The sequence below is a fragment of the Giraffa tippelskirchi genome, chromosome X, assembly GCF_054371585.1.
Source record: "Giraffa tippelskirchi isolate mGirTip1 chromosome X, T2T-mGirTip1v1.2.pri, whole genome shotgun sequence".
Lineage (NCBI taxonomy): Eukaryota > Metazoa > Chordata > Mammalia > Artiodactyla > Giraffidae > Giraffa > Giraffa tippelskirchi.
Genome location: NC_137289.1, coordinates 87,029,375 through 87,092,500, shown reverse-complemented (window position 1 = coordinate 87,092,500; position 63,126 = coordinate 87,029,375). Strand labels below are relative to the sequence as shown.

The window sequence follows — 63,126 nt, the reverse complement described above, 5'->3', positions numbered from 1 at the left end:
AGAAGTGGATAGTGTCGGCTTTCCCCAACACTCCTGAAGTTTCCCTGTCTTATCTTAGCCCCGTTCCTTCTTCAAGGAGAATAGGCCCACTCTTACTTATGTGCCATCCTTTCTTCTGTTTTCCTCAAAAATTTTATACTACACACACACACACACACACATAATGTTATGAGTTAGTGTTGACAGCTACTTACAGCTGTACGAATGGAATTGTTAAATATATCTGTGTTGCTTCTTGGTTTATCAAACAATGTTAAGTTTGTAAGATTCATGCCTATTCTGTGTAGTGGTAGTCTGTATAATTTTGCTGATGAAATTGTATTTATTCGCATGAAGAGGATGTCCCAGGACTTTTGGATTTGAAGCCAGCAGGGCTTAATTTCAGGAGAGCCAAGGGGTCGTGGGAAATAGACTCCACTCTTAACGGGGGCATACAAAATCTCACACGCTCCAGGACCCAGGGCTGAAGCAATAGTTTGAAAGGAGCCTGGGTCAGACCCAGCTACTTATCTTGGAGAGCCTCCCAGAGAGGCAAGAGGCAACTGGACTCACCCTGGGGACATAGACACTGGAAGCAGTCATTTTGCGGAGCTCCTTCTACCCCGTGGTCACTGGTGCTAGAAAGTGCCATTTTGGACTCCCCCCTCTAGCTTACTAGCACCAGTGCTTAGACCTGCCCATCAGCCTGTAGGCAGGAATACTAGGACAGGCCAAGCTACTAGCCAGGCAGAGACGCAGCCCCACCCACAAGCAAGCCTGCTGTCTTATGACTCCCTGGAGCTGGACCTGTCAATCAGAGGCCCCGACACACCACACTGGCCCTATACCAGTGAGAAGGCACTAAGCCAGGACTCCAGGGTCCTGCAGTCAGAGGCCGTGGGACCTAGTTCCTGCCCACAGCAGGTCATCACTAGCCCCAGGACCAGTTTTACCCATCAGTGGGTAGGCACCAGCCCTAGTATTCCTTGTACCCAGACCCATCCACCAATGGCCCAAAACAACAACTTCTGGACTCCTCCAGAGCCCTGAAGTCAGAGAACCCAGGAACCAGCTCCATCCACCAGCAGGCAGACAACAGCAACCGGAGTAACTCCAGCCCTGCAGCCTGCCACACCAGGAAATAGGTCACCCACCAGCAGGCCCACACCAGTCCCAAGAGCCACTGAGCCCCAGCACAGTGTACCAGCAAGTAGACACCAGGTCTGGGACACTTTGGAGCTCTCAGCCAGCAGCTCTGGAATCTGGCCCCACACTGCAGTGTGTGGAAACCCCCTATGCGACATCCAGGATTCCACAGCCAGCAATATCAGGAACGGGCCCCACCGAAGAGTGAACTGAGACCAGCTCTGAGACCCCCAGGGCCCTGCAGTTAGAGACCCAGGAACAGAAACAGAGCTCCACCCACCAGTGAGCTGGCACTAGCCCCAGGACACCCTGGACCCCAAACCCAGTCAACGGCAGGACAAACCAGCCTGAAGATACCTTGGCATGTCAGCCAGCTGCCCCCAGAAACAGCCACACTCACCAGCAGGACAAGACGAACTTTGGGACACCTAGGACCCCATAGCCAGCCATGTAGGTGCTAGCCCTACCTATGTCAGCTGAAGGCTATGCTTATTCATTTGATATTGATTCATAGTGGGGAGAGAAGTATGTTTTAGGCTTGCAGGATTATATTCTCAGTCGTGTCCCACTCTTTGCCACCCATGGACTGCAGCACGCCAGGCTTCCCTGTCCTTCACCATCTCCCAGAGGTTGCTCAAACTCATGTCCACTGCGTCAGTGATGCCATCCAAACATCTGATCCTCTGTCGTCCCCGTCTCCTCCTGCCTTCAGCCTTTCCCAGCATCAGGGTCTTTTCCAATGAGTCGGCTCTTCGCATCAGGTGGCCAAAGTATTGGAGCTTCAGCTTCAGCATCAGGGCTTCCAATGAATGAGCAGGATTGGTTTCCTTTTGGGTTGACTGGTTTGACCTTGCTGTCCAAGGGACTCTCAAGAGTCTTCTCCAGCACTACACTTCAAAGGCATCAATTCTTCGGCGCTCAGCCTTTTTTCTTGTCCAGCTCTCACATCCCTACGTGACTGCTGGAAAAACCATAGCTTTGAGTACAAGGACTTTTGTAGGCAAAGTAACGTCTCTGCTTTTTAATACGCTGTCTAGGTTTGTCATTGCTTTTCTTCCAAGGAGCAAGCGTCTTTTAATTTTGTGGCTGCGGTCACCGTTCACAGTGATTTTGGAGCCCAAGAAAATCAAGTCTGTCACTGGTTCCGTTGTTTCCTCATCTATTTGCCGTGAAGTGATGGGACCGGATGCCATGATCTTCGTTTCTTGAATGTTGAGTTTTAAGCCAGTTTTTTCACTCTTCTCTTTCACCTTCATCAAGAAGCTCTTTAGTTCCTCTTCAGTCTCTGCCGTAAGGGTGGTGTCGTCTGTGTATCTGAGGTTATTGCCATTTCTCCCCACACTCATTATTAGAAAACGTAAATCAAAACTATAACGAGGTATCACCTCACACAGGTCAGGATGGCCATCATCAGAATAGCTACAAACAACACACACTAGAAATGATGTGGAGAAAAGCAAACCCTCTGGCACTGTTGGTGGCAATGTAAATGATATAGCTACTCTGGAGAACAGTAAGGAGAGTCCTTGAAACAAAACCTGGGAATAAAACGACCATAAGACCCGACAATCCCACTACTGGGCATGTACCCTGACGATACCATAATGCAAAAAGACCCATGTATGCCAATGTTCACTGCAGCACTATTTGTAACAGCTAGGAAATGGAAGCCACTTAGATGTCCATGGACAGATGAATGGATAAAGAAGTGGTGGTACATATATACAGTGGAACATTACTCAGCCATAAAAAGGAACACATTTGAGTCAGTTCTATTGAGGTGGATGAACCTAGAGCCTATTATACAGAGTGAAGTAAGTCAGAAAGTGAGAAACAATTATCATATATTAACGCATATATATGGAATCTAGAAAGATGGTACTGATGAACCTATTGGCAGGGCTGCAATGGAGACACAGACACAGAGAACAGACTTGCGAACACCGTGAGGGAAGGAGCCGGTGGGACGAATAGAGAGAGTAGCGTTGAAACACATACCTTACCATATGTAAAACAGATAGCCATTGGGAATTTGCTGTATGATGCAGGGGACTCAAACCTGGTGCTCTGTGACAACCTAGATGGGTGGGGTGGGGTGGGAGCTGGGAAGGAGGTTCAAGAGGGATCGGATATATATATACCTATGGATGATTCATGTTGATGTTCGTCCGAAGCCAACATAATATTTTAAAGCAATTATCCTCCATTTAAAAATAAATCAATTTTAAAAAGTTTAAAAAAAGTAGCAAGAATAAAACATCTAAAGGAGAACCAAACAGAGATGAAGAGTACAATCCGTGAAATAAAAAATATACTTCAACGGTAGGTGAGATGATACGGAGGAACAGATCAAGAAGCTGGAAGACAGGAGAGTGGAAATCACTGAAGCTGAACAGGAAAAAAGAAGGAATAAACATAGATGAGGACAGTTTCAGAGACCTCTGGGACCAGGTCAAGCATAGAAACATTTGAATTCTAGGGGTCCCAGCAGGAGAAGAAAGACAGAAAGGGGCAGAGAGCATATGTGAAGACATACCAGCTGAACACTTTGCTAACCTGGCAAAAGAAATGGGCATCCAGGTACTGAACACAGAGAGCCCTAAACAGAAAGAAGACCACAGCAAGACACATTGTAGTTAGAATGGCAAAAAATAAAGCTAAAGAGGGGATGTTAAAAGCAGCAAGGGAAAAGCAACAAGTTACACACAAGGGACTTTTTGGCAGAAACTCTGCAGGCCAGAAGGGAGTGGCACGACATATTTAAAACGATAAAGAGAAAAACCTCCAACCAAGAAGACACTACTGGAAAGACTGTCACTCCGATCTGAAGGAGAGATCAAAAGTTTTACAGACAGGCAAAAGCTAAAAGAGTTCAGCATCACCAAACCAGCTTTACAGGAAATGTCAAACGGACTTCTCCAAGCAAAAAAGAAAAGACACAACTAGAAACATGAAAATGATGAAAGGAGAAAGCTCACTGATAAAGGCGAATATACAGTAAAGGTAGTACATCAATGACTTACAAAGCTAGTGGGAAGGATAAAGGACTAAAGTAGTAAAAAGCATCTGTATCCGCAATGAGTAGGTACGGGAGTGTTGCTGTTGTTTAGTTGCTAAGTCATGTTCGAGTCTTTGAAGCCCCATGGACCTAGCCCGCCAGACTCCCCTGTCCATGGGATTCTCCAGGCAAGGATATTGGATTCGGTTGCCATTTCTTCTCCAGGGGACCTTCCCGACCCACGGGTCGAACCCACGTCTCCTGCATTGGCGGGCAAATGCTTTACCACTGAGCCACCTGGGAAGCCCCTTAGTTAAGGGATACACAGAAGAAAAAGATGGAAAATATGATGTCAGAAACAGTAAACGTGAGGAGAGGAGTAAAGATGGGGGGTAGTTAATATGCATTTAAACTTAAGAGGCCAGCAACTTAAAATAATCAGATAGAAAAAGAGACACGCACAGTGTAGGGAATATAGTCAATAACTATGCACTGCCCTTGTATGGTGGCATATCATAACTAGAATTACAGTGCTGACCATTTTGAAATGTATAGAAATAATAAATCACGATGTTGTATCCCAGGAACTAACATGGTGTTGTAGGTCAATTATGCTTGCAAACAGACAAACAAGCAAACAAACAAAGACGCGGAGGAAAAGAGATCAGATTTGCACTTACCAAAGGGTAGGTGTGGGGGAGGGGAATTGGACAAAGGTGGGCAAAAGGGGCAGACTTCCGGTTATTAGATAAATAAGTACGAGGGATGTAACGTACAACATGGTAAATACAGTCGACACTGCCGTATGTTATATATGAAAGTTGTTAAGAGAGCATATCCTAAGAGTTCTTCTCACAAGAAAAATTGTCTTTTTCTTTAATTTTGTATCTATATGAGAAGATGAGCGTTCACTAAACTTATTGTGATAATCATTTCATTTCATGATGTATATAAGTCAAACCATGATGCTGTACACTTTAAATTTATACAGTGCTGTATGTCAAATATAATCTGAATAGAATTGGAAGAATCTAAAGAATATCCTGATGCCATGCGCGGAGACGGACAGGACATCAACTTTGCGGTATTCCTGCCAAAACATTTAACCTGAGTGGAATCAGGAAGCAGCAATGAGACAAATTCAACTGGAGAAGATTTCTAAAAACCACCTGGATTGGATCTTTAAAAATGTCACTATCGTGCAAGACCAAAAAAATCTAGGGAAATGTTATAGTTTACAGGACACTGAAGACGCTTGACAACCAAATGCATCACGTGGCCTTTATTTGGAAGCAAACTTATTTTAGAAATCAGGTAGAAAAACCATATTGGGACGATCAGACATTTTGAGTGAGGATCATATAGTAGGTAACTGTATTGTCTCAAAATTAAATTTCCTGAGTATGATAATTGCATTAAGATTTTGAGGCAGACTAATCTTTTTCTTTAGAGATCCATACTGGAATATTGAGAGAAGATACACCGCAACGTCTTAAAGGAACTCCAGTGATTCAACAAAACAGAGAGAGGGACAGACAGAGACTATGGCAAATGTGGCAAAATATTAATAGTGGGTCAGTCCAGGTGAAGGATCTTTGGGTGTTCTGTGCTGTTTTCTTGGAACTGCTACCTGTAGAAGGAATACCCTGGGGGTCCAGTGGTTAGGACTCAGTGGAAAAGACCCTGATGCTGGGAGAGAGTGAGGGCAGGAGGATAAGGTGGAGTGGGGATGGGGTACACAGGAGGAGATGGTTGGATGCCATCACTGACTCAATGGACACGAGTTTGAGCAAACTCCAGGAGATAGTGGAGGACAGGGCAGCCTGGTGTGTTGCAGTCCATGGGGTCGCAAAGAGTTGGACACGACTTAGTGACTTGAACAACAACAACAGCTACATGTAAGAGAGATATTTCCGAAAATAAAATTTGGGGGCAAAGAGGACATCATGGGCCACTTTATTCCAATCCGTTTGAAAACTTAGGAAAAGATGACCAATTTTTAGAAAAAAAAAATAATAACTTACCAACACTGACTCCAGAAAGAATAGCCACCCTGAGTTGCTCCAGGTAACCATAATGAAATACACCAGTAGTCAAAGCAACTTTCACAGAAATCCTCCAGGCTTCCCCCACTGAATGCTGACAAACATCCTAGGTATAAATATTTTCAATTTCACACAAAACCTTAGGAAAAATAGAAAAGGTGGGATACTCCCAAACTCATTTCCCTGAGAATGAAATAACCTTGATATTAAATCCTGTCAAGGACAGTTTGAGAAAGGAAACGCACAGGTCAATCACACACTCAGCGCATAAAAGCAAGAACCAGAAACGGAATCTTAGCAAGGTGAATCCTACAGGATATGCAAAAGGGAAATACATCATATGCCATGAGTAGGTTCATCCCGGGGCTTCCCTGGTGGCTCAGATGGTAAAGAACCTACCTGCAATGCGGGAGACCTGGGTTCGATCCCTGGGTGGGGAAGTTCCCCGGGAGGAGGGCATGGCAACCCACTCCAGTATTCTTGCCTGGAGAATCCCCATAGACAGAAGAGCCGCTGGGCTCCCCCCTCCATGGGGTCGCAAAGTGCCGGGCAGGACTGAGCAACTAAGCATAGCACAGCACACAGATTCACCCCAGGAATACAAACTTGATTTAATTTGAGGTGATATATCCTTCCAGCTCATCAGACTATGGGAGAAAACCATGTTCAGAAAAAGTAAGTAGTGTCAATATCTATTCATAATGTACTTTTAAAAATATTTCTTTTAATTTAATGTTTATTTTTAACTGGCGTATAGTTGATTTGCAGTGCTGTGTTAGGTTCAGGTGTACAGCAGAGTGATTCAGTTATACATCTACATATATCCATTTCTTTTCTGATTCTTTATCCATAAAAATTATTACACAATGTTGAGTAGAGTTCCCTGTGCTATACAGAAGGCCCTTGTTGATTATCTATTTCACATATAGTAGGCTGTATCTGTTAATCCCGAACTTCTAATTCATCCCTCCCCTACCGCTGCCTTTCCCTTTTGGTAATCATAAGTTTTCAAAATCTCTTTCTGTTTTGTAAATAAGTTCCTTTGTACAGTTTTTTAGGTTCCACCCCTAAGGGACATTTGTCTTTTTCTTTCTGACTTTCCTCACTCAGTATGACAATCACCACATCCATCCATGCTGCGGCAAGTGGCATTATTTCATTCTTTGTATGGTTAAGTAATATTCCATTGTATATATGTATCACATATTCCTTATCCATTTCTCCGTCGTTGGATATTTAGGTAGCTACCGTGTCTTGGCTGTTGTAAAGAGTGCTGCAATCAACATTTGAGTGCATGCATCTTTTCAAATTATGGTTTTCTCCAGATATGTGCCCAGGAGTGGGATTGCTGGATCTTACGGTAGTTCTATTTTCAGTTTTTAGGGAAACTTCATACTCTTCTCCGTAGTGGTTGTACCAATTTATGTTCCCATCAACAGTGAAGGAGGATTCTCTTTTCTCCACACTTTCTCCAGCATTTACCGTTTGTACATTTATGATGATGGCCATTCTGATAGGCGTGAGGTGATACCTCATTGTAGTTCTGATTTGCATTTATCTGATAATTAATGATGTTGAGCATCTTTTCACGTGGTTTTTGGCCATCTGTATGTCTTCTTGGAGAAACACAATTTCTGCCCCTTTTTATAAAACATAATGGGCAGATTTTATATATATATACGTATGTATGTATGTATGTATGTATGTATGATGAGCTTCATGAAGTGCTTGTATATTGGAAGGTAATCCCCTGTCTGTCACATCATTTTCAAATGTATTCTCCCATTCTGAGGGTTGTCTTTTCGTCTTGTTTATAGTCCCCGCCCCACCCCCCACCCCCCCGCCACGTTTGCTGTCCAAAAGCTTTTAAGTTTAGTTACATCCCACTTGTTTATTTTCGTTTTTATTTTCATTACTCTAGGAGGTGGATGCAAAATCATATTGCTGTGATTTATGTCAAAGAGTGTTCTGCATATGTTTTCCTCTAAGAGTTACATAGTGTCTTGTGTTACATTTAGGTTTCAATCCATTTTGAATTTATTTTTGTGTATGATGTTAGAGAATGTTCTAATTTCATTCTTTTCTGTGCAGCTGTTCTCCCAGCACCACTTATTGCAGAGACTGTCTTTTCTCCTTTGTATATTCTTGCCTCCGTTGTCAGAGATTAATTGACCATAGGTGCATGGGTTTATTTCTGGGCTTTCTATCCTGTTCCTTTGATCAATATTTCTGTTTTTGTGCCAGTACCATACTGTTTTGATGACTGTACCTTTGTAGTATAGTCTGAAGCCCAGGAGCCTGATTCCTCCAGCTCCATTTTTCTCTCTCAGGATTGCTCTGGCTATTCACAGTCCTTTGTGTCTCCATACAAACTTTGAGAATTTTTGTTCTAGTTCTGTGAAAAATACCATCGGTAATTTGATAGGGATTCAGCATCAGTAGGTTGCACTGGGTTGTATAGTCGTTCTGCCAATATTGATTCTTCCAATCCAAGTGATCTCAGAGAGGCAGCAGTGAGCTGTGGCTTTAAGTTTGCCCCTTTGAAAAATGCATTTCTCAAGGAGGCAAAATCTGTAAAAAGAGGTACAGAGTTTATTGTTAGAGACACAGCACAACAAGTAGGAGAGCACACAGAGAAACAGCTTGTTTAGTTAAGACAGAGAAGGCAATGATACACACTTGGAGAGACAGGGTGTGGGCATCTGTCCTAATGAGGAGGAGTGCAGTGAGAGGCAGTTAAGTCACTTATACAGGGCAGTCCTTTTGGGTCTTTGTTTCCGTTTGGCCAGTTATCCTGTTTCTTTTCTCACACCTGACCTGCCCTAGGACCCTCCCCAACATGCATGAGCAACTCTATCCCAAGATGCATGCCAGCCCAGAGACCTATGGGGGAGACGTTGCATCACATATTATGGGGTGGGGCCCCTTTGTTTTTGACCCCCAAGGAGCCTTTCTGCCCATGTGCAGTGTCTCTCCTGCCCTGAGAATGGGACACACGTGACCTCTTGCTCTTTTACTCAAACGGAGAGTAGCCCCTCTGTCTCTGCCAGAGCTGTTATCTTAAAGTGTCCTCAGGAGACAAAGCCTGACTATTTACCCTGTATCTCTTATTCTTTCTCTTTCAAAGGGCAAGCCGGAGGTTGATTGTAAATACCTGGACTCAAGCCCACTTGCCTCCTTCCTTGGGAAATGGAAAGCAGAGGCTAGTTGCAAATGCTTGGCCTCACAAGAATATGATCTTTCTTTCCATCTGTTTATGTCATCTTCAACATCTCTCATTAGGGTGTTCCAGATGAGGATCTTTATCCCTTCCCTACCTCTGCCTTTCCCTTTTGGTAATCATAAGTTTTCAAAGTCTGTTTCCGTTTTGTTAATAAGTTCATTTGTACAGTTGTTTAGGTTCCACGTGTAAGGGACATTTGTCTTTCTCTTTCTGACTTTCTTCACTCAGTATGGCAATCACTACGTCCATCCATGTTGCTGCAAGTGGCATTATTTCATTCTTTTTATGGTTAAGTAATATTCCGCTGTATATAGGTACCACATATTCTTTATCCATTCCTCTGTCGATGGATATTTAGGTAGGTATTCTTGCCTGGAGAAACCCATAAAAGAGGAGCCTGTTGGGTTACAGTCCATGGGGACGCCAAGACTCACACACGACTGAGCAACTAACACTTTCACTTTCACTTACTAGCATATGAAATGAGCACAGTTGTATGGTAGTTTGAACGTTCTTTGGCATTACCCTTCTTTGGGATTGGACCCCATGAACAGGATAGCAATGTAACAGATTTCTATATAATAATTTTGTACTCTTCAACTTTACTGAATTGATTTATGAATTCTGGAAGATTTCAGGTGGCATCCTTAGGATTTCCAATGTATAGTAACATGTCACATGCAAACAGTGACAGTTTTCATTTTCCTTTTCCATTTTGGACTCCCTTTGTTTCTTTTTCTTCTCTGATTGCGATCTCATACTGTACTTTCTACAGTTTATTAAATAATATGGGTTTACTGAGATTAATTTACATAAAAACCTAAGTGCCTACAAACATTCGATTATGGAAACACCACTACAATCAACATAAAAAGCATTTTCATCAGCTACAAAATTGTTTCATTCTCTTTGGTAGTTTAACCCCTAATCTCAAGCCCGAGACCCTGGCAATCCCCAGTCTGTTTTCTGTGTCTATAGTTTGGCCTCCTCAAGAATGTGAAGTAAATGGAATCGGGCAGTATGTAGATTTATCCATTTGGATTCCTCAGAGAAAAGAACATATCGGTGACTTCTGGATGTGCAATGTACATTTATGTCACCTGAGTATAGTTACATGGGTTGATTGGTTCATGATTATTTGTGATACTGAGGGCTCACACGCTCCACAACGTGTATATGTATGGTCTGTTTAATTCAATGTAATTAATCTTTTATGTTTGGAAGGGTTATTTTAATAAAAAGCAATAGTAAATCCTTTTCAAAAAGTGAATCATCCTGGTAAAAGTCAGGCTGGCAGATACCTCAAGAGGACTAGGGAGGAAGAAGTGATTGGCTTGGAACAAAAGGGGGGTTCGAAACTACAGGCCTGTTCTCCATCTGCATCTGAGCAGTACTTACCAGGCCTTCAAGATCGCACGAGCACAAGGGCATCAAGCACACCACAGTCATTCAAACACTGGGACACTCCAGGGACTGGGATAGTTACCCAGGGACAGTCAAGGTGGAAAATATGGCAGCCCCAGTGTGCCCGGCCGAACCTGGCCAATGCAGGTGAAACTTACCCCACATTAAGTCAGCTGAGTAGCAGCCTTCATTGCATCTGCAAGCATAACCCACTGTTATCACGCAAAGGAAAATACAAGCCAACTGCAGGGATTAGGACTTGGACATCTTTGGGCAAGTTTACTGTGCTCACCACCCCAGGCTCCCTCTTCAGGACTCACCTCCTCTACCTTCTTTGTTTGTGCCAATCTCCCTCAAGAGTCCAGAGAGAGAGGTAGGCCTGGGGCTGGGGCTGGGGCTGGTGGGGTGGGGGTGTAATGGGGAGGGAGCCTCTTCCCAGGTGTTGGACAGGCAGGACGGGGCCTAGGGCTCTCCAAAGCAGCTGTCACTGTCTCCCAGGCTGGAGAAGGGGCATGAGGGGGAAAGGCAACAGGGGTGCACCGAATGAGGCTGGGCTTCGGCCTTCCTCCTACCCTCTGGGGCGCAGATGTATTTCTTTAACCTATGCCTCAGATTTCCCGCTGGAAGTGGAAGGCTTGGGGCTGAGCCAAGGCCTGTGATGTATATGTTTCCAGCAACATTATAGTGAGGTAGTTGGTCTGAACTGTGTGCCCAGAGGAGGGAAGGGAGCCTGGTGAAAAGTGAGCGAGGGGTTGTGTTCACGCCCTCGCACCTCCACTTCCATGAGCTTCTCCAACTTCCTCACCCTGGTGACCACAGTCCCGTGCCCCACTCTGCCCAAGGGTGGTGCTGATGCTGGTGCTTGACTTCTCCCCAGGCACAACTTACCTACGTGTCTCGGTGGGCAGAAACCTCAGCGGGAAGGTCTCTGCCAAATCTACTCACTCGGACAACAGCGAGATGTGCTACACCACCAGGCAATAACCACCGGATCAGCTGTAAACTAAGTGATCAGGCCCTCCTGCTCCAGGGAGGGGTCTGAGTGGAAGGAGTAAGTCCCACGCATGTTCTTTGCTGACCCTGAGGTCTGTGACTGGCCCAACCCTCGTGCTCTGTCCACCTGACCTCATGCCATGAGCCCCGGAAGGAAGTCAAGGTCAAAATGTGGGGGAAGGGCGGGCCCGAGGGCTCCCCATTGCTCAGGTGCAGTCACCCCTAACTCCCCACAAGTAATCCAGGTGGGGGGGGATCTCCTGTTTCTAAGATGGGCAGCCACGTCCCAGGTAGTCTCCGGAGCCACCCTTCCCATTTTCACTCATCCACACCCTCAGCAGTTGGCAGACATCACAGAATCGCAAGGTAGGATCCAGTGCCTCCTCCAGCGACTCCAACATTTTGGGATGTCCTGTCCTGAGGTTTGGTGAACTGCATCCTCCCCCTTCTATGTTTTGGGAACGTGACAACACCCCTTGAATAAAGGAGATCCGACCCTTGCTTCGGCTCACTCAGTGCCTTACAGAATCTGGACCAGGCTCTATTTCCATTACTCCCCGAATCACACCTTTCTGCCTCAAGGGGCATTATCCCTGATGACTTTAATTCACCCAGAGAGATGCCCAGGCACCAACTTTGAATGTGCTACCTACCATCATACCCTCTTTTGTGAAATAAAACCGTGGTCTTTCAGGAAGGGAGTCAGGCAGAACCTACCCTCATTTCACTCCAATACAAATGTGTCCCTCTGAGTCTCAGGCTGGCACAGCCCTGGGGTCTTGGCTGAGAGAAGGAAGTCCTCCCCAAACTTCAGGGCGGGAGGGAGGGACGGGAATTGAACATGGATTTCAGACTCAGTCTTGTGTGCCCTAACAAGTAGTCTGGGAGACTGAGCTGGGACACTCCGGGAAGTATCATTTGCAGGAAAATCTATGTCATGGGGCTGGTGGAACAGTATTTGATGGAGACCCTGTAAGAACACAGACTTACCAACCATACTTGTCATAGAGCCTGATGGGCCCGTTTCCACTCAAGGGCAGAGAGACATCCAGGCTGCAGGAGTGTAGGCTGGTCAGTTGGTTAGGGCAGGGAGGATATGAAAGCTCCAAGGACCGGACCATCCATCTCTAGCTCTCAGGGTGCACTCTGCCCCAGACTGGCACCAGACGCCTCTCCTGACCTCCAGCTCAGCAACTAACCTGAGCTTTTCTCCTGTGTTCCCCTGTGTTCCCCTGAGCTTCGATCCTGCTCCCCAGTTCAGCGGGTCCAAGATTCATCCTCATGCCCTTTACTGAACCCAAGGAAGGGGAAGCCAAAGTTTTGGTGCCTGAGTCTCAGGGGTGAGTGCTAAAGAGAGCGGGGAGAGTACGCAGGTTCCTGCTTGCAAGGTGGCTCCGGGAGTGGGGTGGGGTAGAGACTCCACTGAGAGGGTAGGGCAGGGGAAGGGGGAAGATGAGCAAACCTGTGCCTGTTACCACCTGCTTAAGTAAACATGCAGGCAAGGTCATCGATGGCAAGCCAGGGGAGAGATCGAGGGTGCTCTGACAGGAAAGCAGAGTGGTCGGGGTAAGCAGGACAATGAGTGCAGTGAGGGAAGGGTGAAAGACTGGAGCTCTGTAAGGGGGTCATGACTTCCTTCTGACAGGGAGGCAGAATGGCAGCAATGAATGGAAACTCCTAAACCACAGAGGAGGGTGTTTAGAGAACTAGAAGAGGGCCTTCAGGGAAAAGGAGGGACGTGCCAAGGTGGCCAGACAGAGCCCACACAGAACACACACTAGGGGCGCTCCGCTGGCCTGACGGCCTGGATGGTAGCACAGGCTGACCCAGAGTGCCCCCCACAGGATGCCAGAGGTACTGTTGTGGAACAGGCTCTGATACGGAGTGGCTCCCCACCAGGCCTTGCCCCATTCCCCCAACCCCTACCCCCCAGAGAGAGGACAGAACACAGAATATGAGAAGCCTTTTAATCAAAAACTGCTGTGAAACTGGGGCAGACAGGGGGCAAAACAAGGGGCAGAGGATGCCCTGGTGGAGGCAGAACAGGAGGCAACAAGCTTGGCCACAGCTCGTCGGCCCCGGAGGTAACAGCTGCTCCTCTTGCCGGAAGATACTGGGCTCAACCTGTGAAACAGCAGAGTCAGGGAAGAGCCTCAAGCCAGGGCCAGCCCACGGCCCTGCTCAACAGCCAGGACTGTGGGAAGGGGTGTGGGGTGTGTAACACTCACTTCAAAGGATCCGGAACTTGTCAACCTGGTACTGCATGGAGGCTGCAACAGGGAGAGGCATAAACAGGTGCTCTAGACAGACGGACATAGAAGCCTGTCCCCCTGTCCCCGTGGGGAACCACCTAGCCCTGCAACCTGAAACCCACATACCCCCAGCCCCGATGCAAAGAGCTCTGGGCCTCGTCACTCCCCACTACCGGAATTAAATGTGGAGCCATTTCCTAAAAGGAAACAAAATGTGCCAGCAGCTCTCAAGGTCGGGGCCACGCCCAGACCATTCAAAAATTGTCTCACAAACAATCCAACAAGAACCTCCGAGGCCACACCAGATCAACAAGGCATCTCTACAAGTCCTATCAGAAGGAGCTCTCTAGGACTCGCCTGGCTGGCAGAGTGTGCACGCAGTCCACACAGCACTTTGCTCCTTGTCCACACGCCCAGCTGAACATGCACCGCCCCCTCCAGGGTCAGGCGTGATAGGTTCTCCTCCCCACAGGAATGCTGGTCCCTACGAGGCCTCCTGCACCGGCAGCCCACCCACCCCAAGGGCCCACCCCACTTCTGCACTAAGAACCCACTGCTCTCTGTCCCTGGTTCCTCATACCAAGTTGCTCCTTAAGGTCGTCTATTTCTCTCTGTAGCACCAGACACTAGGCCAGCAGACACAGCAGGAAGAGAAACGGTTAGTATACACCCGCCTCCCCTCCTCCTCTCCCCCCGGGCCCTCCATCCCAAAGCCAGGTGTCTAGACTGGCAAGGGAAAGACTTTCCTCAGAGGAAAGGAGGTGGGCTCCCTCCCTGGGGTGTGGGAAGGGGACGGGGTGGGGGGCGGGGGGGGTGCCCACACATGTCAGTTGAACTTGGACCCAGATCCCACCATGGGGTTTGGGTGTGCATTTCCAGGAGCCAGAAGAAGCATTACCCGAGGACAGCCCTGCCTTGCAGCTGGCTGCTGCCGCCTTTTCGGTCTTGGGGGATGGTCAGTTGGTTCGCGGTCACCTGACAGGGAAAGGACACACAATCCAGCTTCCCAGGCTCCCAGTGAGGTGGAAAGGGCCAAGCAGGGTCTAACGTGAGGTGAGGCAGTACCACCCTCTGCTAACATCAAGCCTCCCCGGCTCTGCCCGGCAGGCAGCCCAAACCTTCTCTCTGGGCCTGCCCCTCCTATTCCTCAGGGGCAGCCATTTTACCACCATGGTCCCGAAAGACTGTGGTTCTGGGTTCGAGCCTCCCAGAGCGGCAGCCACGGCCAGCACCTGGGAGAGCAATGTGGGCGAACAGCACTTCACAGAAAACGCTATTAGCCTGCAGGTCTACGCCCAGAGTAGCTGTTGGGGCACTGCCACCGATCACCCCTGCCAAACAAATCCCACACAGAAGGTGATGGGGCCAGGGCTAGCCCTGCTGACACCTGTTTCCCATGGAAGAAGCAGCCTGAGAGCAAGGCTGAGGCCCCAGAAAAGAGAGAGAGAGTGACAGAGGTTTCTGCCCTCACCCCTGGTTCCCTGCCCCCATATCAAAACCCAGGACACTCACCTGAGGGGCCAGGCCCTCTGGGCATGACTTCTCCCTTGTTCATGGCCACGGGCTCTGAGTTTCCTGAATCCTGCCCGCCTCTGATGTTGACGTTGGTGCTGCTGGGTTCTCCTTGACGCACCCGTGGACAAGACGCCGGTGCCCTGTCAGTGGTCAGCTAAGAACAAAGATTTCTCACTGACCTGGAGTAAGGATGTGTGTGTGTGCGTGCGCCTGTGTGTACCAGTGCATTTATATGTCTATGTCTGTGTGTGTGAGACCTCGTGTGATTCAAGACCGAGCTGAGGCAGGGAACTGGAAAGGAAACTGAAAGGCTGATCTCTTCAGCACATTCCCTCTAAGTCAGCCCCAGGCCAGCAGGCAGAGCTGAGCTGGGGACAACAGTGTGGCACTGAGAAAGCCTGGGGCCCCTGCAAGGAAGGTTTGGGGATCAGCTAGGAAGTAGGATTCAGGAAAGTGATGTGTCTAAACACCGAAGCTCTGTGAATCTTTTATGGGGCCCCTCAAATCAATTCAGCTACCAGCTCTCCCTTCTACTCCAGCCCCAGCCTGGCTGGAAACAGGCCAAGGGTGGAGAACCCAGCCCAGCACACCCAAAGTGCTACCTTAACGTTTGTCCCTAGTAAAAGACCCCAATCTGGCATCCTAATGACCCAGTGACCGAGGGCCACCCAATGACCACCCCTGAGGGATGGACAGAGGGAGCACGGGTGAAGACCTGTGTCCTGGGGAGGATGGCAGGGGGAAGAGGGGGGAGCGAGGAGGGGCCTGGCCTACTCACTTGGCCCTTTGGGAATGGGTCTCTATTTGGGTCGTTGTCTTCTCCGGACACCGCCATTGCTGCCACCAACTCCCGTGCCCGCCTAGCCATGGATTTCTTCCGAGCGCCGGTTTGCTTGGATTCTTTGGCTCCCGAAGGGACCAAGGCATACTTCTTGGACCTCTCAAGCAGCGGGATGCCGGAGACTGGGGGGAAGGTGACCGGATCCAGGGGAGTGGCCGAGATTCCCTGCTCCCAGGAAGGGAAGGTTCTCCCCGGGGCAGGTTTGGAGACGCCCCTGAGGGATTTCTTCTCCTGGACCCCCTTCCTCCTAGGATTGGGCCGCGGTAGGCTGCCTGTAGTGGCAGCTGCAGTAGCTGGTGCTACTGCTACTCTCGGGGACCTGGGCAGGCTGCCCCCCTTCTCCTTGAGCATGCTCTGCAATTTCTTAGAGGGAGAGATGTCCCCCTGCTCTGCATAGCCCTGCCTGACCTGCCTTTCCACAACCGAGATTAATCCTCGCAGAGCCGAGGACTGGCAAGTGCCTGGCACGTTAAGGAGATTCTCCCTGCCTTGGACTTTTGAGTGTTTGGGTGTGTCCCCGGGGCCCTTGGGGCTGTTGAGCTTGGCCTGTCCTCCGTCTTTGCCATAAATGCTCACCCTCATCAGCTCTATCTCACTGAACTCATCAGAGGACTCGGAGTCGGACAGCAGCCCGGCTGGGCTTTCTGAGGGGGGCCGCTGGCGATCCACAGCCACCTTCAACCTACTCTTACTGCCTCTCTTAGGGTTTCCCCGGGCCCGGCATGCCTCGAGCCTGCCAACCTCGAGAGGGCTGGCCTCAGCCTGTGCCTCTTCCCCAACCCTCTGGGCGGCCACGCCTCGACTGCCGGGTCGCTCCTCGAGGGCCCTCAAGGGAGACCCTTCGCCGACCACGTAGCTCTCCGGGGACAGGCATCTGCGGATGCCCAGCAAGTCCAGGTTGGCCAGCTGCTGCAGGATGGCCGCCACTGACTCGTCAGCCAGCTGCAGGACGTCCCCCTGGTCGTCGGCCGGGGAACCAGGCCGGCCTTCGCGGCCACACAGCACCTGCCCTCCCGCTTCCGTTACCTCCCGCTCTGACTCGAAGCACTCAGGATCTAGGAAGCCATCCCCACCCTCACCCTCGCCGTTTCGCGCTGCCCCCGGCTCAGGGCCGGGGCTGGGTCCCTGCAGAGCTGTGGAGCGGACCTCAAGGCCGCTTCTGTGCTCCCCGCACTCTGAGCTGAAACCCACTCCCCTAACAGCCGCCTCATCATCTGAGGAGCTCATGTCGCGACCTGGGTGGCCGCGGACCTGGGGCGGCGACGATTTATCAACCAGGTCGAGGGGGCGGCGGCGGTAACGGTCAGGGCATGCGAGGCGGGCGGCGTCTGGAGCGCGCCCTAAAGCAGCACGCGCAGGCGATGGCAGCAAATCTCGCGAAGCTTTCAGCTTGCCAGCGCTGCGCCTCCTCATTGGTCCGGTTCCTGCCAACCAGCACGCGCCTTCTTTGCCCGCCCCCTCGAGGTGTAACCAATGGGGTCGAGGGCCTCCTGTGGTTTGCTGCCAAGCCCAAAGGCCATCCCGGCAGATTGCGAGTTGGTGGCTGCAGGTGATGCTGCGTGTATACCTCTGTCAAGCCTCTCGTCCCACCTCCTCCTGTCCCACCTCCCCTTTCCGGTTAGAGTCACAGCCCTGAGCCCTGACTGTGTACAAAGTGGGTGGAGCAGGAGGCAGGAAGGTACTGAGGGCGCTGGTCTCCTGGGAGGTGAGGATGACACGTCAGGATGGAGGCGCTGGGCGCCTAGCACGTGCTGAAAGCATTTGCCAGCCTCCCTTCGACCACAAGTCTTATGACCCAATGGGAGAATGGGCAGAGGAATCCCGCGCTCAGTGATGAGTGGTCGGCGTACTTCTCCCTAAGTGGCCAGAGGACAAAGGGATTGTCGTTTTCTTCTGTAACATCTCTGCCTCAACTGCTCCATCAAACGTTCTTGGCAGGCAGATTTGGGGGACAGTCTGGGGTTGACCTCACTCCCCCAGCTCTTTCCCCACTCTGAGGCAATTCAAAGAAGAGAGAGTCTCACTGTCCAGTCCCCCCTTCAAAGATGCTCACCACCACTGACCCTGGAGATGTAAACTAAAACCACGAATCGGGCTTCCCGCACTAGGACGACAAGCTTCCAAGTGCTTAACCATTCCGAGAGTGGGTGAGTTGAGGAGCAAACCTCTGTGGCGGTGGTGCAAGAAATCCATTTGGGAGGTAATTTGGCTGAATCTAGGAAAAGCAACTTATAGAGCAGGGACCCTGTGCCCGGCACTCTTCTAAGTGCTGTACATAAATAGTAATGCTTCCTTGTGACCCTCCTAGGACTATAGTACTAATGATCACCAGCCTCTTACAGGTGAGGAAACAGGTACTGAGAGGTTCAGCCACTGGCCCAAGGTCATTTGGCCCAGGGAGATCAGTGGTAGAATTGAAACCAAGCAATCTGACTTCAGAGTCCTTGCTTTGATCCAAAGATCTTAAACCTTAAAAAAAAAAAAAAAAAAGAGAGGAAAGCCATTTTTTTCCTCTATCAGGAAGTCCACGGCCTGGCACACCTTCTAAAAGTGAGGGTTTATTTCTAAGATCTCTAGTTTACTCCACCGATCTATTTGTTAATATGGCACTAACATACAGTTTTCATTACTGTAGCTTTGTAAAGTTTTGAAATCAGGAAGTGTGAGTTCTCTACTTTTTCTTTTTCCAAATTGTTTTCCCTATTTAGGATCTCTTTTTAGATTCTATTTAAATTTTAGGACGAATTTTTCTATTTCTGTAAAACATGCTATTGGGATTTTGATAGGGTTTGCATTGGATCTGTAGATCACTCTGGGTAGTGTGTTAGAGGAACAGATCCAGTGGAGTGTGTGTGTGTGTGTGTGTGTGTGTGTGTAAAAGAATTGACTCATTCGACTGTAGAGGCTGGTAAGTCCCAAGATCTAGAGGGTGAGTTGGCTAGCTGGAGACCCAGAAGAGCCAGTGGTTTAGCTCTAGCCCAGGTTAGAAGGCCTAAGAACCAAACCAGTAGAGCTGATATTTCAGTTTGAGTCTAAAGGCAGGAAAAGAAGCTGATGTCCCAGGTCCAAAGGCTTTCACGCAGGAGGAATTCTCTTACGTGAGGAAAGGTTGCCTTTTTGTGTTATTCAGACTATCAACTGATTAGGTAAAGCCCACCCACATTATCAGGAGGAAATCTGTTTTATCCAGTTGACTGATTTAAATGTTAATCTCATGAAAAAGCACCCTACAGAAACACCCGGAATAATGTTTGACTAAATACCTAGGCACTCTGTGGACCAGTCAAGCTGACACATAAAATTAACCACCTTAGATAGTGTGGACTTCTTAACAATATTTATATTCCAGTCTGTGCAGAGAGATGCCTCTCCATTTATTTGTGTCTTTTTTAGTTTCCTTCAGCAATGTTTTGTAGTTGGCAGTGTACAAGTCTTTTGACTCCTTGCTTGAGTTTATTCCTCAGTATTTTATTCTTTTTTGCTGCTAATGTCAATGGAATTGTTTTCTTAATTTCCTTTACAAATTGTTCTTTGTTAGTGTATAGTAATACAACTGAACTTTCCTTTTGGATTTTGTGTCCTACAACTTTTTTGAATTTGTTTATGAGTTCTACCAGTTGTGTCCATGTGTGTGTGTAAGGGTGTGTGTAATCTTTTGAGTTTTGCATGTACGAAAGCATGCTATCTTCAACAGAGATAATTTTACTTCTTTCTGACTTGGATGCCTTTTATTTCTTTTGCTTTCCTAACAGCTCTGGCTATGACTTCCAGTTGTTGAATACTAACATAATGGTGAGAGCGGGCTTCCTTGCCTTGTTCCTCACCTTAGAAGAAGCGATTTCAGACTTTCACCACTGAGTATGATGTTAGTTGTGGACTTTATTATGTCGAGGTAATTTCTTTCTACTCCTAGTTGTTTGACTGTGTTTTCTCATGAAGGAGTGTTGAATTTTTTGTGCATCTATAGAGAAGATCGTGTGATTTTTGTCCTTCATTCAGTTAATGTGTTTTATTACATTGATTGATTTTTGTATGTTAAGCTATCCTTGAACCAAGGGATAAATCCCTTTTGACCGTGGCACATAGTCCTGCTAATGTGCTGTTGAATTGTTTTGCTAGTATTTTGTCGAGGATTTTTGCATCCGCATTCATCCGGGAATGTGGCCTCTAGTATTCTTTTCTTTTGGTGCCTTTGATATCAGGATAACGCTGGCCTCATAAAATGAGTTGGGAAGTGTTCCCTCTTCTTCGATTTTTTGGAAGCATTTGAGAAAGATTGGTATTAATTTTTTAAATGTTTAGTGGAATTCTCCAGTGAAGCTATCAGTTCCTGATTTTGTGTGTGTGTGTGCGGGGTGGGGGGTTGTCATTACCGATTCAATCTCATTGTTGGTCTATTGTGTTTTCTGTTTCTCCTTGATTCAGTTCTGGTAGATTGTGTGTTCCTAGGAATTTATCCATTTCTTCTAGGTTGTCCAATTTATTGCCACAATTGGTCATGATATTCTTGTAAAATCCTGTTTATTATTGTCACGTTGGTTGTAATATCCCCTCTTTTATTTATGATTTCAGTTACTTTAGTCTTTTCCTCTTAGTTAATCCAGCTAAGGACTTAAAAACAATTCTCTGTGTATAAAGAGGTTTGCTCACAACAGTGTTGTTTATAAGGGCAAAAAACCCTGACTGCTACTTACATTTTCATCACAAAAGCTACTAATATCTGTTGAAACTTGATTATGTGCTAGGCCCTCTACATGCATTATGTCATTTAATTCTCACAACAGCCATGTGAGGGAGACACTAATGTTATCCCTACTTTATATTCGAGGCACAAACATGCGATAACTTGTCCAAAGTCAAACATCTAGTAGATGGTGGAATCAGGATTTAAACTCTGGCCTTTGGGTTTATATAGATACAAATCTGTGTTATGCAACTATTAGCAGAGGAAGTATGTTGCAATAAATGATATCCTGCACTGTTCGAAGCAAGAACTCAAGAAATCTGCAAGTGCCTAAAATCGTTGTATTGAAACATGAATGTCCAGGATGGGTTTCTGGCAACCAGTGGGTCCAATGGCTCTGAACCTTTTTTTTGGTTATGGGCCCTGCGTTAGTCTGTTTGAGTTGCCAAAACCAAATACCACAGGCCGGATGGCTTAAACAAAAGACATTTAGTTTCTCATAGTTCGGGATACTAGAAGTCCAAGATCAAGGTGCCAGCCAGTTCAATTCCTGGTGTAGGCACTCCTCTTGTATTGCAGTTGGCCACCTTCTCTCTGTTTCCTCACATGACATTTCCTCTGTGTGTGGACGGAGACAGAGAGAGAGAGAGTGCGAGAGACCTGGTAACTCCTCCTCTTTTAAGGATATCAGATCCTATGGGATTAGGGCCCCACTCTTATAACCTCTGTGTGTGTTGTGCTTGGTCACTCAGTCGTGTCAGACTCTTGGTGACCCCATGAACTGTGGCACACCAGGCTCCTCTGTCCATGGGAATTTTCCAGGCAAGAATACTGGGGTGGGTTGCCATGCCCTCCTCCAGGGGAACTTCCCAACACAGGGATGGAACTCAGGTGTGCCACACTGCAGGTGGATTCGTTACCATCTAGCCACCAGAGAAGCCCAAGAATACTAGAGTGGGTAGCGTATCCCTTCTCCAGGGGTACTTCCCAACACAGGAATCAAACCTGTATTGCAGGCAGATTCTTTACCAGCTCCCTCAATCAACCCTAATTACCTCTCTAAAGGCTCCATCTCCAAATTCAGTCACTTTGAGCGTTAAGGTTTGAAGATAGGAATTTAGGGGCAACACAACTCAGCCCATAATAGGACTCCTTTGAGAATCTATTGAAAGCTCCATACACCCTTCCAAGAAGTGTTTGCACACAATTTCAGGAAGTTCTTGGAACCCAGGTTGAGAGCCACTGTTCTAGGTCACCTTCCTCTTTTCCGAGATGGAGAAACAAGAGGTTCAGAAAGGGGAAGTGCTTTTCAGCAGGTTAGGCGAGAGACAGGTCTCCTGATTGCTCATCAAGTGCTTGCCCTACCTTACTCCACCTTGTGTTAGGCCTGTCAGGTCAGCAATCCACGGTGACCCCAAAACACTAGAGACTCTGTGGATGCAGTGAAGGAGAGTGCTTCACCCGGGATGCTCAAGTGAGTGAACAAGGCTCTAGCTATAACTGACAGTAAATGGGACAGATTTCATTGTTTCCAGTTAGTCAGGAGGTTGGGAAGAAGCTGTACCAACTTCAACACCCATCCACAAGGGCTCTGAGTGTGAGGCGATGGAGGTGCTTCTGTCCTAACAAACAGCAAAGTGGGGACTGAAGAGGTATAGTTGAACTGTCTGCTGGCCTTGACATGGCACTGTCCCTCTACTCTCAGATTCCCCATTTGTACACCCCTCAGGAGTAGAACTGTTAGATTTCTACGTGAGATTATCTAGCTCTAATATTCTGTACGTCTGTGATTCTGGGGCAGGAACCATGCAGGAAAACTCAGTTGAGGCATTTGGGTCCTCGAATCATGGGCAAAACATTTTTTTTCCAAAATGTCTTCTGATGGTGTCAAAGAATTAGCAATAAAGCACATGTAGTTTAAAGAGATGAAAAATCCCTAATAAGCACGAGAAGACCCTTACATGCTCAGTCATTTAAGGTAAAGTCTCAAGAGAAATGTTTCCTCAATTTCTGTTTCGGGTCCATCCTTAAAAAGGGAGGTGCATTATAACAGCTGGAATTCTGAACAACAAGGTTAGAAGATGGATCCGTATTTATAATGGGAAAAGTTTTGTTATCTTTAGGCAGCGGGGTGGCCCCAGAAAATGACTCCTGTTTCATTTCATCAATCAGTGAGCTTTTAAAAAACATGACATTCTTCCTATCGACCCTATCGATGCCACAAACCAGTGTGGAGACTTCACTTGGGCCACAAGACTAGAAACAAAAGTAGGCGCACTCACTGCGGGGTGGAGGCTGACATTCAAGGAAAATTCTTTCCGCTTTGCTCCTTACAAAGAACAAGGGAAGGGCTTGAAGGGCTGTGCACACCCACCTACTGCTTCTGTGCCAGTGGAAGGTGGGAGCACACCCAGTCTAGCACATCGATGGTCTCAGTTTCTGTCTGAGGAGAAAGAGGAAGAAAAGAGCTGCTGCTGCGGGGAGCAGGGGTGAAGGTTGGTGTTAAGACAGCAGTGTCAAACGGGCAAGGGAGATGCAGCCCATCCAACCACCAGCACCATCACCACCGCCACCATACTGGCACAAATAAGCTCCTCAGTCTCAGGGGTTAATAGATGAATCACAAAGAACAGGAGGAACTCCAAAGGCATGGCATCTGGCCCTTCCCAACAAACAGCCTTAAGCAATACTGCCCTCGGCTTGTCAGATAGGTGTACTATAGCGCAGGCACATCGCTCTGGATTTCTGGCCTTCATTTCTTTTTCTCAGGTTCTTGGTGCTCCACCTCTGAGAGGAAGTGGATGGGGAGGGGAGACGTCTCTGAGAAATTGTATCCAAATACATGACTTCTTTGAGTTTCAGCACAAGTTCACAATTAAATTCTGAATGAGAATGTACTACCCAAATATGGAATATATTTAAAAATTGAGATTGATATTATAATTAAATAAGCATCACTTGATTAGTTTTAGTTAAAAAGGTATGAGTTCCCAAAAATATAGCTATTCATGTAGATGAAATAAGATTACTAAGCTCAGTTAGATAGGTTATCAACAAAGAAAGTAATTTTGGTTCTACTTCTGGTTAGAATATAATTACACTATGCTTATACTGGGATGTTATTTCCCTAAGCATTATATTCTTCTCCAGTTATACCGAAACGTAACATAGATAGAGAAAAAGTCACAATATATACGTGGAGTTTAATAATTGATTATCAAGTGTATACCCCCAAGTCATAGAAGTGGATAGTGTCGGCTTTCCCCAACACTCCTGAAGTTTCCCTGTCTTATCTTAGCCCCGTTCCTTCTTCAAGGAGAATAGGCCCACTCTTACTTATGTGCCATCCTTTCTTCTGTTTTCCTCAAAAATTTTATACTACACACACACACACACACACATAATGTTATGAGTTAGTGTTGACAGCTACTTACAGCTGTACGAATGGAATTGTTAAATATATCTGTGTTGCTTCTTGGTTTATCAAACAATGTTAAGTTTGTAAGATTCATGCCTATTCTGTGTAGTGGTAGTCTGTATAATTTTGCTGATGAAATTGTATTTATTCGCATGAAGAGGATGTCCCAGGACTTTTGGATTTGAAGCCAGCAGGGCTTAATTTCAGGAGAGCCAAGGGGTCGTGGGAAATAGACTCCACTCTTAACGGGGGCATACAAAATCTCACACGCTCCAGGACCCAGGGCTGAAGCAATAGTTTGAAAGGAGCCTGGGTCAGACCCAGCTACTTATCTTGGAGAGCCTCCCAGAGAGGCAAGAGGCAACTGGACTCACCCTGGGGACATAGACACTGGAAGCAGTCATTTTGCGGAGCTCCTTCTACCCCGTGGTCACTGGTGCTAGAAAGTGCCATTTTGGACTCCCCCCTCTAGCTTACTAGCACCAGTGCTTAGACCTGCCCATCAGCCTGTAGGCAGGAATACTAGGACAGGCCAAGCTACTAGCCAGGCAGAGACGCAGCCCCACCCACAAGCAAGCCTGCTGTCTTATGACTCCCTGGAGCTGGACCTGTCAATCAGAGGCCCCGACACACCACACTGGCCCTATACCAGTGAGAAGGCACTAAGCCAGGACTCCAGGGTCCTGCAGTCAGAGGCCGTGGGACCTAGTTCCTGCCCACAGCAGGTCATCACTAGCCCCAGGACCAGTTTTACCCATCAGTGGGTAGGCACCAGCCCTAGTATTCCTTGTACCCAGACCCATCCACCAATGGCCCAAAACAACAACTTCTGGACTCCTCCAGAGCCCTGAAGTCAGAGAACCCAGGAACCAGCTCCATCCACCAGCAGGCAGACAACAGCAACCGGAGTAACTCCAGCCCTGCAGCCTGCCACACCAGGAAATAGGTCACCCACCAGCAGGCCCACACCAGTCCCAAGAGCCACTGAGCCCCAGCACAGTGTACCAGCAAGTAGACACCAGGTCTGGGACACTTTGGAGCTCTCAGCCAGCAGCTCTGGAATCTGGCCCCACACTGCAGTGTGTGGAAACCCCCTATGCGACATCCAGGATTCCACAGCCAGCAATATCAGGAACGGGCCCCACCGAAGAGTGAACTGAGACCAGCTCTGAGACCCCCAGGGCCCTGCAGTTAGAGACCCAGGAACAGAAACAGAGCTCCACCCACCAGTGAGCTGGCACTAGCCCCAGGACACCCTGGACCCCAAACCCAGTCAACGGCAGGACAAACCAGCCTGAAGATACCTTGGCATGTCAGCCAGCTGCCCCCAGAAACAGCCACACTCACCAGCAGGACAAGACGAACTTTGGGACACCTAGGACCCCATAGCCAGCCATGTAGGTGCTAGCCCTACCTATGTCAGCTGAAGGCTATGCTTATTCATTTGATATTGATTCATAGTGGGGAGAGAAGTATGTTTTAGGCTTGCAGGATTATATTCTCAGTCGTGTCCCACTCTTTGCCACCCATGGACTGCAGCACGCCAGGCTTCCCTGTCCTTCACCATCTCCCAGAGGTTGCTCAAACTCATGTCCACTGCGTCAGTGATGCCATCCAAACATCTGATCCTCTGTCGTCCCCGTCTCCTCCTGCCTTCAGCCTTTCCCAGCATCAGGGTCTTTTCCAATGAGTCGGCTCTTCGCATCAGGTGGCCAAAGTATTGGAGCTTCAGCTTCAGCATCAGGGCTTCCAATGAATGAGCAGGATTGGTTTCCTTTTGGGTTGACTGGTTTGACCTTGCTGTCCAAGGGACTCTCAAGAGTCTTCTCCAGCACTACACTTCAAAGGCATCAATTCTTCGGCGCTCAGCCTTTTTTCTTGTCCAGCTCTCACATCCCTACGTGACTGCTGGAAAAACCATAGCTTTGAGTACAAGGACTTTTGTAGGCAAAGTAACGTCTCTGCTTTTTAATACGCTGTCTAGGTTTGTCATTGCTTTTCTTCCAAGGAGCAAGCGTCTTTTAATTTTGTGGCTGCGGTCACCGTTCACAGTGATTTTGGAGCCCAAGAAAATCAAGTCTGTCACTGGTTCCGTTGTTTCCTCATCTATTTGCCGTGAAGTGATGGGACCGGATGCCATGATCTTCGTTTCTTGAATGTTGAGTTTTAAGCCAGTTTTTTCACTCTTCTCTTTCACCTTCATCAAGAAGCTCTTTAGTTCCTCTTCAGTCTCTGCCGTAAGGGTGGTGTCATCTGTGTATCTGAGGTTATTGCCATTTCTCCCCACACTCATTATTAGAAAACGTAAATCAAAACTATAACGAGGTATCACCTCACACAGGTCAGGATGGCCATCATCAGAATAGCTACAAACAACACACACTAGAAATGATGTGGAGAAAAGCAAACCCTCTGGCACTGTTGGTGGCAATGTAAATGATATAGCTACTCTGGAGAACAGTAAGGAGAGTCCTTGAAACAAAACCTGGGAATAAAACGACCATAAGACCCGACAATCCCACTACTGGGCATGTACCCTGACGATACCATAATGCAAAAAGACCCATGTATGCCAATGTTCACTGCAGCACTATTTGTAACAGCTAGGAAATGGAAGCCACTTAGATGTCCATGGACAGATGAATGGATAAAGAAGTGGTGGTACATATATACAGTGGAACATTACTCAGCCATAAAAAGGAACACATTTGAGTCAGTTCTATTGAGGTGGATGAACCTAGAGCCTATTATACAGAGTGAAGTAAGTCAGAAAGTGAGAAACAATTATCATATATTAACGCATATATATGGAATCTAGAAAGATGGTACTGATGAACCTATTGGCAGGGCTGCAATGGAGACACAGACACAGAGAACAGACTTGCGAACACCGTGAGGGAAGGAGCCGGTGGGACGAATAGAGAGAGTAGCGTTGAAACACATACCTTACCATATGTAAAACAGATAGCCATTGGGAATTTGCTGTATGATGCAGGGGACTCAAACCTGGTGCTCTGTGACAACCTAGATGGGTGGGGTGGGGTGGGAGCTGGGAAGGAGGTTCAAGAGGGATGGGATATATATATACCTATGGATGATTCATGTTGATGTTCGTCCGAAGCCAACATAATATTTTAAAGCAATTATCCTCCATTTAAAAATAAATCAATTTTAAAAAGTTTAAAAAAAGTAGCAAGAATAAAACATCTAAAGGAGAACCAAACAGAGATGAAGAGTACAATCCGTGAAATAAAAAATATACTTCAACGGTAGGTGAGATGATACGGAGGAACAGATCAAGAAGCTGGAAGACAGGAGAGTGGAAATCACTGAAGCTGAACAGGAAAAAAGAAGGAATAAACATAGATGAGGACAGTTTCAGAGACCTCTGGGACCAGGTCAAGCATAGAAACATTTGAATTCTAGGGGTCCCAGCAGGAGAAGAAAGACAGAAAGGGGCAGAGAGCATATGTGAAGACATACCAGCTGAACACTTTGCTAACCTGGCAAAAGAAATGGGCATCCAGGTACTGAACACAGAGAGCCCTAAACAGAAAGAAGACCACAGCAAGACACATTGTAGTTAGAATGGCAAAAAATAAAGCTAAAGAGGGGATGTTAAAAGCAGCAAGGGAAAAGCAACAAGTTACACACAAGGGACTTTTTGGCAGAAACTCTGCAGGCCAGAAGGGAGTGGCACGACATATTTAAAACGATAAAGAGAAAAACCTCCAACCAAGAAGACACTACTGGAAAGACTGTCACTCCGATCTGAAGGAGAGATCAAAAGTTTTACAGACAGGCAAAAGCTCAAAGAGTTCAGCATCACCAAACCAGCTTTACAGGAAATGTCAAACGGACTTCTCCAAGCAAAAAAGAAAAGACACAACTAGAAACATGAAAATGATGAAAGGAGAAAGCTCACTGATAAAGGCGAATATACAGTAAAGGTAGTACATCAATGACTTACAAAGCTAGTGGGAAGGATAAAGGACTAAAGTAGTAAAAAGCATCTGTATCCGCAATGAGTAGGTACGGGAGTGTTGCTGTTGTTTAGTTGCTAAGTCATGTTCGAGTCTTTGAAGCCCCATGGACCTAGCCCGCCAGACTCCCCTGTCCATGGGATTCTCCAGGCAAGGATATTGGATTCGGTTGCCATTTCTTCTCCAGGGGACCTTCCCGACCCACGGGTCGAACCCACGTCTCCTGCATTGGCGGGCAAATGCTTTACCACTGAGCCACCTGGGAAGCCCCTTAGTTAAGGGATACACAGAAGAAAAAGATGGAAAATATGATGTCAGAAACAGTAAACGTGAGGAGAGGAGTAAAGATGGGGGGTAGTTAATATGCATTTAAACTTAAGAGGCCAGCAACTTAAAATAATCAGATAGAAAAAGAGACACGCACAGTGTAGGGAATATAGTCAATAACTATGCACTGCCCTTGTATGGTGGCATATCATAACTAGAATTACAGTGCTGACCATTTTGAAATGTATAGAAATAATAAATCACGATGTTGTATCCCAGGAACTAACATGGTGTTGTAGGTCAATTATGCTTGCAAACAGACAAACAAGCAAACAAACAAAGACGCGGAGGAAAAGAGATCAGATTTGCACTTACCAAAGGGTAGGTGTGGGGGAGGGGAATTGGACAAAGGTGGGCAAAAGGGGCAGACTTCCGGTTATTAGATAAATAAGTACGAGGGATGTAACGTACAACATGGTAAATACAGTCGACACTGCCGTATGTTATATATGAAAGTTGTTAAGAGAGCATATCCTAAGAGTTCTTCTCACAAGAAAAATTGTCCTTTTCTTTAATTTTGTATCTATATGAGAAGATGAGCGTTCACTAAACTTATTGTGATAATCATTTCATTTCATGATGTATATAAGTCAAACCATGATGCTGTACACTTTAAATTTATACAGTGCTGTATGTCAAATATATCTGAATAGAATTGGAAGAATCTAAAGAATATCCTGATGCCATGCACGGAGACGGACAGGACATCAACTTTGCGGTATTCCTGCCAAAACATTTAACCTGAGTGGAATCAGGAAGCAGCAATGAGACAAATTCAACTGGAGAAGATTTCTAAAAACCACCTGGATTGGATCTTTAAAAATGTCACTATCGTGCAAGACCAAAAAAATCTAGGGAAATGTTATAGTTTACAGGACACTGAAGACGCTTGACAACCAAATGCATCACGTGGCCTTTATTTGGAAGCAAACTTATTTTAGAAATCAGGTAGAAAAACCATATTGGGACGATCAGACATTTTGAGTGAGGATCATATAGTAGGTAACTGTATTGTCTCAAAATTAAATTTCCTGAGTATGATAATTGCATTAAGATTTTGAGGCAGACTAATCTTTTTCTTTAGAGATCCATACTGGAATATTGAGAGAAGATACACCGCAACGTCTTAAAGGAACTCCAGTGATTCAACAAAACAGAGAGAGGGACAGACAGAGACTATGGCAAATGTGGCAAAATATTAATAGTGGGTCAGTCCAGGTGAAGGATCTTTGGGTGTTCTGTGCTGTTTTCTTGCAACTGCTATCTGTAGAAGGAATACCCTGGGGGTCCAGTGGTTAGGACTCAGTGGAAAAGACCCTGATGCTGGGAGAGAGTGAGGGCAGGAGGATAAGGTGGAGTGGGGATGGGGTACACAGGAGGAGATGGTTGGATGCCATCACCGACTCAATGGACACGAGTTTGAGCAAACTCCAGGAGATAGTGGAGGACAGGGCAGCCTGGTGTGTTGCAGTCCATGGGGTCGCAAAGAGTTGGACACGACTTAGTGACTTGAACAACAACAACAGCTACATGTAAGAGAGATATTTCCGAAAATAAAATTTGGGGGCAAAGAGGACATCATGGGCCACTTTATTCCAATCCGTTTGAAAACTTAGGAAAAGATGACCAATTTTTAGAAAAAAAAAATAATAACTTACCAACACTGACTCCAGAAAGAATAGCCACCCTGAGTTGCTCCAGGTAACCATAATGAAATACACCAGTAGTCAAAGCAACTTTCACAGAAATCCTCCAGGCTTCCCCCACTGAATGCTGACAAACATCCTAGGTATAAATATTTTCAATTTCACACAAAACCTTAGGAAAAATAGAAAAGGTGGGATACTCCCAAACTCATTTCCCTGAGAATGAAATAACCTTGATATTAAATCCTGTCAAGGACAGTTTGAGAAAGGAAACGCACAGGTCAATCACACACTCAGCGCATAAAAGCAAGAACCAGAAACGGAATCTTAGCAAGGTGAATCCTACAGGATATGCAAAAGGGAAATACATCATATGCCATGAGTAGGTTCATCCCGGGGCTTCCCTGGTGGCTCAGATGGTAAAGAACCTACCTGCAATGCGGGAGACCTGGGTTCGATCCCTGGGTGGGGAAGTTCCCCGGGAGGAGGGCATGGCAACCCACTCCAGTATTCTTGCCTGGAGAATCCCCATAGACAGAAGAGCCGCTGGGCTCCCCCCTCCATGGGGTCGCAAAGTGCCGGGCAGGACTGAGCAACTAAGCATAGCACAGCACACAGATTCACCCCAGGAATACAAACTTGATTTAATTTGAGGTGATATATCCTTCCAGCTCATCAGACTATGGGAGAAAACCATGTTCAGAAAAAGTAAGTAGTGTCAATATCTATTCATAATGTACTTTTAAAAATATTTCTTTTAATTTAATGTTTATTTTTAACTGGCGTATAGTTGATTTACAATGCTGTGTTAGGTTCAGGTGTACAGCAGAGTGATTCAGTTATACATCTACATATATCCATTTCTTTTCTGATTCTTTATCCATAAAAATTATTACACAATGTTGAGTAGAGTTCCCTGTGCTATACAGAAGGCCCTTGTTGATTATCTATTTCACATATAGTAGGCTGTATCTGTTAATCCCGAACTTCTAATTCATCCCTCCCCTACCGCTGCCTTTCCCTTTTGGTAATCATAAGTTTTCAAAATCTCTTTCTGTTTTGTAAATAAGTTCCTTTGTACAGTTTTTTAGGTTCCACCCCTAAGGGACATTTGTCTTTTTCTTTCTGACTTTCCTCACTCAGTATGACAATCACCACATCCATCCATGCTGCGGCAAGTGGCATTATTTCATTCTTTGTATGGTTAAGTAATATTCCATTGTATATATGTATCACATATTCCTTATCCATTTCTCCGTCGTTGGATATTTAGGTAGCTACCGTGTCTTGGCTGTTGTAAAGAGTGCTGCAATCAACATTTGAGTGCATGCATCTTTTCAAATTATGGTTTTCTCCAGATATGTGCCCAGGAGTGGGATTGCTGGATCTTACGGTAGTTCTATTTTCAGTTTTTAGGGAAACTTCATACTCTTCTCCGTAGTGGTTGTACCAATTTATGTTCCCATCAACAGTGAAGGAGGATTCTCTTTTCTCCACACTTTCTCCAGCATTTACCGTTTGTACATTTATGATGATGGCCATTCTGATAGGCGTGAGGTGATACCTCATTGTAGTTCTGATTTGCATTTATCTGATAATTAATGATGTTGAGCATCTTTTCACGTGGTTTTTGGCCATCTGTATGTCTTCTTGGAGAAACACAATTTCTGCCCCTTTTTATAAAACATAATGGGCAGATTTTATATATATATACGTATGTATGTATGTATGTATGTATGTATGATGAGCTTCATGAAGTGCTTGTATATTGGAAGGTAATCCCCTGTCTGTCACATCATTTTCAAATGTATTCTCCCATTCTGAGGGTTGTCTTTTCGTCTTGTTTATAGTCCCCGCCCCACCCCCCACCCCCCCGCCACGTTTGCTGTCCAAAAGCTTTTAAGTTTAGTTACATCCCACTTGTTTATTTTCGTTTTTATTTTCATTACTCTAGGAGGTGGATGCAAAATCATATTGCTGTGATTTATGTCAAAGAGTGTTCTGCATATGTTTTCCTCTAAGAGTTACATAGTGTCTTGTGTTACATTTAGGTTTCAATCCATTTTGAATTTATTTTTGTGTATGATGTTAGAGAATGTTCTAATTTCATTCTTTTCTGTGCAGCTGTTCTCCCAGCACCACTTATTGCAGAGACTGTCTTTTCTCCTTTGTATATTCTTGCCTCCGTTGTCAGAGATTAATTGACCATAGGTGCATGGGTTTATTTCTGGGCTTTCTATCCTGTTCCTTTGATCAATATTTCTGTTTTTGTGCCAGTACCATACTGTTTTGATGACTGTACCTTTGTAGTATAGTCTGAAGCCCAGGAGCCTGATTCCTCCAGCTCCATTTTTCTCTCTCAGGATTGCTCTGGCTATTCACAGTCCTTTGTGTCTCCATACAAACTTTGAGAATTTTTGTTCTAGTTCTGTGAAAAATACCATCGGTAATTTGATAGGGATTCAGCATCAGTAGGTTGCACTGGGTTGTATAGTCGTTCTGCCAATATTGATTCTTCCAATCCAAGTGATCTCAGAGAGGCAGCAGTGAGCTGTGGCTTTAAGTTTGCCCCTTTGAAAAATGCATTTCTCAAGGAGGCAAAATCTGTAAAAAGAGGTACAGAGTTTATTGTTAGAGACACAGCACAACAAGTAGGAGAGCACACAGAGAAACAGCTTGTTTAGTTAAGACAGAGAAGGCAATGATACACACTTGGAGAGACAGGGTGTGGGCATCTGTCCTAATGAGGAGGAGTGCAGTGAGAGGCAGTTAAGTCACTTATACAGGGCAGTCCTTTTGGGTCTTTGTTTCCGTTTGGCCAGTTATCCTGTTTCTTTTCTCACACCTGACCTGCCCTAGGACCCTCCCCAACATGCATGAGCAACTCTATCCCAAGATGCATGCCAGCCCAGAGACCTATGGGGGAGACGTTGCATCACATATTATGGGGTGGGGCCCCTTTGTTTTTGACCCCCAAGGAGCCTTTCTGCCCATGTGCAGTGTCTCTCCTGCCCTGAGAATGGGACACACGTGACCTCTTGCTCTTTTACTCAAACGGAGAGTAGCCCCTCTGTCTCTGCCAGAGCTGTTATCTTAAAGTGTCCTCAGGAGACAAAGCCTGACTATTTACCCTGTATCTCTTATTCTTTCTCTTTCAAAGGGCAAGCCGGAGGTTGATTGTAAATACCTGGACTCAAGCCCACTTGCCTCCTTCCTTGGGAAATGGAAAGCAGAGGCTAGTTGCAAATGCTTGGCCTCACAAGAATATGATCTTTCTTTCCATCTGTTTATGTCATCTTCAACATCTCTCATTAGGGTGTTCCAGATGAGGATCTTTATCCCTTCCCTACCTCTGCCTTTCCCTTTTGGTAATCATAAGTTTTCAAAGTCTGTTTCCGTTTTGTTAATAAGTTCATTTGTACAGTTGTTTAGGTTCCACGTGTAAGGGACATTTGTCTTTCTCTTTCTGACTTTCTTCACTCAGTATGGCAATCACTACGTCCATCCATGTTGCTGCAAGTGGCATTATTTCATTCTTTTTATGGTTAAGTAATATTCCGCTGTATATAGGTACCACATATTCTTTATCCATTCCTCTGTCGATGGATATTTAGGTAGGTATTCTTGCCTGGAGAAACCCATAAAAGAGGAGCCTGTTGGGTTACAGTCCATGGGGACGCCAAGACTCACACACGACTGAGCAACTAACACTTTCACTTTCACTTACTAGCATATGAAATGAGCACAGTTGTATGGTAGTTTGAACGTTCTTTGGCATTACCCTTCTTTGGGATTGGACCCCATGAACAGGATAGCAATGTAACAGATTTCTATATAATAATTTTGTACTCTTCAACTTTACTGAATTGATTTATGAATTCTGGAAGATTTCAGGTGGCATCCTTAGGATTTCCAATGTATAGTAACATGTCACATGCAAACAGTGACAGTTTTCATTTTCCTTTTCCATTTTGGACTCCCTTTGTTTCTTTTTCTTCTCTGATTGCGATCTCATACTGTACTTTCTACAGTTTATTAAATAATATGGGTTTACTGAAATTAATTTACATAAAAATCTAAGTGCCTACAAACATTCGATTATGGAAACACCACTACAATCAACATAAAAAGCATTTTCATCAGCTACAAAATTGTTTCATTCTCTTTGGTAGTTTAACCCCTAATCTCAAGCCCGAGACCCTGGCAATCCCCAGTCTGTTTTCTGTGTCTATAGTTTGGCCTCCTCAAGAATGTGAAGTAAATGGAATCGGGCAGTATGTAGATTTATCCATTTGGATTCCTCAGAGAAAAGAACATATCGGTGACTTCTGGACGTGCAATGTACATTTATGTCACCTGAGTATAGTTACATGGGTTGATTGGTTCATGATTATTTGTGATACTGAGGGCTCACACGCTCCACAACGTGTATATGTATGGTCTGTTTAATTCAATGTAATTAATCTTTTATGTTTGGAAGGGTTATTTTAATAAAAAGCAATAGTAAATCCTTTTCAAAAAGTGAATCATCCTGGTAAAAGTCAGGCTGGCAGATACCTCAAGAGGACTAGGGAGGAAGAAGTGATTGGCTTGGAACAAAAGGGGGGTTCGAAACTACAGGCCTGTTCTCCATCTGCATCTGAGCAGTACTTACCAGGCCTTCAAGATCGCACGAGCACAAGGGCATCAAGCACACCACAGTCATTCAAACACTGGGACACTCCAGGGACTGGGATAGTTACCCAGGGACAGTCAAGGTGGAAAATCTGGCAGCCCCAGTGTGCCCGGCCGAACCTGGCCAATGCAGGTGAAACTTACCCCACATTAAGTCAGCTGAGTAGCAGCCTTCATTGCATCTGCAAGCATAACCCACTGTTATCACGCAAAGGAAAATACAAGCCAACTGCAGGGATTAGGACTTGGACATCTTTGGGCAAGTTTACTGTGCTCACCACCCCAGGCTCCCTCTTCAGGACTCACCTCCTCTACCTTCTTTGTTTGTGCCAATCTCCCTCAAGAGTCCAGAGAGAGAGGTAGGCCTGGGGCTGGGGCTGGGGCTGGTGGGGTGGGGGTGTAATGGGGAGGGAGCCTCTTCCCAGGTGTTGGACAGGCAGGACGGGGCCTAGGGCTCTCCAAAGCAGCTGTCACTGTCTCCCAGGCTGGAGAAGGGGCATGAGGGGGAAAGGCAACAGGGGTGCACCGAATGAGGCTGGGCTTTGGCCTTCCTCCTACCCTCTGGGGCGCAGATGTATTTCTTTAACCTATGCCTCAGATTTCCCGCTGGAAGTGGAAGGCTTGGGGCTGAGCCAAGGCCTGTGATGTATATGTTTCCAGCAACATTATAGTGAGGTAGTTGGTCTGAACTGTGTGCCCAGAGGAGGGAAGGGAGCCTGGTGAAAAGTGAGCGAGGGGTTGTGTTCACGCCCTCGCACCTCCACTTCCATGAGCTTCTCCAACTTCCTCACCCTGGTGACCACAGTCCCGTGCCCCACTCTGCCCAAGGGTGGTGCTGATGCTGGTGCTTGACTTCTCCCCAGGCACAACTTACCTACGTGTCTCGGTGGGCAGAAACCTCAGCGGGAAGGTCTCTGCCAAATCTGCTCCTCGGACAACAGCGAGATGTGCTACACCACCAGGCAATAACCACCGGATCAGCTGTAAACTAAGTGATCAGGCCCTCCTGCTCCAGGGAGGGGTCTGAGTGGAAGGAGTAAGTCCCACGCATGTTCTTTGCTGACCCTGAGGTCTGTGACTGGCCCAACCCTCGTGCTCTGTCCACCTGACCTCATGCCATGAGCCCCGGAAGGAAGTCAAGGTCAAAATGTGGGGGAAGGGCGGGCCCGAGGGCTCCCCATTGCTCAGGTGCAGTCACCCCTAACTCCCCACAAGTAATCCAGGTGGGGGGGGATCTCCTGTTTCTAAGATGGGTAGCCACGTCCCAGGTAGTCTCCGGAGCCACCCTTCCCATTTTCACTCATCCACACCCTCAGCAGTTGGCAGACATCACAGTATCGCAAGGTAGGATCCAGTGCCTCCTCCAGCGACTCCAACATTTTGGGATGTCCTGTCCTGAGGTTTGGTGAACTGCATCCTCCCCCTTCTATGTTTTGGGAACGTGACAACACCCCTTGAATAAAGGAGATCCGACCCTTGCTTCGGCTCACTCAGTGCCTTACAGAATCTGGACCAGGCTCTATTTCCATTACTCCCCGAATCACACCTTTCTGCCTCAAGGGGCATTATCCCTGATGACTTTAATTCACCCAGAGAGATGCCCAGGCACCAACTTTGAATGTGCTACCTACCATCATACCCTCTTTTGTGAAATAAAACCGTGGTCTTTCAGGAAGGGAGTCAGGCAGAACCTACCCTCATTTCACTCCAATACAAATGTGTCCCTCTGAGTCTCAGGCTGGCACAGCCCTGGGGTCTTGGCTGAGAGAAGGAAGTCCTCCCCAAACTTCAGGGCGGGAGGGAGGGACGGGAATTGAACATGGATTTCAGACTCAGTCTTGTGTGCCCTAACAAGTAGTCTGGGAGACTGAGCTGGGACACTCCGGGAAGTATCATTTGCAGGAAAATCTATGTCATGGGGCTGGTGGAACGGTATTTGATGGAGACCCTGTAAGAACACAGACTTACCAACCATACTTGTCATAGAGCCTGATGGGCCCGTTTCCACTCAAGGGCAGAGAGACATCCAGGCTGCAGGAGTGTAGGCTGGTCAGTTGGTTAGGGCAGGGAGGATATGAAAGCTCCAAGGACCGGACCATCCATCTCTAGCTCTCAGGGTGCACTCTGCCCCAGACTGGCACCAGACGCCTCTCCTGACCTCCAGCTCAGCAACTAACCTGAGCTTTTCTCCTGTGTTCCCCTGTGTTCCCCTGAGCTTCGATCCTGCTCCCCAGTTCAGCGGGTCCAAGATTCATCCTCATGCCCTTTACTGAACCCAAGGAAGGGGAAGCCAAAGTTTTGGTGCCTGAGTCTCAGGGGTGAGTGCTAAAGAGAGCGGGGAGAGTACGCAGGTTCCTGCTTGCAAGGTGGCTCCGGGAGTGGGGTGGGGTAGAGACTCCACTGAGAGGGTAGGGCAGGGGAAGGGGGAAGATGAGCAAACCTGTGCCTGTTACCACCTGCTTAAGTAAACATGCAGGCAAGGTCATCGATGGCAAGCCAGGGGAGAGATCGAGGGTGCTCTGACAGGAAAGCAGAGTGGTCGGGGTAAGCAGGACAATGAGTGCAGTGAGGGAAGGGTGAAAGACTGGAGCTCTGTAAGGGGGTCATGACTTCCTTCTGACAGGGAGGCAGAATGGCAGCAATGAATGGAAACTCCTAAACCCCAGAGGAGGGTGTTTAGAGAACTAGAAGAGGGCCTTCAGGGAAAAGGAGGGACGTGCCAAGGTGGCCAGACAGAGCCCACACAGAACACACACTAGGGGCGCTCCGCTGGCCTGACGGCCTGGATGGTAGCACAGGCTGACCCAGAGTGCCCCCCACAGGATGCCAGAGGTACTGTTGTGGAACAGGCTCTGATACGGAGTGGCTCCCCACCAGGCCTTGCCCCATTCCCCCAACCCCTACCCCCCAGAGAGAGGACAGAACACAGAATATGAGAAGCCTTTTAATCAAAAACTGCTGTGAAACTGGGGCAGACAGGGGGCAAAACAAGGGGCAGAGGATGCCCTGGTGGAGGCAGAACAGGAGGCAACAAGCTTGGCCACAGCTCGTCGGCCCCGGAGGTAACAGCTGCTCCTCTTGCCGGAAGATACTGGGCTCAACCTGTGAAACAGCAGAGTCAGGGAAGAGCCTCAAGCCAGGGCCAGCCCACGGCCCTGCTCAACAGCCAGGACTGTGGGAAGGGGTGTGGGGTGTGTAACACTCACTTCAAAGGATCCGGAACTTGTCAACCTGGTACTGCATGGAGGCTGCAACAGGGAGAGGCATAAACAGGTGCTCTAGACAGACGGACATAGAAGCCTGTCCCCCTGTCCCCGTGGGGAACCACCTAGCCCTGCAACCTGAAACCCACATACCCCCAGCCCCGATGCAAAGAGCTCTGGGCCTCGTCACTCCCCACTACCGGAATTAAATGTGGAGCCATTTCCTAAAAGGAAACAAAATGTGCCAGCAGCTCTCAAGGTCGGGGCCACGCCCAGACCATTCAAAAATTGTCTCACAAACAATCCAACAAGAACCTCCGAGGCCACACCAGATCAACAAGGCATCTCTACAAGTCCTATCAGAAGGAGCTCTCTAGGACTCGCCTGGCTGGCAGAGTGTGCACGCAGTCCACACAGCACTTTGCTCCTTGTCCACACGCCCAGCTGAACATGCACCGCCCCCTCCAGGGTCAGGCGTGATAGGTTCTCCTCCCCACAGGAATGCTGGTCCCTACGAGGCCTCCTGCACCGGCAGCCCACCCACCCCAAGGGCCCACCCCACTTCTGCACTAAGAACCCACTGCTCTCTGTCCCTGGTTCCTCATACCAAGTTGCTCCTTAAGGTCGTCTATTTCTCTCTGTAGCACCAGACACTAGGCCAGCAGACACAGCAGGAAGAGAAACGGTTAGTATACACCCGCCTCCCCTCCTCCTCTCCCCCCGGGCCCTCCATCCCAAAGCCAGGTGTCTAGACTGGCAAGGGAAAGACTTTCCTCAGAGGAAAGGAGGTGGGCTCCCTCCCTGGGGTGTGGGATGGGGACGGGGCGGGGGTCGGGGGGGGTGCCCACACATGTCAGTTGAACTTGGACCCAGATCCCACCATGGGGTTTGGGTGTGCATTTCCAGGAGCCAGAAGAAGCATTACCCGAGGACAGCCCTGCCTTGCAGCTGGCTGCTGCCGCCTTTTCGGTCTTGGGGGATGGTCAGTTGGTTCGCGGTCACCTGACAGGGAAAGGACACACAATCCAGCTTCCCAGGCTCCCAGTGAGGTGGAAAGGGCCAAGCAGGGTCTAACGTGAGGTGAGGCAGTACCACCCTCTGCTAGCATCAAGCCTCCCCGGCTCTGCCCGGCAGGCAGCCCAAACCTTCTCTCTGGGCCTGCCCCTCCTATTCCTCAGGGGCAGCCATTTTACCACGATGGTCCCGAAAGACTGTGGTTCTGGGTTCGAGCCTCCCAGAGCGGCAGCCACGGCCAGCACCTGGGAGAGCAATGTGGGCGAACAGCACTTCACAGAAAACGCTATTAGCCTGCAGGTCTACGCCCAGAGTAGCTGTTGGGGCACTGCCACCGATCACCCCTGCCAAACAAATCCCACACAGAAGGTGATGGGGCCAGGGCTAGCCCTGCTGACACCTGTTTCCCATGGAAGAAGCAGCCTGAGAGCAAGGCTGAGGCCCCAGAAAAGAGAGAGAGAGAGACAGAGGTTTCTGCCCTCACCCCTGGTTCCCTGCCCCCATATCAAAACCCAGGACACTCACCTGAGGGGCCAGGCCCTCTGGGCATGACTTCTCCCTTGTTCATGGCCACGGGCTCTGAGTTTCCTGAATCCTGCCCGCCTCTGATGTTGACGTTGGTGCTGCTGGGTTCTCCTTGACGCACCCGTGGACAAGACGCCGGTGCCCTGTCAGTGGTCAGCTAAGAACAAAGATTTCTCACTGACCTGGAGTAAGGATGTGTGTGTGTGCATGCGCCTGTGTGTACCAGTGCACTTATATGTCTATGTCTGTGTGTGTGAGACCTCGTGTGATTCAAGACCGAGCTGAGGCAGGGAACTGGAAAGGAAACTGAAAGGCTGATCTCTTCAGCACATTCCCTCTAAGTCAGCCCCAGGCCAGCAGGCAGAGCTGAGCTGGGGACAACAGTGTGGCACTGAGAAAGCCTGGGGCCCCTGCAAGGAAGGTTTGGGGATCAGCTAGGAAGTAGGATTCAGGAAAGTGATGTGTCTAAACACCGAAGCTCTGTGAATCTTTTATGGGGCCCCTCAAATCTATTCAGCTACCAGCTCTCCCTTCTACTCCAGCCCCAGCCTGGCTGGAAACAGGCCAAGGGTGGAGAACCCAGCCCAGCACACCCAAAGTGCTACCTTAACGTTTGTCCCTAGTAAAAGACCCCAATCTGGCATCCTAATGACCCAGTGACCGAGGGCCACCCAATGACCACCCCTGAGGGATGGACAGAGGGAGCACGGGTGAAGACCTGTGTCCTGGGGAGGATGGCAGGGGAAAGAGGGGGGAGCGAGGAGGGGCCTGGCCTACTCACTTGGCCCTTTGGGAATGGGTCTCTATTTGGGTCGTTGTCTTCTCCGGACACCGCCATTGCTGCCACCAACTCCCGTGCCCGCCTAGCCATGGATTTCTTCCGAGCGCCGGTTTGCTTGGATTCTTTGGCTCCCGAAGGGACCAAGGCATACTTCTTGGACCTCTCAAGCAGCGGGATGCCGGAGACTGGGGGGAAGGTGACCGGATCCAGGGGAGTGGCCGAGATTCCCTGCTCCCAGGAAGGGAAGGTTCTCCCCGGGGCAGGTTTGGAGACGCCCCTGAGGGATTTCTTCTCCTGGACCCCCTTCCTCCTAGGATTGGGCCGCGGTAGGCTGCCTGTAGTGGCAGCTGCAGTAGCTGGTGCTACTGCTACTCTCGGGGACCTGGGCAGGCTGCCCCCCTTCTCCTTGAGCATGCTCTGCAATTTCTTAGAGGGAGAGATGTCCCCCTGCTCTGCATAGCCCTGCCTGACCTGCCTTTCCACAACCGAGATTAATCCTCGCAGAGCCGAGGACTGGCAAGTGCCTGGCACGTTAAGGAGATTCTCCCTGCCTTGGACTTTTGAGTGTTTGGGTGTGTCCCCGGGGCCCTTGGGGCTGTTGAGCTTGGCCTGTCCTCCGTCTTTGCCATAAATGCTCACCCTCATCAGCTCTATCTCACTGAACTCATCAGAGGACTTGGTGTCGGACAGCAGCCCGGCTGGGCTTTCTGAGGGGGGCCGCTGGCGATCCACAGCCACCTTCAACCTACTCTTACTGCCTCTCTTAGGGTTTCCCCGGGCCCGGCATGCCTCGAGCCTGCCAACCTCGAGAGGGCTGGCCTCAGCCTGTGCCTCTTCCCCAACCCTCTGGGCGGCCACGCCTCGACTGCCGGGTCGCTCCTCGAGGGCCCTCAAGGGAGACCCTTCGCCGACCACGTAGCTCTCCGGGGACAGGCATCTGCGGATGCCCAGCAAGTCCAGGTTGGCCAGCTGCTGCAGGATGGCCGCCACTGACTCGTCAGCCAGCTGCAGGACGTCCCCCTGGTCGTCGGCCGGGGAACCAGGCCGGCCTTCGCGGCCACACAGCACCTGCCCTCCCGCTTCCGTTACCTCCCGCTCTGACTCGAAGCACTCAGGATCTAGGAAGCCATCCCCACCCTCACCCTCGCCGTTTCGCGCTGCCCCCGGCTCAGGGCCGGGGCTGGGTCCCTGCAGAGCTGTGGAGCGGACCTCAAGGCCGCTTCTGTGCTCCCCGCACTCTGAGCTGAAACCCACTCCCCTAACAGCCGCCTCATCATCTGAGGACCTCATGTCGCGACCTGGGTGGCCGCGGACCTGGGGCGGCGACGATTTATCAACCAGGTCGAGGGGGCGGCGGCGGTAACGGTCAGGGCATGCGAGGCGGGCGGCGTCTGGAGCGCGCCATAAAGCAGCACGCGCAGGCGATGGCAGCAAATCTCGCGAAGCTTTCAGCTTGCCAGCGCTGCGCCTCCTCATTGGTCCGGTTCCTGCCAACCAGCACGCGCCTTCTTTGCCCGCCCCCTCGAGGTGTAACCAATGGGGTCGAGGGCCTCCTGTGGTTTGCTGCCAAGCCCAAAGGCCATCCCGGCAGATGGCGAGTTGGTGGCTGAAGGTGATGCTGCGTGTATACCTCTGTCAAGCCTCTCGTCCCACCTCCTCCTGTCCCACCTCCCCTTTCCGGTTAGAGTCACAGCCCTGAGCCCTGACTGTGTACAAAGTGGGTGGAGCAGGAGGCAGGAAGGTACTGAGGGCGCTGGTCTCCTGGGAGGTGAGGATGACACGTCAGGATGGAGGCGCTGGGCGCCTAGCACGTGCTGAAAGCATTTGCCAGCCTCCCTTCGACCACAAGTCTTATGACCCAATGGGAGAATGGGCAGAGGAATCCCGCGCTCAGTGATGAGTGGTCGGCGTACTTCTCCCTAAGTGGCCAGAGGACAAAGGGATTGTCGTTTTCTTCTGTAACATCTCTGCCTCAACTGCTCCATCAAACGTTCTTGGCAGGCAGATTTGGGGGACAGTCTGGGGTTGACCTCACTCCCCCAGCTCTTTCCCCACTCTGAGGCAATTCAAAGAAGAGAGAGTCTCACTGTCCAGTCCCCCCTTCAAAGATGCTCACCACCACTGACCCTGGAGATGTAAACTAAAACCACGAATCGGGCTTCCCGCACTAGGACGACAAGCTTCCAAGTGCTTAACCATTCCGAGAGTGGGTGAGTTGAGGAGCAAACCTCTGTGGCGGTGGTGCAAGAAATCCATTTGGGAGGTAATTTGGCTGAATCTAGGAAAAGCAACTTATAGAGCAGGGACCCTGTGCCCGGCACTCTTCTAAGTGCTGTACATAAATAGTAATGCTTCCTTGTGACCCTCCTAGGACTATAGTACTAATGATCACCAGCCTCTTACAGGTGAGGAAACAGGTACTGAGAGGTTCAGCCACTGGCCCAAGGTCATTTGGCCCAGGGAGATCAGTGGTAGAATTGAAACCAAGCAATCTGACTTCAGAGTCCTTGCTTTGATCCAAAGATCTTAAACCTTAAAAAAAAAAAAAAAAAAGAGAGGAAAGCCATTTTTTTCCTCTATCAGGAAGTCCACGGCCTGGCACACCTTCTAAAAGTGAGGGTTTATTTCTAAGATCTCTAGTTTACTCCACCGATCTATTTGTTAATATGGCACTAACATACAGTTTTCATTACTGTAGCTTTGTAAAGTTTTGAAATCAGGAAGTGTGAGTTCTCTACTTTTTCTTTTTCCAAATTGTTTTCCCTATTTAGGATCTCTTTTTAGATTCTATTTAAATTTTAGGACGAATTTTTCTATTTCTGTAAAACATGCTATTGGGATTTTGATAGGGTTTGCATTGGATCTGTAGATCACTCTGGGTAGTGTGTTAGAGGAACAGATCCAGTGGAGTGTGTGTGTGTGTGTGTGTGTGTGTGTGTGTGTGTGTGTGTGTGTGTGTGTAAAATAATTGACTCATTCGACTGTAGAGGCTGGTAAGTCCCAAGATCTAGAGGGTGAGTTGGCTAGCTGGAGACCCCGAAGAGCCAGTGGTTTAGCTCTAGCCCAGGTTAGAAGGCCTAAGAACCAAACCAGTAGAGCTGATATTTCAGTTTGAGTCTAAAGGCAGGAAAAGAAGCTGATGTCCCAGGTCCAAAGGCTTTCACGCAGGAGGAATTCTCTTACGTGAGGAAAGGTTGCCTTTTTGTGTTATTCAGACTATCAACTGATTAGGTAAAGCCCACCCACATTATCAGGAGGAAATCTGTTTTATCCAGTTGACTGATTTAAATGTTAATCTCATGAAAAAGCACCCTACAGAAACACCCGGAATAATGTTTGACTAAATACCTAGGCACTCTGTGGACCAGTCAAGCTGACACATAAAATTAACCACCTTAGATAGTGTGGACTTCTTAACAATATTTATATTCCAGTCTGTGCAGAGAGATGCCTCTCCATTTATTTGTGTCTTTTTTAGTTTCCTTCAGCAATGTTTTGTAGTTGGCAGTGTACAAGTCTTTTGACTCCTTGCTTGAGTTTATTCCTCAGTATTTTATTCTTTTTTGCTGCTAATGTCAATGGAATTGTTTTCTTAATTTCCTTTACAAATTGTTCTTTGTTAGTGTATAGTAATACAACTGAACTTTCCTTTTGGATTTTGTGTCCTACAACTTTTTTGAATTTGTTTATGAGTTCTACCAGTTGTGTCCATGTGTGTGTGTAAGGGTGTGTGTAATCTTTTGAGTTTTGCATGTACGAAAGCATGCTATCTTCAACAGAGATAATTTTACTTCTTTCTGACTTGGATGCCTTTTATTTCTTTTGCTTTCCTAACAGCTCTGGCTATGACTTCCAGTTGTTGAATACTAACATAATGGTGAGAGCGGGCTTCCTTGCCTTGTTCCTCACCTTAGAAGAAGCGATTTCAGACTTTCACCACTGAGTATGATGTTAGTTGTGGACTTTATTATGTCGAGGTAATTTCTTTCTACTCCTAGTTGTTTGACTGTGTTTTCTCATGAAGGAGTGTTGAATTTTTTGTGCATCTATAGAGAAGATCGTGTGATTTTTGTCCTTCATTCAGTTAATGTGTTTTATTACATTGATTGATTTTTGTATGTTAAGCTATCCTTGCACCAAGGGATAAATCCCTTTTGACCGTGGCACATAGTCCTGCTAATGTGCTGTTGAATTGTTTTGCTAGTATTTTGTCGAGGATTTTTGCATCCGCATTCATCCGGGAATGTGGCCTCTAGTATTCTTTTCTTTTGGTGCCTTTGATATCAGGATAACGCTGGCCTCATAAAATGAGTTGGGAAGTGTTCCCTCTTCTTCGATTTTTTGGAAGCATTTGAGAAAGATTGGTATTAATTTTTTAAATGTTTAGTGGAATTCTCCAGTGAAGCTATCAGTTCCTGATTTTGTGTGTGTGTGTGCGGGGTGGGGGGTTGTCATTACCGATTCAATCTCATTGTTGGTCTATTGTGTTTTCTGTTTCTCCTTGATTCAGTCCTGGTAGATTGTGTGTTCCTAGGAATTTATCCATTTCTTCTAGGTTGTCCAATTTATTGCCACAATTGGTCATGATATTCTTGTAAAATCCTGTTTATTATTGTCACGTTGGTTGTAATATCCCCTCTTTTATTTATGATTTCAGTTACTTTAGTCTTTTCCTCTTAGTTAATCCAGCTAAGGACTTAAAAACAATTCTCTGTGTATAAAGAGGTTTGCTCACAACAGTGTTGTTTATAAGGGCAAAAAACCCTGACTGCTACTTACATTTTCATCACAAAAGCTACTAATATCTGTTGAAACTTGATTATGTGCTAGGCCCTCTACATGCATTATGTCATTTAATTCTCACAACAGCCATGTGAGGGAGACACTAATGTTATCCCTACTTTATATTCGAGGCACAAACATGCGATAACTTGTCCAAAGTCAAACATCTAGTAGATGGTGGAATCAGGATTTAAACTCTGGCCTTTGGGTTTATATAGATACAAATCTGTGTTATGCAACTATTAGCAGAGGAAGTATGTTGCAATAAATGATATCCTGCACTGTTCGAAGCAAGAACTCAAGAAATCTGCAAGTGCCTAAAATCGTTGTATTGAAACATGAATGTCCAGGATGGGTTTCTGGCAACCAGTGGGTCCAATGGCTCTGAACCTTTTTTTTGGTTATGGGCCCTGCGTTAGTCTGTTTGAGTTGCCAAAACCAAATACCACAGGCCGGATGGCTTAAACAAAAGACATTTAGTTTCTCATAGTTCGGGATACTAGAAGTCCAAGATCAAGGTGCCAGCCAGTTCAATTCCTGGTGTAGGCACTCCTCTTGTATTGCAGTTGGCCACCTTCTCTCTGTTTCCTCACATGACATTTCCTCTGTGTGTGGACGGAGACAGAGAGAGAGAGAGTGCGAGAGACCTGGTAACTCCTCCTCTTTTAAGGATATCAGATCCTATGGGATTAGGGCCCCACTCTTATAACCTCTGTGTGTGTTGTGCTTGGTCACTCAGTCGTGTCAGACTCTTGGTGACCCCATGAACTGTGGCACACCAGGCTCCTCTGTCCATGGGAATTTTCCAGGCAAGAATACTGGGGTGGGTTGCCATGCCCTCCTCCAGGGGAACTTCCCAACACAGGGATGGAACTCAGGTGTGCCACACTGCAGGTGGATTCGTTACCATCTAGCCACCAGAGAAGCCCAAGAATACTAGAGTGGGTAGCGTATCCCTTCTCCAGGGGTACTTCCCAACACAGGAATCAAACCTGTATTGCAGGCAGATTCTTTACCAGCTCCCTCAATCAACCCTAATTACCTCTCTAAAGGCTCCATCTCCAAATTCAGTCACTTTGAGCGTTAAGGTTTGAAGATAGGAATTTAGGGGCAACACAACTCAGCCCATAATAGGACTCCTTTGAGAATCTATTGAAAGCTCCATACACCCTCCCAAGAAGTGTTTGCACACAATTTCAGGAAGTTCTTGGAACCCAGGTTGAGAGCCACTGTTCTAGGTCACCTTCCTCTTTTCCCAGATGGAGAAACAAGAGGTTCAGAAAGGGGAAGTGCTTTTCAGCAGGTTAGGCGAGAGACAGGTCTCCTGATTGCTCATCAAGTGCTTGCCCTACCTTACTCCACCTTGCGTTAGGCCTGTCAGGTCAGCAATCCACGGTGACCCCAAAACACTAGAGATTCTGTGGATGCAGTGAAGGAGAGTGCTTCACCCGGGATGCTCAAGTGAGTGAACAAGGCTCTAGCTATAACTGACAGTAAATGGGACAGATTTCATTGTTTCCAGTTAGTCAGGAGGTTGGGAAGAAGCTGTACCAACTTCAACACCCATCCACAAGGGCTCTGAGTGTGAGGCGATGGAGGTGCTTCTGTCCTAACAAACAGCAAAGTGGGGACTGAAGAGGTATAGTTGAACTGTCTGCTGGCCTTGACATGGCACTGTCCCTCTACTCTCAGATTCCCCATTTGTACACCCCTCAGGAGTAGAACTGTTAGATTTCTACGTGAGATTATCTAGCTCTAATATTCTGTACGTCTGTGATTCTGGGGCAGGAACCATGCGGGAAAACTCAGTTGAGGCATTTGGGTCCTCGAATCATGGGCAAAACAATTTTTTTCCAAAATGTCTTCTGATGGTGTCAAAGAATTAGCAATAAAGCACATGTAGTTTAAAGAGATGAAAAATCCCTAATAAGCACGAGAAGACCCTTACATGCTCAGTCATTTAAGGTAAAGTCTCAAGAGAAATGTTTCCTCAATTTCTGTTTCGGGTCCATCCTTAAAAAGGGAGGTGCATTATAACAGCTGGAATTCTGAACAACAAGGTTAGAAGATGGATCCGTATTTATAATGGGAAAAGTTTTGTTATCTTCAGGCAGCGGGGTGGCCCCAGAAAATGACTCCTGTTTCATTTCATCAATCAGTGAGCTTTTAAAAAACATGACATTCTTCCTATCGACCCTATCGATGCCACAAACCAGTGTGGAGCCTTCACTTGGGCCACAAGACTAGAAACAAAAGTAGGGGCACTCACTGCGGGGTGGAGGCTGACATTCAAGGAAAATTCTTTCCGCTTTGCTCCTTACAAAGAACAAGGGAAGGGCTTGAAGGGCTGTGCACACCCACCTACTGCTTCTGTGCCAGTGGAAGGTGGGAGCACACCCAGTCTAGCACATCGATGGTCTCAGTTTCTGTCTGAGGAGAAAGAGGAAGAAAAGAGCTGCTGCTGCGGGGAGCAGGGGTGAAGGTTGGTGTTAAGACAGCAGTGTCAAACGGGCAAGGGATATGCAGCCCATCCAACCACCAGCACCATCACCACCGCCACCATACTGGCACAAATAAGCTCCTCAGTCTCAGGGGTTAATAGACGAATCACAAAGAACAGGAGGAACTCCAAAGGCATGGCATCTGGCCCTTCCCAAAAAACAGCCTTAAGCAATACTGCCCTCGGCTGGTCAGATAGGTGTACTATAGCGCAGGCACATCGCTCTGGATTTCTGGCCTTCATTTCTTTTTCTCAGGTTCTTGGTGCTCCACCTCTGAGAGGAAGTGGATGGGGAGGGGAGACGTCTCTGAGAAATTGTATCCAAATACATGACTTCTTTGAGTTTCAGCACAAGTTCACAATTAAATTCTGAATGAGAATGTACTACCCAAATATGGAATATATTTAAAAATTGAGATTGATATTATAATTAAATAAGCATCACTTGATTAGTTTTAGTTAAAAAGGTATGAGTTCCCAAAAATATAGCTATTCATGTAGATGAAATAAGATTACTAAGCTCAGTTAGATAGGTTATCAACAAAGAAAGTAATTTTGGTTCTACTTCTGGTTAGAATATAATTACACTATGCTTATACTGGGATGTTATTTCCCTAAGCATTATATTCTTCTCCAGTTATACCGAAACGTAACATAGATAGAGAAAAAGTCACAATATATACGTGGAGTTTAATAATTGATTATCAAGTGTATACCCCCAAGTCATAGAAGTGGATAGTGTCGGCTTTCCCCAACACTCCTGAAGTTTCCCTGTCTTATCTTAGCCCCGTTCCTTCTTCAAGGAGAATAGGCCCACTCTTACTTATGTGCCATCCTTTCTTCTGTTTTCCTCAAAAATTTTATACTACACACACACACACACACACACATATAATGTTATGAGTTAGTGTTGACAGCTACTTACAGCTGTACGAATGGAATTGTTAAATATATCTGTGTTGCTTCTTGGTTTATCAAACAATGTTAAGTTTGTAAGATTCATGCCTATTCTGTGTAGTGGTAGTCTGTATAATTTTGCTGATGAAATTGTATTTATTCGCATGAAGAGGATCTCCCAGGACTTTTGGATTTGAAGCCAGCAGGGCTTAATTTCAGGAGAGCCAAGGGGTCGTGGGAAATAGACTCCACTCTTAACGGGGGCATACAAAATCTCACACGCTCCAGGACCCAGGGCTGAAGCAATAGTTTGAAAGGAGCCTGGGTCAGACCCAGCTACTTATCTTGGAGAGCCTCCCAGAGAGGCAAGAGGCAACTGGACTCACCCTGGGGACATAGACACTGGAAGCAGTCATTTTGCGGAGCTCCTTCTACCCCGTGGTCACTGGTGCTAGCAAGTGCCATTTTGGACTCCCCCCTCTAGCTTACTAGCACCAGTGCTTAGACATGCCCATCAGCCTGTAGGCAGGAATACTAGGACAGGCCAAGCTACTAGCCAGGCAGAGATGCAGCCCCACCCACAAGCAAGCCTGCTGTCTTAAGACTCTCTGGAGCTGGACCTGTCAATCAGAGGCCCCGACACACCACACTGGCCCTATACCAGTGAGAAGGCACTAAGCCAGGACTCCAGGGTCCTGCAGTCAGAGGCCGTGGGGCCTAGTTCCTGCCCACAGCAGGTCATCACTAGCCCCAGGACCAGTTTTACCCATCAGTGGGTAGGCACCAGCCCTAGTATTCCTTATACCCAGACCCATCCACCAATGGCCCAAAACACCAACTTCTGGACTCCTCCAGAGCCCTGAAGTCAGAGAACCCAGGAACCAGCTCCATCCACCAGCAGGCAGACAACAGCAACCGGAGTAACTCCAGCCCTGCAGCCTGCCACACCAGGAAATAGGTCACCCACCAGCAGGCCCACACCAGTCCCAAGAGCCACTGAGCCCCAGCACAGTGTACCAGCAAGTAGACACCAGGTCTGGGACACTTTGGAGCTCTCAGCCAGCAGCTCTGGAATCTGGCCCCACACTGCAGTGTGTGGAAACCCCCTATGCGACATCCAGGATTCCACAGCCAGCAATATCAGGAACGGGCCCCACCGAAGAGTGAACTGAGACCAGCTCTGAGACCCCCAGGGCCCTGCAGTTAGAGACCCAGGAACAGAAACAGAGCTCCACCCACCAGTGAGCTGGCGCTAGCCCCAGGACACCCTGGACCCCAAACCCAGTCAACGGCAGGACAAACCAGCCTGAAGATACCTTGGCATGTCAGCCAGCTGCCCCCAGAAACAGCCACACTCACCAGCAGGACAAGACGAACTTTGGGACACCTAGGACCCCATAGCCAGCCATGTAGGTGCTAGCCCTACCTATGTCAGCTGAAGGCTATGCTTATTCATTTGATATTGATTCATAGTGGGGAGAGAAGTATGTTTTAGGCTTGCAGGATTATATTCTCAGTTGTGTCCCACTCTTTGCCACCCATGGACTGCAGCACGCCAGGCTTCCCTGTCCTTCACCATCTCCCAGAGGTTGCTCAAACTCATGTCCACTGCGTCAGTGATGCCATCCAAACATCTGATCCTCTGTCGTCCCCTTCTCCTCCTGCCTTCAGCCTTTCCCAGCATCAGGGTCTTTTCCAATGAGTCGGCTCTTCGCATCAGGTGGCCAAAGTATTGGAGCTTCAGCTTCAGCATCAGGGCTTCCAATGAATGAGCAGGATTGGTTTCCTTTTGGGTTGACTGGTTTGACCTTGCTGTCCAAGGGACTCTCAAGAGTCTTCTCCAGCACTACACTTCAAAGGCATCAATTCTTCGGCGCTCAGCCTTTTTTCTTGTCCAGCTCTCACATCCCTACGTGACTGCTGGAAAAACCATAGCTTTGAGTACAAGGACTTTTGTAGGCAAAGTAACGTCTCTGCTTTTTAATACGCTGTCTAGGTTTGTCATTGCTTTTCTTCCAAGGAGCAAGCGTCTTTTAATTTTGTGGCTGCGGTCACCGTTCACAGTGATTTTGGAGCCCAAGAAAATAAAGTCTGTCACTGGTTCCGTTGTTTCCTCATCTATTTGCCGTGAAGTGATGGGACCGGATGCCATGATCTTCGTTTCTTGAATGTTGAGTTTTAAGCCAGTCTTTTCATTCTTCTCTTTCACCTTCATCAAGAAGCTCTTTAGTTCCTCTTCAGTCTCTGCCGTAAGGGTGGTGTCGTCTGTGTATCTGAGGTTATTGCCATTTCTCCCCACACTCATTATTAGAAAACGTAAATCAAAACTATAACGAGGTATCACCTCACACAGGTCAGGATGGCCATCATCAGAATAGCTACAAACAACACACACTAGAACTGATGTGGAGAAAAGCAAACCCTCTGGCACTGTTGGTGGCAATGTAAATGATATAGCTACTCTGGAGAACAGTAAGGAGAGTCCTTGAAACAAAACCTGGGAATAAAACGACCATAAGACCCGACAATCCCACTACTGGGCATGTACCCTGACGATACCATAATGCAAAAAGACCCATGTATGCCAATGTTCACTGCAGCACTATTTGTAACAGCTAGGAAATGGAAGCCACTTAGATGTCCATGGACAGATGAATGGATAAAGAAGTGGTGGTACATATATACAGTGGAACATTACTCAGCCATAAAAAGGAACACATTTGAGTCAGTTCTATTGAGGTGGATGAACCTAGAGCCTATTATACAGAGTGAAGTAAGTCAGAAAGTGAGAAACAATTATCATATATTAACGCATATATATGGAATCTAGAAAGATGGAACTGATGAACCTATTGGCAGGGCTGCAATGGAGACACAGACACAGAGAACAGACTTGCGAACACCGTGAGGGAAGGAGCCGGTGGGACGAATAGAGAGAGTAGCGTTGAAACACATACCTTACCATATGTAAAACAGATAGCCATTGGGAATTTGCTGTATGATGCAGGGGACTCAAACCTGGTGCTCTGTGACAACCTAGATGGGTGGGGTGGGGTGGGAGCTGGGAAGGAGGTTCAAGAGGGAGGGGATATATGTATACCTATGGATGATTCATGTTGATGTTCGTCCGAAGCCAACATAATATTTTAAAGCAATTATCCTCCATTTAAAAATAAATCAATTTTAAAAAGTTTAAAAAAAGTAGCAAGAATAAAACATCTAAAGGAGAACCAAACAGAGATGAAGAGTACAATCCGTGAAATAAAAAATATACTTCAACGGTAGGTGAGATGATACGGAGGAACAGATCAAGAAGCTGGAAGACAGGAGAGTGGAAATCACTGAAGCTGAACAGGAAAAAAGAAGGAATAAACATAGATGAGGACAGTTTCAGAGACCTCTGGGACCAGGTCAAGCATAGAAACATTTGAATTCTAGGGGTCCCAGCAGGAGAAGAAAGACAGAAAGGGGCAGAGAACATATGTGAAGACATACCAGCTGAACACTTTGCTAACCTGGCAAAAGAAATGGGCATCCAGGTACTGAACACAGAGAGCCCTAAACAGAAAGAAGACCACAGCAAGACACATTGTAGTTAGAATGGCAAAAAACAAAGCTAAAGAGGGGATGTTAAAAGCAGCAAGGGAAAAGCAACAAGTTACACACAAGGGACTTTTTGGCAGAAACTCTGCAGGCCAGAAGGGAGTGGCACAACATATTTAAAACGATAAAGAGAAAAACCTCCAACCAAGAAGACACTACTGGAAAGACTGTCACTCCGATCTGAAGGAGAGATCAAAAGTTTTACAGACAGGCAAAAGCTAAAAGAGTTCAGCATCACCAAACCAGCTTTACAGGAAATGTCAAACGGACTTCTCCAAGCAAAAAAGAAAAGACACAACTAGAAACATGAAAATGATGAAAGGAGAAAGCTCACTGATAAAGGCGAATATACAGTAAAGGTAGTACATCAATGACTTACAAAGCTAGTGGGAAGGATAAAGGACTAAAGTAGTAAAAAGCATCTGTATCCGCAATGAGTAGGTACGGGAGTGTTGCTGTTGTTTAGTTGCTAAGTCATGTTCGAGTCTTTGAAGCCCCATGGACCTAGCCCGCCAGACTCCCCTGTCCATGGGATTCTCCAGGCAAGGATATTGGATTCGGTTGCCATTTCTTTCTCCAGGGGACCTTCCCGACCCACGGGTCGAACCCACGTCTCCTGCATTGGCGGGCAAATGCTTTACCGCTGAGCCACCTGGGAAGCCCCTTAGTTAAGGGATACACAGAAGAAAAAGATGGAAAATATGATGTCAGAAACAGTAAACGTGAGGAGAGGAGTAAAGATGGGGGGTAGTTAATATGCATTTAAACTTAAGAGGCCAGCAACTTAAAATAATCAGATAGAAAAAGAGACACGCACAGTGTAGGGAATATAGTCAATAACTACGCATTGCCCTTGTATGGTGGCATATCATAACTAGAATTACAGTGCTGACCATTTTGAAATGTATAGAAATAATAAATCACGATGTTGTATCCCAGGAACTAACATGGTGTTGTAGGTCAATTACGCTTGCAAACAGACAAACAAGCAAACAAACAAAGATGCGGAGGAAAAGAGATCAGATTTGCACTTACCAAAGGGTAGGTGTGGGGGAGGGGAATTGGACAAAGGTGGGCAAATGGGGCAGACTTCCGGTTACTAGATAAATAAGTACGAGGGATGTAATGTACAACATGGTAAATACAATCGACACTGCCGTATGTTATATATGAAAGTTGTTAAGAGAGCAAATCCTAAGAGTTCTTCTCACAAGAAAAATTGTCTTTTTCTTTAATTTTGTATCTATATGAGAAGATGAGCGTTCAGTAAACTTATTGTGATAATCATTTCATTTCATGATGTATATAAGTCAAACCATGATGCTGTACACTTTAAATTTATACAGTGCTGTATGTCAAATATATCTGAATAGAATTGGAAGAATCTAAAGAATATCCTGATGCCATGCGCAGAGACGGACAGGACATCAACTTTGCGGTATTCCTGCCAAAACATTTAACCTGAGTGGAAACAGGAAGCAGCAATGAGACAAATTCAACTGGAGAAGATTTCTAAAAACCACCTGGATTGGATCTTTAAAAATGTCACTATCGTGCAAGACCAAAAAAATCTAGGGAAATGTTATAGTTTACAGGACACTGAAGACGCTTGACAACCAAATGCATCACGTGGCCTTTATTTGGAAGCAAACTTATTTTAGAAATCAGGTAGAAAAACCATATTGGGACGATCAGACATTTTGAGTGAGGATCATATAGTGGGTAACTGTATTGTCTCAAAATTAAATTTCCTGAGTATGATAATTGCATTAAGATTTCGAGGCAGACTAATCTTTTTCTTTAGAAATCCATACTGGAATATTGAGAGAAGATACACCACAACGTCTTAAAGGAACTCCAGTGATTCAACAAAACAGAGAGAGAGACAGACAAAGACTATGGCAAATGTGGCAAAATATTAATAGTGGGTCAGTCCAGGTGAAGGATCTTTGGGTGTTCTGTGCTGTTTTCTTGCAACTGCTATCTGTAGAAGGAATACCCTGGGGGTCCAGTGGTTAGGACTCAGTGGAAAAGACCCTGATGCTGGGAGAGAGTGAGGGTAGGAGGATAAGGTGGGGTGGGGATGGGGTACACAGGAGGAGATGGTTGGATGCCATCACCGACTCAGTGGACACGAGTTTGAGCAAACTCCAGGAGATAGTGGAGGACAGGGCAGCCTGGTGTGTTGCAGTCCATGGGGCCGCAAAGAGTTGGACACGACTTAGTGACTTGAACAACAACAACAGCTACATGTAAGAGAGATATTTCCGAAAATAAAATTTGGGGGCAAAGAGGACATCATGGGCCACTTTATTCCAATCCGTTTGAAAACTTAGGAAAAGATGACCAATTTTTAGAAAAAAAAAAAAATAATAACTTACCAACACTGACTCCAGAAAGAATAGCCACCCTGAGTTGCTCCAGGTAACCATAATGAAATACACCAGTAGTCAAAGCAACTTTCACAGAAATCCTCCAGGCTTCCCCCACTGAATGCTGACAAACATCCTAGGCATAAATATTTTCAATTTCACACAAAACCTTAGGAAAAATAGAAAAGGTGGGATACTCCCAAACTCATTTCCCTGAGAATGAAATAACCTTGATATTAAATCCTGTCAAGGACAGTTTAAGAAAGGAAACGCACAGGTCAATCACACACTCAGCACATAAAAGCAAGAACCAGAAACGGAATCTTAGCAAGGTGAATCCTACAGGATATGCAAAAGGGAAATACATCATATGCCATGAGTAGGTTCATCCCGGGGCTTCCCTGGTGGCTCAGATGGTAAAGAACCTACCTGCAATGCGGGAGACCTGGGTTCGATCCCTGGGTGGGGAAGTTCCCCGGGAGGAGGGCATGGCAACCCACTCCAGTATTCTTGCCTGGAGAATCCCCATAGACAGAAGAGCCGCTGGGCTCCCCCCTCCATGGGGTCGCAAAGTGCCGGGCAGGACTGAGCAACTAAGCATAGCACAGCACACAGATTCACCCCAGGAATACAAACTTGATTTAATTTGAGGTGATATATCCTTCCAGCTCATCAGACTATGGGAGAAAACCATGTTCAGAAAAAGTAAGTAGTGTCAATATCTATTCATAATGTACTTTTAAAAATATTTCTTTTAATTTAATGTTTATTTTTAACTGGCGTATAGTTGATTTGCAGTGCTGTGTTAGGTTCAGGTGTACAGCAGAGTGATTCAGTTATACATCTACATATATCCATTTCTTTTCTGATTCTTTATCCATAAAAATTATTACACAATGTTGAGTAGAGTTCCCTGTGCTATACAGAAGGCCCTTGTTGATTATCTATTTCACATATAGTAGGCTGTATCTGTTAATCCCGAACTTCTAATTCATCCCTCCCCTACCGCTGCCTTTCCCTTTTGGTAATCATAAGTTTTCAAAATCTCTTTCTGTTTTGTAAATAAGTTCCTTTGGACAGTTTTTTAGGTTCCACCCCTAAGGGACATTTGTCTTTCTCTTTCTGACTTTCCTCACTCAGTATGACAATCACCACATCCATCCATGCTGCGGCAAGTGGCATTATTTCATTCTTTGTATGGTTAAGTAATATTCCACTGTATATATGTATCACATATTCCTTATCCATTTCTCCGTCGTTGGATATTTAGGTAGCTACCGTGTCTTGGCTGTTGTAAAGAGTGCTGCAATCAACATTTGAGTGCATGCATCTTTTCAAATTATGGTTTTCTGCCGATATATGCCCAGGAGTGGGATTGCTGGATCTTACGGTAGTTCTATTTTCAGTTTTTAGGGAAACTTCCTACTCTTCTCCGTAGTGGTTGTACCAATTTATGTTCCCATCAACAGTGAAGGAGGATTCTCTTTTCTCCACACTTTCTCCAGCATTTACCGTTTGTACATTTATGATGATGGCCATTCTGATAGGCGTGAGGTGATACCTCATTGTAGTTCTGATTTGCATTTATCTGATAATTAATGATGTTGAGCATCTTTTCACGTGGTTTTTGGCCATCTGTATGTCTTCTTGGAGAAACACAATTTCTGCCCCTTTTTATAAAACATAATGGGCAGATTTTATATATATATACGTATGTATGTATGTATGTATGTATGATGAGCTTCATGAAGTGCTTGTATATTGGAAGGTAATCCCCTGTCTGTCACATCATTTTCAAATGTATTCTCCCATTCTGAGGGTTGTCTTTTCGTCTTGTTTATAGTCCCCGCCCCCCCCCCGCCCCCCCCCCGCCACCTTTGCTGTCCAAAAGCATTTAAGTTTAATTACATCCCACTTGTTTATTTTCGTTTTTATTTTCATTACTCTAGGAGGTGGATGCAAAATCATATTGCTGTGATTTATGTCAAAGAGTGTTCTGCATATGTTTTCCTCTAAGAGTTACATAGTGTCTTGTGTTACATTTAGGTTTCAATCCATTTTGAATTTATTTTTGTGTATGATGTTAGAGAATGTTCTAATTTCATTCTTTTCTGTGCAGCTGTTCTCCCAGCACCACTTATTGCAGAGACTGTCTTTTCTCCTTTGTATATTCTTGCCTCCGTTGTCAGAGATTAATTGACCGTAGGTGCATGGGTTTATTTCTGGGCTTTCTATCCTGTTCCTTTGATCAATATTTCTGTTTTTGTGCCAGTACCATACTGTTTTGATGACTGTACCTTTGTAGTATAGTCTGAAGCCCAGGAGCCTGATTCCTCCAGCTCCATTTTTCTCTCTCAGGATTGCTCTGGCTATTCACAGTCCTTTGTGTCTCCATACAAACTTTGAGAATTTTTGTTCTAGTTCTGTGAAAAATACCATCGGTAATTTGATAGGGATTCAGCATCAGTAGGTTGCACTGGGTTGTATAGTCGTTCTGCCAATATTGATTCTTCCAATCCAAGTGATCTCAGAGAGGCAGCAGTGAGCTGTGGCTTTAAGTTTGCCCCTTTGAAAAATGCATTTCTCAAGGAGGCAAAATCTGTAAAAAGAGGTACAGAGTTTATTGTTAGAGACACAGCACAACAAGTAGGAGAGCACACAGAGAAACAGCTTGTTTAGTTAAGACAGAGAAGGCAATGATACACACTTGGAGAGACAGGGTGTGGGCATCTGTCCTAATGAGGAGGAGTGCAGTGAGAGGCAGTTAAGTCACTTATATAGGGCAGTCCTTTTGGGTCTTTGTTTCCGTTTGGCCAGTTATCCTGTTTCTTTTCTCACACCTGACCTGCCCTAGGACCCTCCCCAACATGCATGAGCAACTCTATCCCAAGATGCATGCCAGCCCAGAGACCTATGGGGGAGACGTTGCATCACATATTATGGGGTGGGACCCCTTTGTTTTTGACCCCCAAGGAGCCTTTCTGCCCATGTGCAGTGTCTCTCCTGCCCTGAGAATGGGACACACGTGACCTCTTGCTCTTTTACTCAAACGGAGAGTAGCCCCTCTGTCTCTGCCAGAGCTGTTATCTTAAAGTGTCCTCAGGAGACAAAGCCTGACTATTTACCCTGTATCTCTTATTCTTTCTCTTTCAAAGGGCAAGCCGGAGGTTGATTGTAAATACCTGGACTCAAGCCCACTTGCCTCCTTCCTTGGGAAATGGAAAGCAGAGGCTAGTTGCAAATGCTTGGCCTCACAAGAATATGATCTTCCTTTCCATCTGTTTATGTCATCTTCAACATCTCTCATTAGGGTGTTCCAGATGAGGATCTTTATCCCTTCCCTACCTCTGCCTTTCCCTTTTGGTAATCATAAGTTTTCAAAGTCTGTTTCCGTTTTGTTAATAAGTTCATTTGTACAGTTGTTTAGGTTCCACGTGTAAGGGACATTTGTCTTTCTCTTTCTGACTTTCTTCACTCAGTATGGCAATCACTACGTCCATCCATGTTGCTGCAAGTGGCATTATTTCATTCTTTTTATGGTTAAGTAATATTCCGCTGTATATAGGTACCACATATTCTTTATCCATTCCTCTGTCGATGGATATTTAGGTAGGTATTCTTGCCTGGAGAAACCCATAAAAGAGGAGCCTGTTGGGTTACAGTCCATGGAGACGCCAAGACTCACACACGACTGAGCAACTAACACTTTCACTTTCACTTACTAGCATATGAAATGAGCACAGTTGTATGGTAGTTTGAACGTTCTTTGGCATTACCCTTCTTTGGGATTGGACCCCATGAACAGGATAGCAATGTAACAGATTTCTATATAATAATTTTGTACTCTTCAACTTTACTGAATTGATTTATGAATTCTGGAAGATTTCAGGTGGCATCCTTAGGATTTCCAATGTATAGTAACATGTCACATGCAAACAGTGACAGTTTTCATTTTCCTTTTCCATTTTGGACTCCCTTTGTTTCTTTTTCTTCTCTGATTGCGATCTCATACTGTACTTTCTACAGTTTATTAAATAATATGGGTTTACTGAAATTAATTTACATAAAAATCTAAGTGCCTACAAACATTCGATTATGGAAACACCACTACAATCAACATAAAAAGCATTTTCATCAGCTACAAAATTGTTTCATTCTCTTTGGTAGTTTAACCCCTAATCTCAAGCCCGAGACCCTGGCAATCCCCAGTCTGTTTTCTGTGTCTATAGTTTGGCCTCCTCAAGAATGTGAAGTAAATGGAATCGGGCAGTATGTAGATTTATCCATTTGGATTCCTCAGAGAAAAGAACATATCGGTGACTTCTGGACGTGCAATGTACATTTATGTCACCTGAGTATAGTTACATGGGTTGATTGGTTCATGATTATTTGTGATACTGAGGGCTCACACGCTCCACAACGTGTATATGTATGGTCTGTTTAATTCAATGTAATTAATCTTTTATGTTTGGAAGGGTTATTTTAATAAAAAGCAATAGTAAATCCTTTTCAAAAAGTGAATCATCCTGGTAAAAGTCAGGCTGGCAGATACCTCAAGAGGACTAGGGAGGAAGAAGTGATTGGCTTGGAACAAAAGGGGGGTTCGAAACTACAGGCCTGTTCTCCATCTGCATCTGAGCAGTACTTACCAGGCCTTCAAGATCGCACGAGCACAAGGGCATCAAGCACACCACAGTCATTCAAACACTGGGACACTCCAGGGACTGGGATAGTTACCCAGGGACAGTCAAGGTGGAAAATCTGGCAGCCCCAGTGTGCCCGGCCGAACCTGGCCAATGCAGGTGAAACTTACCCCACATTAAGTCAGCTGAGTAGCAGCCTTCATTGCATCTGCAAGCATAACCCACTGTTATCACGCAAAGGAAAATACAAGCCAACTGCAGGGATTAGGGCTTGGACATCTTTGGGCAAGTTTACTGTGCTCACCACCCCAGGCTCCCTCTTCAGGACTCACCTCCTCTACCTTCTTTGTTTGTGCCAATCTCCCTCAAGAGTCCAGAGAGAGAGGTAGGCCTGGGGCTGGGGCTGGGGCTGGTGGGGTGGGGGTGTAATGGGGAGGGAGCCTCTTCCCAGGTGTTGGACAGGCAGGATGGGGCCTAGGGCTCTCCAAAGCAGCTGTCACTGTCTCCCAGGCTGGAGAAGGGGCATGAGGGGGAAAGGCAACAGGGGTGCACCGAATGAGGCTGGGCTTTGGCCTTCCTCCTACCCTCTGGGGCGCAGATGTATTTCTTTAACCTATGCCTCAGATTTCCCGCTGGAAGTGGAAGGCTTGGGGCTGAGCCAAGGCCTGTGATGTATATGTTTCCAGCAACATTATAGTGAGGTAGTTGGTCTGAACTGTGTGCCCAGAGGAGGGAAGGGAGCCTGGTGAAAAGTGAGCGAGGGGTTGTGTTCACGCCCTCGCACCTCCACTTCCATGAGCTTCTCCAACTTCCTCACCCTGGTGACCACAGTCCCGTGCCCCACTCTGCCCAAGGGTGGTGCTGATGCTGGTGCTTGACTTCTCCCCAGGCACAACTTACCTACGTGTCTCGGTGGGCAGAAACCTCAGCGGGAAGGTCTCTGCCAAATCTGCTCCTCGGACAACAGCGAGATGTGCTACACCACCAGGCAATAACCACCGGATCAGCTGTAAACTAAGTGATCAGGCCCTCCTGCTCCAGGGAGGGGTCTGAGTGGAAGGAGTAAGTCCCACGCATGTTCTTTGCTGACCCTGAGGTCTGTGACTGGCCCAACCCTCGTGCTCTGTCCACCTGACCTCATGCCATGAGCCCCGGAAGGAAGTCAAGGTCAAAATGTGGGGGAAGGGCGGGCCCGAGGGCTCCCCATTGCTCAGGTGCAGTCACCCCTAACTCCCCACAAGTAATCCAGGTGGGGGGGGATCTCCTGTTTCTAAGATGGGTAGCCACGTCCCAGGTAGTCTCCGGAGCCACCCTTCCCATTTTCACTCATCCACACCCTCAGCAGTTGGCAGACATCACAGTATCGCAAGGTAGGATCCAGTGCCTCCTCCAGCGACTCCAACATTTTGGGATGTCCTGTCCTGAGGTTTGGTGAACTGCATCCTCCCCCTTCTATGTTTTGGGAACGTGACAACACCCCTTGAATAAAGGAGATCCGACCCTTGCTTCGGCTCACTCAGTGCCTTACAGAATCTGGACCAGGCTCTATTTCCATTACTCCCCGAATCACACCTTTCTGCCTCAAGGGGCATTATCCCTGATGACTTTAATTCACCCAGAGAGATGCCCAGGCACCAACTTTGAATGTGCTACCTACCATCATACCCTCTTTTGTGAAATAAAACCGTGGTCTTTCAGGAAGGGAGTCAGGCAGAACCTACCCTCATTTCACTCCAATACAAATGTGTCCCTCTGAGTCTCAGGCTGGCACAGCCCTGGGGTCTTGGCTGAGAGAAGGAAGTCCTCCCCAAACTTCAGGGCGGGAGGGAGGGACGGGAATTGAACATGGATTTCAGACTCAGTCTTGTGTGCCCTAACAAGTAGTCTGGGAGACTGAGCTGGGACACTCCGGGAAGTATCATTTGCAGGAAAATCTATGTCATGGGGCTGGTGGAACGGTATTTGATGGAGACCCTGTAAGAACACAGACTTACCAACCATACTTGTCATAGAGCCTGATGGGCCCGTTTCCACTCAAGGGCAGAGAGACATCCAGGCTGCAGGAGTGTAGGCTGGTCAGTTGGTTAGGGCAGGGAGGATATGAAAGCTCCAAGGACCGGACCATCCATCTCTAGCTCTCAGGGTGCACTCTGCCCCAGACTGGCACCAGACGCCTCTCCTGACCTCCAGCTCAGCAACTAACCTGAGCTTTTCTCCTGTGTTCCCCTGTGTTCCCCTGAGCTTCGATCCTGCTCCCCAGTTCAGCGGGTCCAAGATTCATCCTCATGCCCTTTACTGAACCCAAGGAAGGGGAAGCCAAAGTTTTGGTGCCTGAGTCTCAGGGGTGAGTGCTAAAGAGAGCGGGGAGAGTACGCAGGTTCCTGCTTGCAAGGTGGCTCCGGGAGTGGGGTGGGGTAGAGACTCCACTGAGAGGGTAGGGCAGGGGAAGGGGGAAGATGAGCAAACCTGTGCCTGTTACCACCTGCTTAAGTAAACATGCAGGCAAGGTCATCGATGGCAAGCCAGGGGAGAGATCGACGGTGCTCTGACAGGAAAGCAGAGTGGTCGGGGTAAGCAGGACAATGAGTGCAGTGAGGGAAGGGTGAAAGACTGGAGCTCTGTAAGGGGGTCATGACTTCCTTCTGACAGGGAGGCAGAATGGCAGCAATGAATGGAAACTCCTAAACCCCAGAGGAGGGTGTTTAGAGAACTAGAAGAGGGCCTTCAGGGAAAAGGGGGGACGTGCCAAGGTGGCCAGACAGAGCCCACACAGAACACACACTAGGGGCGCTCCGCTGGCCTGACGGCCTGGATGGTAGCACAGGCTGACCCAGAGTGCCCCCCACAGGATGCCAGAGGTACTGTTGTGGAACAGGCTCTGATACGGAGTGGCTCCCCACCAGGCCTTGCCCCATTCCCCCAACCCCTACCCCCCAGAGAGAGGACAGAACACAGAATATGAGAAGCCTTTTAATCAAAAACTGCTGTGAAACTGGGGCAGACAGGGGGCAAAACAAGGGGCAGAGGATGCCCTGGTGGAGGCAGAACAGGAGGCAACAAGCTTGGCCACAGCTCGTCGGCCCCGGAGGTAACAGCTGCTCCTCTTGCCGGAAGATACTGGGCTCAACCTGTGAAACAGCAGAGTCAGGGAAGAGCCTCAAGCCAGGGCCAGCCCACGGCCCTGCTCAACAGCCAGGACTGTGGGAAGGGGTGTGGGGTGTGTAACACTCACTTCAAAGGATCCGGAACTTGTCAACCTGGTACTGCATGGAGGCTGCAACAGGGAGAGGCATAAACAGGTGCTCTAGACAGACGGACATAGAAGCCTGTCCCCCTGTCCCCGTGGGGAACCACCTAGCCCTGCAACCTGAAACCCACATACCCCCAGCCCCGATGCAAAGAGCTCTGGGCCTCGTCACTCCCCACTACCGGAATTAAATGTGGAGCCATTTCCTAAAAGGAAACAAAATGTGCCAGCAGCTCTCAAGGTCGGGGCCACGCCCAGACCATTCAAAAATTGTCTCACAAACAATCCAACAAGAACCTCCGAGGCCACACCAGATCAACAAGGCATCTCTACAAGTCCTATCAGAAGGAGCTCTCTAGGACTCGCCTGGCTGGCAGAGTGTGCACGCAGTCCACACAGCACTTTGCTCCTTGTCCACACGCCCAGCTGAA

At 47.2% G+C, this 63,126-nt stretch overlaps 3 protein-coding genes across 4 annotated transcripts in view; all 3 read right to left on the bottom strand.

The window, feature by feature from the left end:
- Positions 1–13,741: 13,741 nt before the first annotated feature.
- Positions 13,742–17,839, bottom strand: LOC145535914 (uncharacterized protein CXorf49 homolog). 2 transcript variants are annotated; one of them, XM_081564257.1, is made up of 6 exons: positions 16,334–17,839; positions 15,553–15,709; positions 14,939–15,015; positions 14,621–14,666; positions 14,017–14,058; positions 13,742–13,912 (listed from the first exon to the last, which is right to left on the bottom strand). In XM_081564257.1, exons 1-5 carry the CDS (start codon positions 17,807–17,809, stop codon positions 14,018–14,020), a joined length of 1,797 nt encoding a protein of 598 aa, XP_081420383.1. In that variant the 5' UTR covers positions 17,810–17,839; the 3' UTR covers positions 13,742–13,912; position 14,017. The 2 variants fall into 2 exon arrangements, 1 of the variants encoding a protein (XP_081420383.1); XR_014075533.1 differs by lacking the exon at positions 14,939–15,015 and having other exon boundaries at positions 16,334–17,762.
- A 20,220-nt stretch (positions 17,840–38,059) lies between these two features.
- On the bottom strand, positions 38,060–42,142 carry LOC145535347 (uncharacterized protein CXorf49 homolog). Its single transcript, XM_081563760.1, has 6 exons — positions 40,652–42,142; positions 39,871–40,027; positions 39,257–39,333; positions 38,939–38,984; positions 38,335–38,376; positions 38,060–38,230 (listed from the first exon to the last, which is right to left on the bottom strand). Exons 1-5 carry the CDS (start codon positions 42,125–42,127, stop codon positions 38,336–38,338), a joined length of 1,797 nt encoding a protein of 598 aa, XP_081419886.1. The 5' UTR covers positions 42,128–42,142; the 3' UTR covers positions 38,060–38,230; position 38,335.
- A 20,263-nt stretch (positions 42,143–62,405) lies between these two features.
- LOC145535346 (uncharacterized protein CXorf49 homolog) overlaps positions 62,406–63,126 on the bottom strand; it is a 4,021-nt gene continuing 3,300 nt past the window's right edge. The window contains exons 5-6 of the mRNA XM_081563759.1: positions 62,681–62,722; positions 62,406–62,576 (exon numbers count right to left, since the gene is read on the bottom strand). Coding sequence (XP_081419885.1) covers positions 62,682–62,722 — 41 coding nt within the window. The 3' untranslated portion in view covers positions 62,406–62,576; position 62,681. The remainder of the gene's footprint in view (positions 62,577–62,680; positions 62,723–63,126) is intronic.

Excerpts from the sequence above, each read along its gene's own strand:
- LOC145535347 (XM_081563760.1), bottom strand. The coding sequence starts at position 42,127 with ATGAGGAGGCGCAGCGCTGGCAAGCTGAAAGCTTCGCGAGATTTGCTG. Across the intron at positions 38,985-39,256 it reads CAAGGCAGGGCTGTCCTCGG|TGTCTGGTGCTACAGAGAGA; the intron begins GTAATGCTTCTT and ends CTGCTGGCCTAG. Across the intron at positions 38,377-38,938 it reads CGACCTTAAGGAGCAACTTG|CCTCCATGCAGTACCAGGTT; the intron begins GTATGAGGAACC and ends TCCCTGTTGCAG.
- LOC145535914 (XM_081564257.1), bottom strand. The coding sequence starts at position 17,809 with ATGAGGAGGCGCAGCGCTGGCAAGCTGAAAGCTTCGCGAGATTTGCTG. Across the intron at positions 14,667-14,938 it reads CAAGGCAGGGCTGTCCTCGG|TGTCTGGTGCTACAGAGAGA; the intron begins GTAATGCTTCTT and ends CTGCTGGCCTAG. Across the intron at positions 14,059-14,620 it reads CGACCTTAAGGAGCAACTTG|CCTCCATGCAGTACCAGGTT; the intron begins GTATGAGGAACC and ends TCCCTGTTGCAG.